General features: G+C 43.1%; 1 protein-coding gene across 1 annotated transcript; it reads right to left on the reverse strand.

Annotated features, from left to right (window-relative positions):
- Positions 1-20,507: 20,507 nt before the first annotated feature.
- On the reverse strand, positions 20,508-22,117 carry LOC136484730 (protein G1-like5). The gene is made up of 2 exons (XM_066481675.1): positions 21,893-22,117; positions 20,508-21,663 (listed from the first exon to the last, which is right to left on the reverse strand). Exon 2 carries the CDS (start codon positions 21,661-21,663, stop codon positions 21,016-21,018), a length of 648 nt encoding a protein of 215 aa, XP_066337772.1. The 5' UTR covers positions 21,893-22,117; the 3' UTR covers positions 20,508-21,015.
- Positions 22,118-72,089: the final 49,972 nt, after the last annotated feature.

Here is a 72,089-nt window from a genome sequence, read left to right on the forward strand (position 1 = left end):
ACAAAGCCACACTATTTTGTTTCTTGGAGGACCAAGATACAAGCGATCTACCAAGCAAATGGCACCCTCCGGATGTGCTTTTTCTATCAACTTTGTATCCGGCATAATCCGAATCGGAATAGCCAATTAATTCAAATAAAGCTCCTTTGGGATACCAAAGACCAATGCTTGGTGTATGCTTAAGATACCTAAGGATTCTTTTTATGGCAATTAAATGTGTTTCCTTAGGACTAGCTTGAAATCTAGCACACATACACACACTAAACATGATGTCGGGCCTAGATGCGGTTAAATATAACAAGCTACCAATCATAGAACGGTAGAGAGTTTGATCAATCGGGTTACCTCCCTTATCTAGGTCGAGATGTCCATTTGTAGGCATTGGTGTCTTGATTGGCTTACATTCATCCATCTTGAATCTCTTGAGAAGATCTTTTGTGTATTTCTCTTGAGAGATGAAGATGCCTTCTTTCATTTGCTTGACTTGAAAACCAAGAAAAATGTAAGCTCACCAATCATTGACATCTCAAACTCCTTCGACATCAATTCACCAAATTCTTTGCATGACTCTTCATTTGATGATCCAAAGATGATATCATCAACATATACTTGACAAATGAAGATATGCCCATCAAGCTTCTTGGTGAATAGTGTGGTGTCGACCTTCCCAATGGTGAAGCCCTTCTCAATGAGGAAGTCCCGAAGGCGCTCATACCAAGCTCTTGGGGCTTGCTTAAGCCCATATAGTGCCTTGGACAACCTATAAACATGATTAGGATATCTAGGGTCTTCAAACCCAGGAGGTTGATCAACATAGACTAGTTCATTTATAAAGCCATTTAAAAATGCACTTTTCACATCCATTTGATATAGTTTCATTTCATGATGTGATGCATATGCAAGAAGGATACGGATGGCTTCTAATCTTGCAACCGGTGCAAAGGTCTCTCCAAAATCCAAACCTTCAACTTGAGAGAACCCCTTTACAACTAGTCTTGCCTTGTTCCTCACAATAACACCTTGATCATCTTGCTTGTTGTAGAACACCCACTTTGTTCCTATGACTCTTGCACCTTTTGGTCGCTCTTCAAGAGTCCAAACTTCATTGCGAGTGAAGTTATTCAACTCTTCATGCATGGCATTGATCCAATCCAAATCTTTAAGAGCTTCTTCTACCTTGGTAGGCTCATAGCAAGAGACAAAAGAGTGATGAGCAATAAATGAAGTAAGTTTTTGAGATCGAGTCATCACACCCTTTGTTGGACTCCCTATGATGAGATCTTGTGGATGATCTTGTAGGAGAGGTGTATTTCTTCTATTGACCACTTAAGGAGGAGGTTGTGGAGCATCAACATCTTGTGCTTGTACCACCATTTGCTCATGGGAGATATGAGTATCTTCATTTTCTACTCTCCCATCTTTTTCACCATCTTGTGGTACATTTGATGAAGAAGGTTGGTCAATGACTTGTACATCATCTTCATCATCTTTTGGCTTGATGTCTCCCACCAGAATATTCTTCATAGCCTCCCTCAATGGTTCATCACCTACATCATCAAGATTCTCATGTGCTCCTTGGGAGCCGTTAGATTCATCAAACTCCACATCATATGTTTCTTCAACCAAGCCGGTGGCATGATTAAATACTCTATATGCTTTGGACTTCAATGAGTAACCAACAAGAAAACCTATATCGCAACATCTTTGAAACTTCCCTAGGTGTTGCCTCTTCTTGTAGATATAGCACTTGCAACCAAACACCCTAAAGAAGGAGACGTCCGGCTTCTTCCCATTGAGCAACTCATATGGTGTCTTGATAAGGAACTTTTGAAGAAATAGGCGGTTGGATGCATAACATGCGGTGTTGATTGCTTCCGCCCATAGAGCTTTAGGGGTGTTGTACTCATCTAGCATTGTCCTAGCAAGAGTGATCAAAGTCTGGTTCTTCCTCTCAACTACACCATTTTGTTGAGGAGTATAGGTTGCGGAGACTTCATGTTTGATTCCAACTTCATCACAATAAGCTTCTATGTTTGTGTTGTCAAACTCTTTGCCATTGTCACTTCTTATCTTCTTGACCTTCACTTCAAATTCATTTTGAGCTCTCTTGGCAAACTTCTTGAAACAAGATGCAACTTCAGATTTATCATGAAGGAAGAACACCCATGTATACCTTGAATAGTCATCCACAATCACAAGACAATAGAGATTTCCTCCCAAACTCTTGTATGTTGTTGGTCCAAATAAATCCATGTGTAGGAGTTCTAGCACTCTTGTGGTTGACATGAAAGCTTTGGTTGGATGAGTGTTTGCAACTTGCTTGCTGGCTTGACATGCACTACAAAGCTTGTCCTTCTCAAACTTCACATCCTTCAACCCTCTCACTAAATTATTCTTCATAAGCTTCTTGAGTGAGCTCATCCCAACATGAGCAAGTCTTCTATGCCATAGCCACCCAAGTGTTGTTTTGGTGAATAGGCAAGTCTTCAAGTTTGCATCTTCAGAGGTGAAGTCAACTAGATATAAGTTGTTGTATCTAAATCCATTGAATATCACTTGTTTGTCATCTACTTTGGATACAACAACCTCCTTCTCGGTGAATAAGCATTGGAAGCTAAGATCACACAATTGCCCAACGGATAGCAAGTTGAAACTCAATGAGGCAACATAGAGCACATTAGAGATGGAATGATCATTTGATATTGCCACTTTGCCCAATCCTTTAACCTTGCCCTTTGAATTATCTCCAAAAGTTATTTTCTCTTGTCCATCTACCTCTTCATCTAGTGAGGTGAACATACGAGGATCACCGGTCATATGTTGAGTGCAACCACTATCAATAACCCAATGACTTCCACCGGTCTTGTAGTTCACCTACACACAAGAGATTCAAGCTTTAGGGATCCAAACTTGTTGAGGGCCCTTCACCTTCTCAACAAGTGACTTAGCCACCCAAATCTTCTTAGGCCTACTCTTGTTGGGGGGTCCTAAGAACATGACTTTCATCTTTCTACTAGAATCTTTTCTAAGCATGTAGTGAGCATTGAAAGCAAAGGGTCTAGCATGCTTGGGCAAGGGTTGTGGTGGTGGAGTTTGACACTCATGAGTAAAGTGGCCTTCTTGTCCACACTCAAAACATCTCTTTGGCTTTAGTTTTGGCTTTGATTGTTGGTGTTGAGCTTGAGCCTTCTTCTTCTCTACACTTGCCATATATCCAATGCCACTTCTATCCATCTTCATGACGGTATTCATGAGTAGCTCACTTTGGAGATGCTTGCCTCTAGCAAACTTGCTCAATCCCACCTTGAGATGCTCTTTCTCCATCTTGAGCTTCTTGTTCTCTTCCTTGAGAATATCATTGTTCTTCTCTTCCTTGAGTTTCTTGTTTTCTTCTTTGAGCTTCTCATTCTCAAGGATCAACTCTTTGTCATGATCAAGAGTTTCTAGCACAATGGTGTTGTGACTTTTCATCTCTTCAAGATCTTTCATGAGCTTCTCATGGTCACTCTTGAGCTTGACATACTCATCATAGTCATTGCACTCAACCATTTCCTTGCCTTTGCTACTAGATCCATGCTTAATGCTCTCATCAATTAAATCATCACATGAGGTAGCTATATCAATCTTAACAACATGGTTAGTAGCATCATATGGCTCATTTGGTAAGAATTCTTGTGCAATAACAAGGGTATCATAGTTGATCTTTAGAGTTGTATATTTATCTTTTAGCTTGTTATGACTAGTGATAAGCTCATTGTGCACCCACTCAAGTTTATCATGTTTATCTTTAAGCTCTTTCTTAGAAGATTTGAGCTCCTTGAGTTTGGATGATATAGAATCATTTGTTTCTTTGAGCTCATCATTAGCCTTTTCTAATGTATCACACTTAGCTAAGAGTGAATCATTTTTAGCATCAAGTTTTTCATTTGTAGCTCTACTCTTTCTAATGATCTTAGTGTATTTTCTTAATATTTTGATTAGATCATCATATGTGGGTGAATCATCATCACTATCACTATCATCATCACTAGCTTGCTCATCATCACTACTATCATCACTCTTAGTTACCTTGCGTTCACCCTTGGCCATAAGGCATAGGTGTGTAGAGGATGATGGCGATGGTGGCGGTGAGGATGCAAGATCAATAGCAATGGTGGCCACCTTCTCATTGTCACTCTCATCATCGGATGATCCACTTGATGAATCAATGTCCGTGAGCCAATCACCGACAATATAGGCCTTGCAACTCTTCTTCTTCTTGTAGAAGTCTCTCTTTTTGCCATCTCTCTTCTTGTATGGCTTGTTCTTTTTCTTTTCATCTTCATCACTTGAATCATCTTTCTTGCCCTTGTTCTTGAACTTGTCTTTCTTGGGCTTTGTGCATTGATGAGCTAGGTGACCAAGTTCACCACAATTGTAGCAATCCATCTCAGAGATTGGCTTTCTTCTTGAGCTAGTGAAGAACTTCTTTTTCTTGCCGTCAAACTTGATGCCACTCTTGTTTAGCTTCTTTAGCATCTTGGCGGTCTTCTTCACCATGAGAGCAAGACTTTCTTCATCATCTTCATCACTTGAGCTCTCATACTTAAGTCTTGCCTTGCCCTTATCTTGGCTAGCTTTGAATGCTAAGTCCTTCTCTTTCTTCTTTGTAGAGGATGAGCCATCTTGTGGCGTGATGTGCATGTACATCTCATGAGAATTGATCTTTCCCAAGATTTGTGTCGGTGTAGCGGCGGAAAGATCACTTTGATGTAGCACGGTCACAATGTGCCCATATTTGTCAATGGGGAGGACACTCAAGATCTTTCTCACAACGTCGGATGGTGACATTTGAGTAAGTCCAAGCCCATTGACTTCCTCTACAAGAACATTTAAACGAGAATATATTTCATTAGCACTTTCTTTGGGAAGCATCTCAAAAGAATTTAGCTTTTTAATCACAAGATGATAGCGTTCCTCACGCTCACTCTTGGTTCCCTCATGGAGCGCACAAACGTCCGACCATAGTGCATGGGCGTCTTTGTGGTTCCTTACACGATTAAATACATCTTTGCAAAGGCCTCTAAAGATGGTGTTGCGAGCCTTTGCATTCCATTTTTCATAGTTTACTTCATCGCCTTGAAGTTGTGCAGCATTCTTAGGTGTTGGGAACCCTTGAGAGGCGGCTCTAAGAATTCCAACATCTAGAGCTTCTAGGTAAGCCTCCATGCGAATTTTCCAATATGGAAAATCATCCCCCTCGAAGATAGGAGGAGGTCCATCCCCGTGAGACATCTTGCTCTAAGCGGTTAGGCTTAAAAACATGACCACGAGGCTCTGATACCAATTGAAAGGATCAAGATGCCCAAGAGGGGGGTGAATTGGGCTAATTCTAAATTTTCTTGCAATAATCAAATCCTACGGATAGCCCAATTAACCCCTTGTGCCTAGAAAAGTGTTTCTATCAAATCAACGCACAAATGACTTGCACCCTATGTTCCAAACTTACTCTAGCATAGCAATTCTATGAATGTAAAACAAGTATTGAATTACTCAAAGTAAATACTCAAAGTAAGTGCTCAAAGTAAATAGGGAGAGAAAAAGGAACGCGGCGATGTTTTGCCGAGGTATCGGAGAGTCGCCACTCTCCACTAGTTCTCATTGGAGCACCCGCGTAAGGGTGTAGCTCCCCCTTGATCCGCGCAAGGATCAAGTGCTCTCTATGGGTTGATTCTTCGACACTCCGTCACGGCGAATCACCCAAAGCCGCTCACAACTTGAGTTGGGTCACCCACAAGCTCCGCCGGGTGGTCACCAAGCTCCAAATCACCACCAAGCCGTCTAGGTGATGGCGATCACTAAGAGTAACAAGCATGAACTCTCACTTGACCACGCGAAGCCTAATGAGAAGATGGATGCACACTTGTCTACTCTTGATTCACTAATGAGGTTTCACTCTTGGATTCTCAAATCACAAACACCTCACTAGGACCTTGCTCTTCTTGGCACTCACAAATGTGTTTCTCAGCTGTTGGAATAAGCAAAAGTAACTCTACTCACGAGTGGAGTTTCTATTTATAAGGCAGCCTAAAAAATGAACCGTTATGAGCTTCTGCAGGGTGACCGGACGCTCCGATCGTTTTGACCGGACGCTCTGGTCAGTTCAACCCGTGAACAGTTTTCAAGTGATGACCGGACGCTGTCAGGGTCCGGTCAGTACCGATCGGACGCGTCCGGTCGCTCTTGGATGCTTACTGTAAATGACCGGACACTGGATACTCAGGGTCCGGTCACCACTGACCGGACGCGTCCGGTCGCACTTTCTCAAGTCTGGACCCTTACTGGAGTCGACCGGACGCTGGCCCTTAGTGTCCGGTCACATGACCTTCCAGCGTCCGATCACACCAGACTTGTTCTTCACAGTCAAATGAACTGACCGGACCCTGCGGCCAGCGTCCGGTCGCACCGGAGCCAGCGTCCGGTCAGTATTTGACCCTCCATTCACTTCCAACTTTCGATCATATGTGAATGAAGTTTGCTCCAAAGGATTTTAGGCATTCATAGGAGCTACCTAGAGCTAGTTTTCACAAGTGTGCACCACACCTAACTCACTAGACTCAACTAGGTCAAGCTACCCGTTCATACCCCCCTTCATAGTATGGCCAAAGGAAAAAACAAAGTCCTAAACTACTCTAAGTGTCTCTCCAACTTCAATTAACACTTAGAACTAGTTATCCTTAACCTTGTCGTCCATCCTTTGAAAACCGAAATGATTTCCATCGTAGGGGCATGACAACCTCGATTGCCCAATCGATCTCCATTACCATGACCTAACTTAATTGCCTCTGCAAAACACACGTTAGTCATAGTAATCTTGTATTGACATTAATCACCGAAATTCACTTATGGGCCTAGATGCTTTCAGGCATCATTAAAGAGATATAGAAACTTGACTATGGAAGGGATATAACGGTGGCCCTGTTTCGATGCTGCTGGATCAAACAACACCAACTGAATAAGATCGGATTGAGAGTCATGAACCTCGAGAATCTAGGCTACCAAGATGACCCTTGGGTGCTCGCTTCATGTGTCACATAAGTTTTCTAAATGTCTGACCCACAAAGTAACCTCCCTCCGAAGAAGAAGACAAAGCACGTGGTTGCCTCCGGGAAACAACATATTATTAGAGTTGATGGCATGGACGATGTTGAAACTTATAATAACTATGATGAGATGCCGCTATTCATAGACTTTTCTAAGAAAATCAGTGTTGTGGAAAAGAACATCTCCAAAGACATATTGTCATGGGAACGAAACTGTGTCAAGGGAAAAGTCGTTACAGCGGGCTAGCTAGTTGTTGAACGTGGAGTATTTGTGTAAGTGTGTGTTTGTAAGACTTCATTTATGCATGCGTGTGAGACTATATATTTATGTACGTGTGTAAGACTACATATTTTTGTATGTGTGTGAGACTACATTTATGCATGTGTGTGAGACTACCCTTTGCAACATCCAGATGACTCTATTTGAACATCCACTCTATTACTACTAAAACTTTATGAAATCACTTAACACTTTATGAAATGAAGAAATTACCAAAATAAAAGTAGGAGATCTTGATGAGTTATACAACTTTTATATTCATCACCTTTACAGCTGAAATTATTTAGTGTTTGAAAATCAGGTTTGAAGCTGTCATTTTCTGAAATTTAAAATTTGAATTGTTCAAAATTAGTGACAAAGATAGATGACTAGACTAAAATAATAGAGCATGATTTTAAAAAATTTTAGGGAAAAAACCATCACATTTGGAGTTAGTATGAGGGAGAAAAACTAGTTACAAGTTTCAGCCACAGATTAAAAAGAGAAATCACACTTGTTCATCATTGATCATCATGAACAGTTGTGATTTTTTTTAATCTCTGGGTAAAATTTATAACTAGTCTTTCTCCCTCATACTAACTCCAAATGTGATGATTTTTTTCCTAAAATTTTCTAAAATCTTGCCCTATCAAGTTAGTGTGTTGATTTGGTCATTCTTTTCATTTGACAAAGTTTGAGCACTTCAAATTTTTAAATTTAAAAAATGACAAGTTCGAACGAGATTTTCAACTATTAAATGATTTTAGCTGAAAAAGTGATGAGTACCAAAGTTGTATAACTCATCAAGATCTACAACTTTTATTTTGATCATTTCTTCATCTGACAAAGTGATAGTAAACATTGTTTACAAATCAACATGTTTCTCGTATAGTTCATGAAACTATGAGTCATATGTGAATTTATGAACAATGTTTACTAATACTTTGTCACATGAAGAAGTGACCAAAATAAAAGTTGTAGATAGTGAGGAGTTCAACAACTTTTATGTTCATGACTTTTATTGTTGAAATCATTTAAGGTTTCAAAATCTTGTTTGAAGTTGCCATTTAGTGAAATTCAAAATTTCAACTATTCAAATTTGGTCAAATGAAAATATGATTAAAATAAAAGTTGTACATATTAATGAGTTCTACAACTTTGGTACTCATGAGTTTTTCATCTGAAATCATTTACTCTTTCAAAATATTATTTCAAGTTGAAATTATTTGAATTTCAAATTTTGAATCGTTCAAACAAAGTCACATGACAAGATGACCAAAATAAAAGTTGTACATGTTGATGAGTTATACAACTTTTATGTTTACAACATTTTCATTTTATTTCATTTAATGTCATAAATTGTAGTCGAAGTTTTAAAATTTAAATTTTTAATTTTTGTTTTTTTGTTTTCTATATTGTTTTGACCACAATTGTTTATATATATTTCTTCATATATAGAATAATACAAAATATTATATTTGTGCATATACATAGTTTTTTATATTGCTTTGTGTTTTTATGATATTAAAAATATAGAATTTATAATTTAAAAAATAGAAACTATTTGTAGGATCGGCTGGATCAGGAACCGCCCTACAAATGCATTTGTAGGGGTGGCTGGATCAGCAACCGCCCGTAGAAATGCATTTATAGGGGCGGCTGGATTAGGAACCGCCCCTACAAATCATCCCGACTATATATTCAAGGCCGCACACAGGAGTTGCCTGTTGGGCGCTCTCTTCTTCTCCAACGCCGTCAGGCTACCTCCCGGACCTGTCCCGACGCCGGCCCCACGCGCCCCCTCCCCGCACCTGCACGCCTGCTCCTCCCCGCCCTAGGGTTTCTGATCGTCCGACGGCGTGCCTCCCTAGGGTTTCCACCTCCAGCCCCCACTCGCCTCCACACCACCGCCCCCGCCGGCTGCTCGGCCCTGAAAACTGCCCGTCTCGGTGGTTGGCCCTGGCCGGTCGGCCGCCCCAAGACAACCTGTGCGCCCTAGGACAACCGTTGGAATCATCACCGAACATATCCAAAAGGTGTCTCCTTCCACCCTCCCCTTCCCTGAGACCCTGAAGATCCAAAACATGCTTTGTTTTTCTTTCTAGATGCTGGGTTGGTTCCAATTAGTGGATTACTAGAGATGCTAGGTTTTCATTTCTAGATTTCTTAGTGGCTTTTACCAACTTTGTTTGAAGTGGATCACACCTTCGCCGTTGTCAGGGAACCCACAAGAAAGCAAACTGAAATAAAAATCTCTCCACTTCCTTTTGAAGTAGTATTTTGTTTGGAGTCATCCAACAATGATGTGATGTCATGTCTGGTTAGATTATTCTTGATTTCAGTTTACGTGTTTGTATGAAAGCAGGTTAGCTGTCAATGAGTTTTTATTGTGGTATAGTGCCAGCTATTAGCAGATTGTAACTTGTGTGGGGAACATGACTTTCTTCTAATAGGCTACTTTAAGCGCGTTTAGTGAATGTCTGAAATGTTTTATCTAAAGCACCTGCGCTTGGTTGGTTTCATTAAGGATCGGTAGCATGTATGAATCATTGTTTCTAGTTGGCATGCAACCCTGTTTGTCCAGGTAAGAACTCTAAAAAATGTGCATGTGTCGATAGATCAGAGCCTCGAGGATCAGAGCCAAACTAAGGGCGTGTGTCTCTGTAGTGTGTACTGCACATCACCATGCATGATAGCATGTTAGTCACTAACATGTTCCTTGCTTGATCTGTCAATGAAATAACAGAGTCTCATATGCGTCAGCAGAAATGAATCGATAACTCAATTGCAGAAATCTTTTCCTATATGTGTTCTGATCATTTCAGAAGCTTGAAAACTGAGCCACCTTTCAGTGAGCTAGTACTCAGTTAGTACTGTTTGGTCTCATATGCATCAGAAGCTAGTATTGTTTGGTCTTAGTTCTCAACTCTGAAGGAAAGCCACCTTTCAGTTAGCTTGCTTTGTTAAGTTTATTAAACAGTTCTGACCCCCTTCCTATTGGCATTAAATTTCTTTGCTTTGTTCTGTTTACTAAGCTGTTTCAGGTGTCGATCTATAGCATGTTTTAGTCTAGTGCTATTTATGCAGCTTTAATCTGTATGATAAGATCAAATCTATCATTATAGCACCTATGAAATGAGATGACTCATCTAGTCTGGTCTCCACTTAAACTCATTATAGCACCAGACTTGACTTTTGTTGACACATTTATAAAGTGCTATATAATCTGTCACATTTATAAAGTGCTACTCCTACTGCTGCTCTTCTTTTAGTGATTCTCCTACTACTACTCCTAAGTGGCTGCTGCTCTTACTCCACTACTACCACTCTACTGCTACACTTACTCTACTCTACTACTTTCTACTTACTACTACTACTTGTTACTCCTAAGTGGCTGCTGCTCTTCCTCTACTACTACCACTCCTTCTCTATTTTTTTGCTTATATACTGCTGGTGTGTAGTGGTTGTTGCTACTACTACTACTACTTAACTACTACTACTACTTAACTACTACTACTACTACCACTACTCCTACTAGTACTCCTCCTGCTCCTACTACTACTCCTTCTTTGTTTTTTTGCTTATATACTGCTGGTGTGTAGTGGCTGTTGCTGCTGCTGCTACTACTACTACTACTCCTACCACTACTTCTACTCCTACTACTCCTCCTCTTACTACTCCTACTACTCCTATTACTACTCCTATTACTCCTCCTCCCTGTACTTGCTACTCCTACTACTGCTCTTCTTTCAGTGATGCTCCTACTACTACTCCTAAGTGGCTGCTGCTTTTACTCTACTACTACCACTCTACTGCTACACTTACTCTACTCTACTACTTTCTACTTACTACTACTACTTGGTACTCCTAAGTGGCTACTGCTCTTACTCTACTACTACCACTCCTTCTCTATTTTTTTGCTTATATATTACTGGTGTGTAGTGGCTGTTGCTACTACTACTACTACTCCTACTCCTACCACTACTCCTACTAGTACTCCTCCTGCTCCTACTACTACTCCTTCTCTATTTTTTTGCTTATATACTGCTGGTGTGTAGTGGCTGCTGCTGCTGCTACTACTACTACTACTACTCCTACCACTCCTCCTACTACTACTACTCCTCCTACTACTCCTCCTCTTACTACTCCTACTACTCCTCTTGCTACTCTTATTACTCCTCCTCCTTGTACTTGCTACTCCTACTTGCTACTCCTCCTTACTACTTGCTACTCCTACTTACTACTTCCTACACCTCCTCTTACTCTACTACTACCACTCTACTACTGCACTTACTCTACTCAACTACTTACTACTTACTACTCCTAAGTGGCTACTTCTAGCTACTAACTGTTGGCTGCTGTTGCTTTTTTTGCCAAATTTCCTAGGACTCGCCCAGGACTTGTTGTCCTGTCTTTTGCCATCAACTGCTGCACTTTGTTTGCTAAGCAGCTGTTGGTTTTTTTTGCCAAATCTCCCCTCTCCACTCCTCTCCTTTGTTTTGCGGATGATGAAATTGTCTAAGTCCATACATTATATGGAATATGAGCTGATGATCAAGAACTTGTGAGGAACTTGGCATCATTAGCAGCCGCCCCTACATTACCTTCTCCTCTCTTCTCTGTTATGATGCCTTGATGCTCCAAGTTTAAGATCAGATGATGATTGACATGTTTCTGAGGCCTCTACCACTGCTACTACTCTTTTATATATATATTGTTGTTTTATAGGACTACTTTGGTTTATAGCCCTTTTTGATTTCTTATACCTTCTCGCGTACCTAAAGCACACTTTCTTGCATCTATTAGAACAAAGCGCGAAATAATGTCACAGACACTAGACAGTGCAGCCCGATGCCCCAAGCATGATGAGCACCTAACCAATGAGGAGCAAGCACTAGAGGACCAGCTAACTCAGGAGTAGTTTGATAACGAGTTAGAAAAGGATCTAGAAGTGATGCTTACTCAGGAGCAGTGTGACGAGGAGAAAGGGGGGACAGAAGGAAGAGCAGGAGAGGCTGCTGAAGGCAAAGAAGAAGAGGATGATAATAATGATGACTTAGAAGAGGGATATGAAAGTCCCAAGGATCCTTTCCCACATGAAGCCATAAGGAGGCCAACGGAGGAAGATTTAGATAAGGATTTTGACCCGAACGAGGAGGTAGGAAAAAAGCCTTAGCTTGTAAATTTTGCTAAAGCTTTGGCTATGTTACCTCTGCTAACACTTTGACCTGTTGTATATACAGATCCCTCCTAAAACTCGAAAAAGATGACGTCGACGTCCGCGACATCTCGCTGGACAAGACGGAGTAGAGGAAAGGAGAGCTGAGGCAACAGCCACAGAGACGGATCACGATGCCTCTGCTCCACAAACTCAAGACACAACCATGACTACCAAGCCTAAGAGGAAATGAGGGGATAGAAAAGAAAATCTATATCCAGATAAGGCATGCTATGTGATAACGGAGGTCGGGCCAGCAGGGGAGATCCTTAAGCCGAAGGAATTAAGAGGAAAATTTTGTAATACGATCTGGGCCCTAGTAAGAGATAAATTGAACCTAGCAATCCCTAACTGGAAAGAGGTACCAGAGAACACAAAGAATGCACTATGGGATAGGTAGCTGAAGGTCAATTTTAGATTTCCAAAGGGTAAGCATGAATTGGTAAAAAAAATGCTATTAGGATGATGGGAGAGTCATTCCGACGTTGGAGGTCGGAGCTCAACACGAAGTATATCCAAAAGGGGTTAACTCCCTTCAATGAGTTCGGCAAAATAACTCCTAGTCAATGGGAGGACCTCGTGGCTCAGAAGACTTCACCGGAGGCATTGGAGCTCAGTGCCCGTAACACCGAGCTGGCGAAAAGGAACAAACACCACCATCATCTAGGCCCCGGTGGCTACTATGCCAAGGAAGAGCAGTTTAGGAAGATGGATGAAGAGGCCGTAGCTGCTGGGAATATCGATGTGATGAATTTGAAGGTACGCTCAAGGAACTGGATATATATGAGGAGTACAGAATCATCCAGCAGTAATCTTAAGTTTGATAAGCCGGAGACCCAAGAGGCGGTATCAAGGATACTGAAATATGCTGAAGACAAGGAGAAGGGCTCATTCAATCCTTCCAGAGAGAGGGATGAGCTTAGCCTTGGCTTGGGAAACAAGGAGCACACAGACCGCACCAGGGGGCTAGGGAAAAGGATGACCTGGAAGCAAGGATTCAAAAAGGACAAGCACATGTACAAGAAACATGGCCAAGACCGGGAGACTAGTCTTAAGCTCCAAGTGAAGGCTCTAGTTGCGAAGGCGCTGGAGGAGCAAGGACTGTCTACGGAGCCATGGATATTAGTGACGCCACCGGGAGAACTGGCATTAGGTGGCAGCCCTCTAAAAGTTTCTAGCAGCCAAGGTTCCACTGCAGCCGCAACCCCAGTCGATCGCATATGGGAACCAACTAGTTGCACCTTGGTGTTTCTCAGTGGCCGGCAGAACACTGTGATGGAGGTGGCAACAGGTGTGGCACATCCTCCCGGTGGCTTACACCACAATAATAAGATACCTCCGGACTACACTAGGGTCGAGGTGCATACAGTGAAGCCCGAGTTTATGCAGTGGAGGATAGACTATGCAACTTCCGAGGGGCTAGTATTACTCAGAGACGTTATGGGGCAGTTCATCCTCTGGCACAAATGGGACATTATATTGACTGCTTCTTCACCGCCTCCCCCTCTCCCAAATTTAGAGCGAGTTGTTGAGGTCAGGGAGATATTTTCACCGTCTCATGACCCCCACATTCCTGAGATGCCACCTTCTTCCCCGCCTCCTAGCGAGCATGTGCCTGATGAGATGCCACAACCTTCTCCAGCTCATACCGAGCAAGTGCATTATGAGATACCACAGTCTTCTCAACAAGCACAGCCGATATATGAACAACGAGTGCCTCCTAAAGAAGCTGTAGCACAAGAAGACAAGGACGTGCCTGAATGGGAACTTCGAAAGAAGCATCCAATCACCATAAGGCCAGTTTATGTTTTGATCAAAGATGTCTCATCGGTGTCCAAGTGGTATTCCCATGACTAGTTCAAGCATGTGAACCAAGTTAAAAAAGTCCCATCACGGGGTTCTGAGGAGGCCGTCACTAGCAAACTCCACCAAATTACAAAGCAGTATCCAAATGTTGATGCCATCAAATGGTCAAAGGATTGCCCGAAAATATATAAAAGAGGCAAGCCCTTCCTACCAAACCGGCATATCCAGCGCCTACCACTTGGAATAAGAAGGTTCCATGATTGGTACTTGCATGTTCTCCCAACGAGGATAGATATCATACAAGCATGCTTCCCCACCGGCACATTTGGAAGCCCAGCCAGGAAAATTGTCTTTGACTTCAATGACATGCAAACATGCTTTCGCCTGGGAGAAATGGAGATGAATCTAATTTGCATGTGGTGCATGTAAGTCCTTGTCCTCCTGATATGATATGAATGTAATCTTTGAATTTTGTTGTAACTTGTTCTCTTGTAGTGGAGAGAAGAGAAAGGAATAAAAAGAGACCCATACAAGGATGACCAACTCTTAGAGCTCGTCGGCGACCTTTGCAACTTCATATTGGACCAGATTGTACACGTCAGAGGCGCCTACCATGACCGAGAGTCTGAGTTAAGTACAAATCCTCAGTACCAACACCTTCGCGAGAATGAAAGACTAGCTCTAGGACGTTGATAACAATGTGTACAGAATTTATATATTTAATGATGGATTGTATATATTCTTGTGAATTGGACTTGTAATTGTAGTTTATAGAATACTCTTGTGCGTGTAGTCGCGGTCGCGGGGCGTTCGCCAATGCGAACGCTGGTCGCGGGGCGTTCGGCAACATGAATGCGGTTTGGAACGTTGGTCGCGGGGCGTTCGACAACGCGAACGCGGTTCAGAATGTTGGTCGCGGGGCGTTCGGCAACGCGAACGCGGTTTGGAACGTTAGTCGTGGGACGTTCGGCAACGCGATTTTGAATTGTAAATTTGAATTTTTTTTGCAGGAAAACGTACTGTAGGGGCGGTTCTAGATTGAACCGCCCCTACAAATAGCTGTTTGTAGGGGGCGGCTGGTACAGCCGCCCCTACAAATCGATTTGTAGGGGTGGCCTAGGAACCGCCCCTACAAATGCATGATTTGTAGAGACCCTTGCGTAGGGGCGGCTGGGCAAACCGCCCCTACAAAGAGTTACCAGCCGCCCCTAGAAATGCTTTTTGTAGTAGTGCCGAGCGCCACCCATGGATCCGCATCTCAGCTCGCCGGAATCGCCTGCCGCTTCGCCAGATCCGAGGACCCTAGATTCGTTCTCGTGCACCTGCGTCTGTGTTCACTTGTGACTTGCAGTGCAGCGCTCACATTCGTGATGTTCTTATTCTTAGTGGGATTATGCAACGGTTTAGCTTTACTGTGTCATCCTGCTTTACATTGCACTGCTTTACTCAGCCATGCTGGTTGTCAAGTTCTGTTTGTTTTATGATATGCATAAGCTCGACCTTTTAAAGTAGCGTGCTTCTGTTATGGATGTGGTAAATGTTCATAGGTTACTACTTCAAAATATTTCTCTTTGAGCCACCGATGATGCCAAAGGTTGGGGATAGGCTGTATGCTAACTTGGGTGTTGTTTGGTAATAAAGTTTGTATCCATTATGCATAAGTTAGGACGGTCAGAATAGATGAGTGATGGGTGGGCATCGGGTGTTACCATCTGAATTGGAATAATACTGTCGGCTAAACTGAATCCTCTGATTCATCCGGATCAACTTATATGGTCTGATGAAAAATGATTTTTTGCGATATAAGTCCAGCGCAGCAATTGTATATGTGGAAGAATATGACTCAATGTTTGCCATATCAGATCCTGTTTGAAGCAGCAAACAACAAAAATGAACTCTTATTCAAACGTGCTATTGAAACATAGAAGACAGATCGTAGGATATACCACTTGTACAAAAAATTCTTGATTAGTTTTGCTTGATTTGGATTATATCAGTTGATCTTGGTAGGTGATTATGAACTCCTTATTCTAAGAAGAGATTACCTGGTGCATATATAATTTCATTTACAAGGTGTTTTGTTTTGTTTCTCGCAGTGCACCGCTCACATTCGAAGTATTACCCTTTCTGCAGCCATTTCGTGGACGTGCTAACAAGTGCTGCTCAACACTGCCCACACTGGCAGTGTCCTCCACTTCATCGTGCTCTTCACCTGAAGCCAGGCACTACAATCTCTGTTCAAAACGCGCCAAGCATTTTGCCAAGGCACGTCCCCATTTGTTACGCCCTAACTCTCCTGTCTGTAACTCTTAGACCTGTTGCTTTTTTCGTCTATGCTGCGTACATCATACCATACATTTTAAACATGGCATCAGATGTCCACGGATCGTGCTAAGATGACGCCACCTTGAGGGCCTTTCTGGAACTAGAGATAGGACAGAAAAACCAATTGCACTGGAACCAGAAAGGCCGAACAACCATTGACTTGGCAAATGTGTATACAGAATTTGAACATGCAACAGGGTTGCCGTATGACAAGAAACAGCTACAGAACAAATTCAACGAGATGAAACGGGCGTTCTTTAATTGGCGCGACCTTCAAACCCACACTGGCCTAGGCCGTGACCAGAATACAGGAGTCGTCACAGTTGACCCCTCGTTTTTTAGGGTGCCGACGGGGTACTAACTTCCATCTCATTTCTTTCTAACCCCTTGACTACCAAGTACTAGGGATGTTCCCATTCTATTCGTTCTAACCTGTGGAACCATGGTACACGTGCAAGAAAATAGTCAATCTGCTGCGCAGCGGACCAAAACTCCCAAATGCCTTGACCTACCGCTGACTCTTTGGGGACACACCCCCCGCGACAAGGGGACGTTGCTCTCTTCTGGTGGACATCATCGCGCGAGGACACCTAGTACTGCTAGCCATGACACTCCACACGACATGTCCCAGGACCCCATTGGTGTCCAGAGTGTTGGTCAGTCCTCCAATAGATCCACTAGGGAATACTCTGTCAACAGCCCTCCCAGTAAGAAGAGGGCTTCCATTGATGACTGCCTTAACGACCTAACCGACATCATTAAAGACCATAGACAGCAAAAGGCCCTTATCAACAAGCAGGAAGAGGAGATGGATAAAGTGTACAAGATTTTGAAAGAAGATGGTTTGTGAGAGTCTGATGCTGTTTATGCTCACGCTCTAGTTATTTACAAGAACACGCTAGACCGTAGGAACTTCCTGAGCATGGAAACAAAAGAGGGCCACCTGAACTTTCTGTAGATCTGCTGGGAGGACAGGAGATCTAGATCGAAGTAGATGATATCCGTAGCATATTTCCTACCACGGCAGTCTATAAGTTTTATTTTCCAAAACGTGCATGTTGAGTCGTAATGTTTCATGGACTACGTTTCTTTAAGTTGCATCGTTGTAATGTGGCCTGTGGCCTGAACTTTGTGTGCTGTTTTTTTTCCCGAATCCAAATAAACTGCGTGTGTTGGCGCCAATGTGTGAATGCTGCTGTCTCTGTTAATATGCAGTGGACGAATAGTGGAATAAGATGCTACTATGGTTGAGATAATATTCAGTCACTATAGATGTGTTTTCATTGTGCTATTTTACCTTTTTTTTGAAAAATTAATTCATGTAGTTGATGACAGTTTTGCTTGTTTCTAAAAAATGACAAGTCATATCTGTCATCATGCATGTGTAGACATCCTTATTAGATTGTTGCTGATGCATGTAATTCTCTGATCGTACCTGTTTCAGTTGTCCAGATAACTGAACTTATAGCTGTTACAGTTATCCAGATTCCAGATATGTTGAAGCTTGTTTGTTATCTAACGTGTCTAAGGGGGTGTTGGTTTCTGACTAAATTTTAGTCCATGTCACATCGGATATTCAGATGCTATTTAGGAAAAATAAATATGAGTTAATTATAAAACTAATTACATAGATGAAGACTAATTTACGAGACGAATTTATTAAGCCTGATTAATCCACCATTAGCACATATTTACTGTAGCACCACATTATCAAATCATGGACTAATTAGGCTTAAAAAATCCATCTCGCAAATTAGTCACAATTTGTATAATTAATTATTTTTTTCATCTATATTTAATACTTCATATATGCGTCCAAATATCCGATGTGAGGAACTAAAATTTTCCTGTAGGAACAAACACCCCCTAACGTGTCTAAAAATTTGCACGTTCAACCAGAAGCAGGCAAAAGCTTGGACAACCTGCAGCATGCAATGCATCCTGACAAAACCTCTACCTGTAGTCTTCTGCTCGTACCTGCTGCCATAAAAGACATAGGGGCATTTGGATACATAACTGAAGTTTAAGAGTTGTCGTATCAAATATCACGTGGGGTATCATATAGGATATTTGGATAAATAAATTCCAGAAGTTCATAGTAACCTATGAGATAAATTTATTAAACCTAATTAATTTATTATTAGCATATGTTTATTGTAGCACCATATTATCAAATCATAGACTAATTAAACTTAATAAATTTGGCTCACAAATTATAATTTCATAAATATTTAATCCTCAATGCATGTGTCCATCCGATGGGACAGTGGAACCAAACACCCCGCGGGATCCAAAGCAGCAACCACAAAAACTTTGCAACCAGTCAGAAACACAGACTGCACTCACAGCTCCATGAATTCAAAAGAGTGCGTGCTGCCACAAACTGAAGGTCCTGTTTGAGAACTTCACAGATTCATACAGAAAGCAATTAAGGCCCGTCAAAACTTTACACTCTATCTCAGCGTATATTTAAACACATATATAAAGTATTAAATATAAATTAAAAATAATTAATTACACAGATTACGACTACTTTACAAGACAAATCTTTTAAACTTAATTAGTCAATGATTTGACAGTAAAGTACTACGATACACATGCTAATGACAGATTAATTAAACTTAATAGATTCATATCGCGGATACTGTAATTATTTTTTTATTAGTATCCGAATACCCCATGACATCTTATGTAATATTTAATATGACACCCTAAAATTTTAGGCCCTGAATCTAAACAGGCATGGTTTAGATCTAACCCCAAAACTTTACCTCATATCCCATCGAATATTTAGATATATATATATAATATTAAATATAAACTAAAAAAATAACTAATTACACAAATTACGACTATTTTACGAGACGAATCTTTTAAACATAATTAATCTATGATTTAACAATAAAGTGCTACAGTACACACGTGCTAATGACATCTTAATTAGGCTTAATAAATTCGTCTCGCGATTTACAGTCGAAATTTATAATTTGTTTTTTTTATTAGTATCAAACACCCCAAGCGACCCTCTATATAACCTCCGATATAACACCCCAAAACTTTACAGACACTATGTAACTTCCGATATAACACCGCAAAACTTTACAGCATGATCTAAAAAGGCCTACCCCGCTCTTATTTTATGAAACAAATCTTGCAGAACCCCATCAAATTCTCGGGTTTCAAACAGGCCACAAACTACAAGCACTATGGCAAACAACATATGAATAGCATTATCCAATTTATCCTCAAATAAATAGCCACTAAGCAAGGAGAAATCGTTCATGATCGAACCATATAGAGTATGTCCACATTCCAATCGGCCGTGGGCATCTCCTTTGCAGGCACCCATAAGATGACCAGGCAAGCCTAGCCAGTTATGGTATTAGGACATAACTACCATAAAAAGAAATGGAAAAGAGCCCCAGAAGAGTGTAGCAGGTCGCAATAGCAGGCTGCAGTAGACTAGCACAGACGCCACACCACACGCCATCGCCATCGCCATCGCCATCGCCCGGCCTCGGCGCAGTCCATACCACAGCCCTCCGAACCAACCCACTCATCCATCCCTGACCCGCAGCAACAGTACGTTTATTCCCCGCGAGGACGCCAGAAACTGACATGACTCACCGCATCGATCACACCACCGAGACCCCAAGAACAAGAATGAGCAAGATGAAGAAGAACATCTGATCTCATCTCACACTGGATGCAAAGAAATCTAAACTCAAAGTCAGAGAGCACGCAGCTGGTAGATCAGCAGCAAGCTAGAAATTAAACAAGAGGATTAATTTTACCAAATCGATGTAGATGTAGCCGGCTAGCTGATTAAAAAATCCCAAGTTAATTAAGCAAGGACGAGCAAGCCGCTAGGCAAGCATATCATCATACAGGAAGTTCACAACTGCAGCTGGAGGCATTAGCAGTACTCCAGTAGCAGCAAATAGTAGAGTCACCAATTAAGCTGGGAAATGATCAGATCCAGAACTGACCTAATTAGGAGGCAGTAGTAGTTCCAGTACGTAGCAATACCAGCAGCAAAGCATATGAAAGAGCAACGGGCTAATAGGTAATTTGCAGCAGCAGCAGCAGCAGTTGTAATAGCAGTAGTAGCAGCTAAACTGTATAGCTACAGATCGATAGATATATGGTAGCAAGAAGAAACCAAGAACTAGATAGAGGCGATATATGGGTACTCCACATATAGTAGTCGATGACAGGAGCTTCAGCTAGCTAGAGAGCCCAACCGACCAAGAAGATGATCGACTAGTAGTGCATGTGGTAGTAGCATACATGGGGCCGGGAGCTCCGGCCGTCCGGCCGGCCAGTCAAGCCGCTGCGCCGGGCGGTGGTGGAGGCGGCATCTGGTGCTCGTAGTAGTGGTGTCCGTTGCCGTCGTGGGAGGAGGAGGAGATGACGGCGGCGGGGACAGGGTGCGCCGGGGCCTTCTTGCGCTTCTTCTTCTCGTAGCTGACGCCCCGGGCGCGGGACTGATGGTCGCGCACCTCGCGGAGGTAGAGCCTGACGGCGCGCGCGCCGAAGGGGTTGTTCTCGGGCCGCCCGCCGTTCTCCTCGTAGGCGGCGCGCAGCCTGCCCACGAGCGCGTCGAGGCTGCCCCACGCCTGGCGGAGCGGGCACGGGCAGGGCGCCGGCGGCGCCGGGTGGCCGAAGAAGGGGCAGGGGGGGGTGTGCACCTTGGTCTTGCCGAACTGGTCGAGGTAGCGCAGGAACTCGAGCACGTGCGCGCCGCTGCAGCGCGCCAGGGACAGCGGCGGGCGGTGGTTCCGCAGGTACTGCCCGAACGTGTTCCAGTCCCGGCGCTTCTGCGACTCGTACCGGCTCGGCGACGCCAGCGCCGACACCGCGCCCGCGGACGACGCACCCGGCGACAGCGCCCCGGACGCCGAGCCCCCGACGCCGCCGCCGCCGCCGCTGTTGTCAGAGTGCGGGCTGTCCGGGTGCGGCACCAGGTCCATCTAACAAGTAAAGCAAACCAAGAGGCGACCAACAAACGATCAGCAAGCGAGAGCGAGCTTCGGAGCAAAGCAAGATCTATCTATTTCGGAGTCGGTGCCCCCGCGCGCGCGCGAGCCGTGGTCCTGTGAGAGAGAAGAGCGAGAGCGCCGCACGCGGGGGCGGGGAGGTGCGGGGCGGGGCGCTATAAATAGTGTTCGCGACCACCACTACTACTGGTACAGCACTTGCCTCGCTTCACTTCACTTCACTTGGCTCCCGCCCTCCTCTTCGTTCTCCTCGCTCGAGAGCTAGCCGCCCCCGCCGGCCGGACAGCCAGCCCGCGGCACCAGGCTAGCGCCGCCTCCAAGATCGCCGGACAGATCGATCGCTCACGGCAACGGCATGCCTCGGCGCTGGGCTTGGGGAGGAGAGGAGGGGAGGAGAGGATGCAAGGGTGGGGGTGGGTATTAATTGGCGGCGAGATTGGAGGAGGGGGAGGCCCTCCCGTGGCACAGTGCAGGACTGCAAGTGTGGGTGAGGGGGAGGAGACAGTATGCAGTGAAAGGTGATGTGACGGGAGAAAAAGAAAGGTTTTTAGCGATGGTAGGGGCGGTGACAAGTGAAATGTCATCGGTACGGACTGGTGCTTTTCAAATCAACGCCTACGCTCCACTGGGGCGCGGGGCGCGGGGCGCGGGGCGGCCGGGGGTGAAGATGGGACATGGAGGAACGATGTGGCGTGGCGGATGCCGCCGTCGTGGGAGGGGAACGGAGGAGGGTGCTCACCGGTGTTGGTAGTGGTTCTTGCTTGCGAGTGCCGCCGACTGGAATTGTCGGTGTAGGATGCTCGGTGCTCTGCAGCTCTTGTTTAATTTTGACCGAAATCGCGTCGGTTTAAGGAGAACAACCATCACCCAAAATATAGGATATATTCGTCTTTTAGGTAGTGTTAAAGGTAAAGAGTTCGATACCTATTTTGAGTCTTCTTAACCCTTTTTATAAATGGATTTTTAGAAGAGAGGATACTCAGATTTAGATTATGCCTCATCCGACAACTAAATTGGATCTTCCGTATAAATACTTTATTAGAGACTATAAGTATTATGTTAAAGATCTATTTTAAATTTAGATTCCGCGATACATCTTCCGTTGCGGACAGACTTACACGACATCTCCTGGTTTATATGTTCGTCCCTTTGTGCCCCGTGTGCTTTTTACTTTTTTAATTACGATACCAATGTCTTGTGTATTGATATGCCCCATAAATAAATTGCTTACTAGTACAATTCTAAATTTAGAATAAGTCACCTTTTAAGTTCCAACCAAATTTATACTTAGTCCATTCTAGATTATAAGTCACTTTAATTTTTTTAGATACATACCTTTTGCTATACATTAAGATATATGCTATTTAGATATATAATAAAATTTATCTATCTATGAAAGCTAAAACAACTTACAATACAATTTAGAGTTGATGGGAATATAAAATAATATTAATATTTATGCCTCAAATAATTTTACTATGAAAATATATTTCATAATAGATTCAATAGTTCATTCAGAATCATAAATGTTATATAGATTTGAAAAACTTAGAATTGTTTGCCTTATTGGAAAACGATAATTTTTTTTAACAGAGGAAGAACCAACAATGTTTCCCTGAAACATGATTCTATGGATTTGTAAGCTTGTTCCCTTATAATTTGTATCGCCCATCACTTACTGAAATATATAGCAACTGGAGTGGTTTTATTTTGTTTTGTTTTCAAGAAAGAACAGATCAATTCCACTTAGTGTTTTTTCTTTTCTCAAAGAGAGAAAGAGAAGAGAAAGTCCACTATTGCTCCAAACTGAACTGAGAGCAAATTAAAGATTGGGGACTATGGTTCAACTTGCATAATATTGCAAGAGAACAGGCGATGCAAAAGGTGAGTAAGTAGAAGGGCTCTATTCGGACACATCAAGTGTATTACACTAGGTGGCAGGAAGAATGACTAGCCATGAGGAAGAGACCAAAATGATAACAATTACGCTTTCATTAGGTTGTGCTTGTTTGTGCTACTTGCAATGCTAGTGTTGCAAGCTACTACAAGCTTAGTTGGTATGTAGACAAAAGCTAAAACTAATGGATTTTAATATTAAACCTAAATACGAAAAGATATCACCCTAATCATCATCTCTTAACCAATCATACGTGTCGGTATCTTTTAAACTCTAGCATTCTGCAAATTCTGGCCACCATAGTCTTCTAATAAGACTAAAAGGCAGGAACAGACCTAGGAATGGCCTGTCCCTGAGCTGAACAGGGTTCTTGATCTTAACCTTTTATATAAATTTTTGTGAATTATTTGTTTTTTTTTTTTGCCTTTTTAAGTTGAAATTTAGTGATACAAGACATGCTTGGGCTAGACATGGGCTCATGGGCTAGAGCCCAGGCCCTAGATTTGCCCATGCTAAAAGGCACGGTTCTTGATGCAACCAATACTCAAACATTCTACCCACATACATCCCAAACCGAGAGAAGAGCGTAGTGACACACACTAAGATGTCAAAGCCAACAAGTTTAGGCAACCAAAACAAAATCTAATTAAAAACCATGTTGATTTTGCACAACCTTTGCCATTAAGACATAGCTACAAACACCGCACGTAGTCATACGCAATAAAAATATGAAACCCTGAATCATTGGCGATACTTAAGGAGAGAAATAATACCCACAAATATTATCATCGATCCGATTCAATAATCAGATCAAGGGTTTTGCCCAGCCCAAGGATGGCACTGCACCACTATACAGAAGGCCAACAAATGCATCTCAAAAACCATGGCCACAGCATCATCAGTTCCAATACGAATCATCCTAATAATAAAAAATGATTAAAGCATTTGAACCAAGCCCAAAATCGTTACTTTGTTTAGCTTGGACGTGACACTAAAGTTGTAGTTGAACATGCATATATGTAAAACTTTCAGCCTCGATATCAACAAGATGTCAATGATAATCGTAACTTTCTCTGTCCTTAAATATAAGGATTCAAGTAATTTTGGAACCAAAGACTCGGGCAAAAGTCTAACTTGCCTCTCACTAATTAGTTTGTTTGGTTACTAACTTACTTAATTTTCTAGTAAGACATACTTTAAAAAGTATAAGGCATACATATTATTGATTATGACTACGAATTACATGAGTTACTTTGGACAAGTTAGTGTTTAAAAGACATTGCTTCATGCATGCATGGATGTGGTTTAAAAGGCAATCACTCAAAGGATTGAGCAATCTAGAATACTTTTATAATTTAAAAATAATAAACCTTCGATATCTTAGATTTTTAGGATTTATGGAGTAGCTACTCACCACCGTGCCATGTATATATGTTCCAAGCTCCTTCCTAAATATTCCATCCACCAGTCTACCAAGGCGGGGAGTAAAAGTCTCTTGAACCAACAAAAACTCCAATCCACATCCAAATTGGTAGAACATGGTAACATGTCAAAAGTCAACTACCTAGCCATCGGCCGACCAAAACAAAATGCAAGAACCACATTGACTATGCACAAAGCAACTCGCACTAGTACACCACCCCTTTTAGCCACAGTGGAACAAATACGATGCCTTCTTGCTTGACTACACTTTCAAGGAAGAAAACGACTCACACAGATAATAACATCATCGCCAAATCCGATTTTGTACCCAGGATGGCACGTACAACTACACGCCTCAGGGAAAGCCGGCAAGTCCATGGCACACAAACATCATCAATAATCGAAAGATGATTCTAAAAAAGCGATGGAACCAATGCCAAAATGTGCTTACGCTCACTACTTCCGCTTGTTTGACATGACACTAAGGTTGCTAGCTTGTATCTCATGTGTGAACTTGCGAGAATCAACAATGATTTGGACAGAGTTTTTAGTCTTCCCCTATCCAGTCAGGCTGCTGCTAGTAACTTGCTGAAGTACAGGAACTTGTGCATAATTTGAACCTGGATCCTGAAGCATATGATACTTGGATGTACAAATGGGAATCTCATTACAGTTCTAGTAAGGCATACAAATATTAGAGAGGAACCCTGGAAGCTTCTCCTTTGTCCAATTGGCTCTGGTCTTCTAGTAACTAGGAGAAGCATAAGGGGGGTGTTTGGTTCGAGCTACTAAACTTTAGTAGCTACTAAACGGTTTAGTCACTTTTAGTAACTCCAGAATTACTAGAGAGGACTAAAGCTATTTTAGTAGCTTTTAGTCATAGCGTTTGATTGAAAAGTTACTAAAGTGACTAAAAGCTACTAAATTTAGTAGCAACTAGGCGAACCAAACAAGCCCTAAGTTTTTCTTCTGACTTTTGCTCAGAGACGCCTCAATACAAGGAATATTTTAAGAAGAAAAAATCGTATTTTTGATGACTACAGTTGTGTCCTGTGCAACAGTGGTAGTGAAGAAACTCTTTGAAAGGTCATAATGACTAGAGAGGGGTGAATAGCCTATTAAAAATTTCTACAATAACACTAAGACAAATGATTAGTCAATAAGATGGCAAAGCAAATTTTGTGCTAGCACTATACTTGGGGTTGCAAGCCACCTACCTAATTCTATTTTCTATGATCTTTAGTATATCACAACAAAGCTATGCCATTAATATACACCTAGGTGATCAACCTAGTGAGAGTAATACAATTAAATGATACACTATTTAGTCTTAACCACCACTAGCTCTATCCAACTGAATGTATAATAAAATACAAGAGAGTGGTAGAGAGGTATACCGCCGTGGCAAGTGACCAATGAGTGAATATCAATGAATACCAAGGAGACAATCAAGATACAATAATTTTTCCTCTGAGGTTCACTTGCTTGCCGGCAAGCTAGTCCCCGTTGTGGTGATTCATTCACTTAGAGGTTCACGCGCTAATTGGCATCACACGCCAAACCCTCAATAGGGTGCCGCACAATCAATACAAAATGAGGATCGCATAAGCCACGGACAATTTACTAGAGTACCTTTTGACTCTCCGTCGGGGAAAGGTCAAGAACCCATCACAATCAATACGATCGGAGCCAGAGACAATCACCAACCTCCGTTCGATGATCCTCGCTGCTCCAAGCCATCTAGGTGATGGCAACCACCAAGAGTAACAAGCCAAACCCGCAGCGAAACATGAATACCAAGTGCCTCCAGATGCAAACACTCAATCAATGCACTTGGATTCTCTCCTAATCTCACAAAGATGATGAATCAAAGATGAAGATGAGTGGGAGGGCTTTGGCTAAGCTCACAAGGTTGCTATGTCAATGCAAATGACCAAGAGAATAAGCTAGAGCCAGCCAAACGATATTTATAGACACCCCAAACAATAGAGCCGTTGGCTTAATTATTGGGCTGACTGCGGGACGACCGGACATGAAGGTCATGTGCATTGGATGCGTCAGGTGTGGTGACCGGACGCGTCCGATCGCTGTGTCCGGTCATAGCCTAACCGCCATGTGTTCTTTTCAAATTGTTTAGCCATTGGCACCAAACGACTATCTCTGCGCACAGTAATACTACGTGATCGGACGTGTGGTTAGAAAACGACAAGACCCGAGAGACGCAGCATTAGGTCGAGTCCAGAGAGCTCCTAGAGCCGCTATGGGACGATCGGACGCGTCCGATCACACCGGACCAGACACTCCCAGCGTCCAATGAATTATTGCGTTGAAAACTCGAGACTTGCTGGTTCACACCGGTCGCGTCTGGTGTGGCGACCAGACACATCTGGTCGCTCTCTGCAAACCTGCATCGGGCTATATCACTTTGACCTGACGCTGAACAGTAACTCGACAGTGTCCGGTCACTCCACTAAGCCAGAGTCCAGTCACTTTCACTTAGTCGCTCACCTCGGGTCCAAATAGTGGACCCGTCCGGTCCTGATTCCGGACATGTCAGGTCACTTCTGTTTGACTACCCCAAGACTGGATAAAATATCGGACGCGTCCGGTCCTAATTTTAAACGTGTCCGGTCACTCTATGACCAGCGCGACTAACTCCTTTTCAACTCTATCTTCTTTACCCTTGCTCAAATGTGCCAACTACCAAGTGTATCACCTTGTGCACATATGTTAGCATATTTTCACAAATGTTTTCAAGGGTGTTAGCACTCCACTAGATCCTAAATACATATGCAATGAGTTAGAGCATCTAGTGGCACTTTGATAACCGCATTTCAATACGAGTTTCACCCCTCTTAATAGTACGGCTATCAATACTAAATGTGATCACACTCGCTTAGTGTCTCGATCACCAAAACAAAAAAAAACTCATATCAAGTTTCATCTTTGCCTTGAGCATTTTGTTTTTCTCTTTCTTCTTTTCCAAGTCCTAGTATTTGATCATCACCATGCCTTCACAATCATCATGATTTTCACCATTGCTTCATCACTTGGAGTAGTGCTACATATCTCATAATTACTTTAATAAACTAGGTTAGCACTTAGGGTTTCATAAATTCACCAAAACCAAACTAGAGTTTTCACTCTTGAACATCTTTTCTTTGCATGCCCCTTTAGCCAAGATTGTTGGAATACTTTACATATTTATTGGAATACAAACTTGGAACCATTGGACATGGTCATCGAAGCCAGGATAGTCTTTGGTCACTCTATCTTCAGGGAGATTATGATAACAGCTTGTTGGATCATATGGAAAACTAGGAACAACATTATTTTTGACAATGGAAACTGCAATCTGTCAACCTGGAAAAGGCTTTTCAAGGTGGAGCTTAGCCTGGTGTGTATCAAGGCCAAAGCAGCAAAAGGGTCCCTTGTCCATTTGGCGAGACAGTTACTCCTGATGCTGTCATTCTTTTTATTTGGGCCTGGCTGCCATGTTGTATTAGTAGTAGTTTTTGCTGTTGTTGCTCTTTTCTCCCTTTTCTCTCTCTGTATTTGTGGTTCCTTTGTACATTCTTTCATTAATGAAAATAAAAAATATAGGTAGGGGACTCCCATGCTGACCTTTTAAAAAAAACTTGCGAGAATCAAGTGTGTACAATATAATTCAAGGCTTCGTTCCAAACATGAAAACTTTTCCTCAAACCTATATGCTACTAAGGGACCTTTATTTGGAAAGCAAGCATTTCACATGAATTATACTGAAACTTTACAGGAATCCATTCATTTTCATAGGTAGAAAAAACACATGAAATAGGAAAATTTCCTCCATTCCAAAGGGGCCTAAATTTTTTTTAACATGAAATCTTTGCAAGTTGGTTATACGAGATATCCCACGGTTCCGAAGTCAAAACTAGATCTGAAGGCTAGATCAACCTAATAGTATCTAATAAGTAAGATTTTTTTTTCTTTTGTATGTATATCAATGTTTTAAATAGTTGACTATAACATTTGATGGCTGCATCCGCTAAAAGCTATAAAAAAAAACTATAGCGAACTATACAAGAAGCTATTTCATTTAGCAATTTAAATCACGGTATATATACTTGAAATTAAAGAGTGCATCTGTAGATATCAAATTACCAGATTCACCACAGGTGCATCGATGACATTCGTGTCTAGTTGAGAACTTAAAACTAGATGATTAAGCTTCACCACAAGGAATATAACTGGCTGAGTATGTACATACACATCATGGTTTTAAAAGGTAATTTGGAGCTGCTATGTTTATATACATATTTATGACTCGATGATGTTTACTATAATGTTATAATAAATCACTTAAAATTGATAATAATCTTGTAAATTAGTACTTGAATTAATCATATAATAAGTTATATTGTGTGGCCGACTACTATTGGCCCCTCGGATTTTGATGTAGGTTTTCTTCACCCTGATCGTTCGTTGGTTTCAGCCAGCCCAAATTAGCCAGCCAATAATATTTTTCTTTTATAATAAATCAGTACCAATTAGTCTAAACCAGCCTAGAAACCAATCAGCAAACAGACCGCTCGACGAAAAGCATTGATGAGCTAGAACGTAGCACACCCCACGGACACTGTTTGCCCCCTAGGAGGTGATCTTTTCTGATCAAGTGCAGCGGTGCGTACTGCTCTAGCTTTTGACTCAAAGGACACTGGCCACTGCTCAATCGACTATATCTGTCTCGGACTTGCCTCGGAACCTTCACCGGACAGCAGGAGATGCGACTACTCCCTCTCCGTCCGAAAAATTTTGAGCCGGGACTGTCTCGTTCAATTTTACGGCATATATATATATATATATATATATATATATATAGAGTATTAAATATAGATAAAAAAATTAATTATATAGTTTAATTAAAAATCACTAGACCAATATTTTAAGACTAATTAGTTTATGATTAATTATAAGTGCTACAGTAACTAACATACGCTAATGATAAATTAGTTAGACTTAATAAATTCGTCTCGCGGTTTTTAGGTAAGCTATGTAATTAATTTTTTTAGTAGTATCTAAAAATCCTTCCAATATTCCAAAAATATTTAATGTGACTTCCAAATTTTTTTTATTTTACGAACTAAACACGCCAGAGTCCGTCTACGATTCAAAATTTGTCCCTGAGAAAGAGTCGCTTTAGCCTGTACGCCTATTTGGTAGCCCCTGCTCCCTCCTCGATTAATCCGCTCGCTCCCTCCAACCTCGTCCTCTCTAGTGTTCACACCAGCATCCTCCGCCAAGGTCGTCGAAGCTGTTCGGCTGGCATTAATTTCACACTGTAGTAATGTGAAAATACTGTAGCAATAGTTTTTTTTTTATTTTTAGAGAAACCCTACTTGGGCTGGAAAAAAACTGGCTAGCCAGCCAAACGTGGGTAGCCGAACAAGCCGGAATTCATCTCCGTCTAGCCCTTCCACCTCGCCTCTGTCACAGGTGACACAGTGGGACACTGAGACGTCTTCCTATTAGTTTGGCGTATTTTCATTGTTTGCTTTGTTATTCAGTGTCTGTCATGTGGGCCCTGGCCAGTGTCTTTCCGGCATACATATGCCTGGACTTTGTAAGCAAACGGGATCGAACAAGTAAAAGTAACACGAACAAGTTAAGGTAGGAGCTTCCCTCGTCGGCGTCTTCTCTCCTGATCTGTGCCTCTCGTAGGGCTCACGTCGACGACTTGACGCCGGCGGCCACGGGTGTTACAGTGGTATCAGAGACAGTCTATACTCGACCACGTTTCTCGATTCCGCTCAGCTTCGATCTTCGATTCGTAATTCTTGTCGGTGGGTTGATCTCCACCCTGCATCCTTGTGGTGTGGGCGAGAGGTCCCGTAAATCCCTTCTTTGGTTGAATCGGGTCAGCTAGCGGCGTCGGATTCGTCTATTCCGAGATCCACCAATTTACCATCCACCCACCCCACCTCCTCCATAGCTACCTGGATCCGGCGCAGTTTCTGCCCTACATCCGTGTGGCGGCACTACAACGGGTTCTCTTCGGCAACAATCGACTTCGAGCGGGCGCAATCACAACCAGCTCGTCAGCAATTTCATCCTCTACGGTATGATTATCGACTGGGGGACTACATCAACAAATTTGGTTCGGTGGCGTGAACCGTTTGTGAGAATTTCTCAAACCTCTCACTCGATTTCATCCTAGCACGCTTGAATCAGTGGCGAGGGTTGTGAGGCGCTTGTTGTCGCATAAAATTCCATAGCCAACGAGTTCAATTGTGGTGTGGCGACGTTCGGAGGGGAAGTGTTCGTCGACTTGGGTTGCGGGGCATCTGTTTCCGTGTAAAATTCCTCGGTCGAGCCTCACTTCCAAGCAGCGGTGATTAGTTATTGTGTGGAGCAGACAATAGGGGAGGTGTGATCCAAACCTGTTGCTTCACCGGTTTCAGTCATGGCTCCGTCTAAGCCTTCCAATCCTAAACCATCAAAGCAGACACAAATTCTATTGGATCAGATGACTAAGAGCACTGATGATGACCAGTCCAAATGGGACCAGGTGATGGACCATTTTGATCTCTTGTTCAATCGTATGACATATATGGGTATTGTCCAGCAGGAGATGAAAATTCAAATTGAGTTGAACAACGCAAAAGTTGACAAGTGTTCTGCAGATCAATAGTTCATTGCTCAGCAAGTTCGAGCTAATGGGCAGGCAGTGGCTCAACTGACACTGCGGCAATTCAAAGAGGAGAACAGATCCATCAGTCATGGTTCATCTTCCCTGGTGTACGACGATGAAGAAGAACATTTCTAGAACATGTTTGCCAAGGACAAGGGCATTAAGAAACCTGAGCAGTCCAAGTCTCACAGGTCCAAAATTGAGCCTGACAAGGGAGAAGGGGTACCTCATCATGCTATGCCTAAAATGTTTTTTTCCTAAGTTTGATGGCAGTCATCCAAAAATATGGATTGACAATTGCTGCAATTATTTCTCTATCTATAATATGCCTAAGAGACTTTGGGTGTCTTCTGCCACAATGCATCTAGAGGGCAATGCTGCCAAGTGGTACTAGGCCTATAAACAGACACATACTAAGATCTCTTGGCTAACCTTTTGCTTGGCTATGGAACAACAATTTGGAGTTGATGATTATAGAAATGCTCTCACTAAGTTGATCGATCTCAAGCAGTCAGGCACTATGGAGGATTATACCACCAAGTTTGAGCAATTGTAGTTTGATATCACTATACATAGCTATCATTATGATGACCTTTTCTTCACCTCCCATTATGTCAGTGGACTAAAAGATGAAATTAGGACAGTGGTTGAGCCCCAGGTACCCACAACTGTAAACAAAGCTGCTCTGATAGCAAGAATTCAGCAAAAGGTGCTTGATAGAGGGAAACACAAGTACTAGAAGGCTCCTATTCTTACAAAGCCAACCACATAACACAGAACTGAGACCAAACCAAACCCAGTTTCTAGTACTCTATGGGGGGATAGGCAGCTGAGGGACTACAGAAAGGCCAATGGGTTGTGCTACACCTATGGGGAGAAATTTGAACTAGGACATAATGAGGTTTGCTCCAAGAGAACCAAACCACACAGCAATGCTCTTGTGGTCAATGACTTGGATAGAGAACTCATTGATGATGTTCTCAATCAGTTAGCTATCGAGGATGCTTTACTAGACCAATTTTGTCAATTGTCCCTTAATGCATTGACCAGCAATGATACAAGCAACAGTATTAAACTAAAAACTAGGGTCAAGAATAAGATTATGCTTACTTTGTTGGACAGTGGCAGTTCTCATAGCTTTGTAAGTGCCTAGTTCACCCAACTAGTTGGCCTGCCAACTGTGCCTATGTCCCCTCGTAGAGTAAAACTTGCAAATGGTGAATGGATAGTGGCTGATAAAATGGTCAAGCAATTGGAATGGTATTGTCAGGTTCATACACTGGTTGTTGATATGATAGTACTGGATATGCACCCCGATGACGCTATCCTAGGTTTTGATTGGTTACAGCGCCATAGTCCAATGTAGTGTCATTGGCAACTTAAAACTCTTGAATTCAAGGTGAATGGACGGCCAGTGAAATTGCAAGGCATCAATCCACCACCTCTACAGCTGATAGCCATATCTACAACTAAAGTCTACAATTCCACAAAAGGCAATGATGTTTGGGCCTTTGTATTAGTGGACCAAATTCCACAGCACCAGACCCAGCCTATCAATTCCACTATCATTCCATCACCTATACAACAAGTGTTTGACACAGTATGCTGATGTCTTTTCTGACCCATAGACATTACCACCACAAAGGACTTATGATCACTCCATTCCTTTGCTTCCTGGTTCCATTCCTGTGAATTCAAAACCCTATCATTACTCTCCCCACCATAAATCAGAGATAGAAAGGTAGGTTCAACAGTTACTCCAAGCTAGATTAATTTGCCACAGCCACAGTCCATTTGCTTCTCCAGTCCTACTTGTCACGAAGAAAGATGGAACATGAAGGTTTTGTTTGGATTACAGGAAACACAATGCCCTAACTATAAAGAATAGATTTCCAATACCTATAATTGAGGAGATATTGGATGAGTTGGCTGGTTCCAAATTCTTCACAAAATTAGATATGAGGTCTGGTTACCATCAGATAAGAATGCTCCCAGAGGATAAGCACAAGACAACATTTAAGACACATCACGGCCACTACCAGTTTAAAGAGATGCCTTTTGGACTCACTAATGCACCAGCCACTTTCCAGTGTATCATGAATCAGATACTTCAGTCTTTTCTTAGGAAGTTTGTGTTAGTCTTCCTAGATGATATATTGATATATAGCAACACTTTAGAAGATCATGCTAGTCATCTTGAGGAAGTTTTGGCCACCCTTAGACAACATCAGTTGTACTTGAAATCTTCTAAATGTACTTTTGCTCAAGATAGTCTAGAATATTTAGGTCACAAAATTTCTTCTAAAGGTATGGCCATAGATAAAAACAAGATAACTGCTATGCTACATTGGCCAATACCTACTATAGTCACTGAGCTGAGAGCTTTCCTAGGACTGGATATTATAGGAGGTTTGTTAAACATTATGGATTGCTTACTAAACCTCTTACTCAGTTGCTCCAATATAAGCAGTTTTCCTGGTCTGAAACAGCTCAGAAGGCCTTTGATGACGTGAAAATAGCCATGACCAGGTATTGGGTCTTCCAAATTTCACTCAGCCATTTACTATAGAAACTGATGCTTGTAATGATGGTATTGGAGCTGTTTTGATGTAGCAGGGACAACCCATTGCTTATCTTAGTAAGGCTCTTGGGGAGAAGCACAAATCACTTTCTATTTATGAGAAGGAGTTCTTGGCCTTGATTATGGCAGTTGAGAAATGGAGACCATACTTACAAAGGCAAGAATTCACAATTCTCACAGACCACAAGTGTTTAAGCTTTCTCAATGAACAGAACCTACATTCTGAAATGCAAAGAAAAGCTATGACTAGGCTCATGGGTCTCCACTTTAAGATTGTGTATAAGAAAGGCAAAGAAATGTGGCTGCAGATGATTTATCCAGAGTAGCTCACCTCATGGCTGTTCAAGCAGTTTCTACTATTCAGCCAGTTTGGATTCAAGAGGTCTTGAATTCCTACACCATAGATCCCAAAGCTCAGCTGCTGTTGAAACAACTAGCGGTATCAAGCCCTGATGCTAATGGGTTTAGTCTCGAGAAGGGTCTCATTAGACACAATGGCAACATTTGGATTGGCCAAAATTCATCTTTATAGACAAAGATCATTGCTGCTTTTCATTCTAGTGCTTTGGGAGGCCATTCAGGTATTACACCAACATACTACAAACTTAGGAAGCATTTTGCTTGGAAGGGTATAAAATAGGATGTCGAGAGTTATATCAAGCAATGTTCAGTCTATCAACATGCTAAACATCCATTACAACATCCAGCAGGCCTGTTGCAACCCTTGCCTATGCCAGAAGGAGTTTGGAGAGATGTTTCTATAGATTTCATAGAGGGGTTACCAAAAGCTGATGGGTACAATGTCATTTTAGTAGTTATGGATAGGCTGACTAAGTATGCCCATTTTATTCTTATCAAGCATCCTTACACTGCCAGCACTATTGCTCAGGCATTCCTGGATAATGTGGTGAAGTTGCATGGCTTACCAAATTCTATTGTTAGTGACAGAGACACAACCTATCATCCTCAAATGGATGGACAAACTGAGAGAGTAAATCATTGTTTGGAAATGTTTCTCAGATGTTCAGTGCAAGACTCTCCCAAGGCCTGGAAATCTTGGCTTTCACTAGCTGAATTGTGGTATAATTCCTCCTATCACAGTTCACTAGGTTGCTTCCCTTTCAAGGCTCTTTATGGGTATGAACCAAATGTGGGTGCAGTACCTCAAGTACCAGAAACTACTTGCCCATCAGTAGCTGAAGTCATTAAGAACAGAGAACTTCATTTGCAATCCCTCAAGCAAAATCTAGCAAGAGTTCAGAATAGGATGAAGCTGATGGCTAATAGAAAATGCACTGACTCTTATTTCACTGTGGGCGATCAGGTGTTGTTGAAACTACAGCCCTACACTCAGTCTACAGTGGCCAACCGCCCCTTTCCTAAGCTAGCATACAAGTATTTTGGTCCTTATACAGTTCTGGAACGCGTGGGCTCAGTTGCCTATAAATTGGACTTACCAGAGGGCAATATGATTCATCCAGTCTTCCACATATCACAACTAAAGCCATTTGTGCCAGACTACACTCCGGTGTTTGATACACTACCTATCACTATAGACTTGGAAGCTACAGCAGCTGTATCGGACAAGATCATTGACAGACGTCTGGTCAAGAAAGGAAATACAACAATTCCTCAAGTCAAGGTTCTCTGGACTGGTCTGCATCAACCCACCACAACATGGGAGGATTATCATGTTCTGCGGCAACGTTTTCCTGATGCTTCAGCTTGGGGACAAGCTTCATCTTTGGCCAGGGGAAGTGTCACAAGTGACACAACGGGACACTGAGGCGTCTTCCTATTAGCTTGATGTATTTTCATTGTTTGCTTTGTTACTCAGTGTCTGTCATGTGGGCCCTGGGCCAGTGTCTTTCCAGCATACATATGCCTAGACTTTGTAAGCAAACGGGATCGAACAAGTAAAAGTAACACGAACAAGCTAAGGCAGGAGCTTCCCTCGCCGGCGTCTTCTCTCCTAATCTGTGCCTCTCGTAGTGTTCACATCGACGGGTTGACATCGGTGGCCAGGGTGTTATAGCCTTGCGCTTCCCTCCTAGACCTGACCCGTCCCCAGGTAGAGGTGGATTTGGCGATTGGCGCCGAGGAGAGCTGGATCTGGCGATCGACGTCGATGCAAAGGCGTCGCCCAGGCAAGGTCGCGTGGCCCCCTGCGAGGTCTGCCGCGCCACCAAGCATCCACCGAAGATGAGGACAGGACGGAGATGTCGATTCCTGGTACTCGTCACGGTGGCGCTCATCTTCTTCCCCTCGACCAGTGGCGCTCATCTTCTCCTGCTCCTCCGCCCCTTCCTCTTCTCCAACGACGGCGCGACGGCGAAGGTGGAGGGTGCGCTCTAGCATCAAGCCGTGGCGGAGCACGTGGCCCTACGTCAGAAACGAAGTAGCCGGCGTGGCTCCTCTGCCTCCACGCTGGGCATCAAGCCATGGCGGAGCGCTCCTCCTCTGCGTTAGAAACAAGCCGAGGAGGAGGTGCAGGGCCGGTGGAGTACTCATGGCCAGGCACTAGGGGCACGTTTGGTTGATGCCCTGGGTCTCATTTGCCTGGCCGGCAAGTGGCCTAGAGCTTGCCTGGAGCTCATTTGGATTGAACCCTGGGTCATTGCCTGCACCAGGCAATGCTTCAACGCCCAGGCGAGCAAAATCGGTTGCCTGGTGCTGCTTTGTTTGCCTGGCATGCAATCAAGTACGATGTGATGGTCTTCTACTATTAAATATTTGAAGAACTATCCATTAACGCACTGTGCTATTTCAAATATTTCTTAAAATTGTTACTGTTATTGCTAAAAGAATTTCCTACCGGCGGGATATTAAATGGGTGCAGCTACTGTTCATTGATATCACTGTTTTGTGTGTAGGTTATTGTTTTCTATTATTTATTTAAATCCTTTATTTGTCTTCATATATATTATTTAAACAAAAGAAATTAAAGTTTTATTAGACAAGAAAGCACACTTTATATTCACAATAGTTTTTTCAGACCATAACCGTGTATGTTTAAATATGGTATTATACATTTTATTAGTTTTTAAATATGTACTGTATCTTTTATTAGTCTTTCCAGGCACAGGCTTCCAACCAAACAAACTATCTTGTAACTTGCCTGGCCAGGCAGATTCCATCGATTTTTAGGCAACTTCCAGGCAACGTTTTTTGCTAGGCAAGTACTCTAGGCTTCCATCCAAACATGCCCTAGAGGTGGGGAGGTCAGACAACAGCTAGATCTGGATGGAGATGGAGGAGGGCAAGTGAGAGAAAGAGGCCCTAGAGGCGGGGAGGTCGGACAACAGCTAGATCTGGATGGAGATGGGGGAGGGCAAGTGAGAGAACGTTGTGCTAGTAGGGGCATTCTAGTCTTTTTACTTTATTCTTGGTGGTTGTGTCTGTGTCTAGAACGACACTTAGACTGACTCCAACAACGTAACTCATATCTGAGACCTATTTCATGGTTTGAGTAATACACAGTAAAAAAGGTTACATCCCCGTAGCTTCACTCTCCAACAGAGGAGCCCCAAATCCCTACATCCGTAAAAATATCCGAGCTCCCACTTCACTACAGCTGCTACCTTTTCCTCCTCTTGATTCCTCTGCTCGCCCCCATCCCACTCCTCAGCCTCCACCATTCGGCGGTCTCCACCGGCTACGACGCCGCCACAGCTGGAACGCCGCACCTGCGCCCTCCGCTGGCCACGCGGCGCGGCCCCGCAAGGCGCCGCTAAGCCGTACCTCGGCAACGCTGTCGGGCCGCGCGTGGCCCCTCAGTAGCACCGGTCCGCCTCCGCCTGTCTCGGCCGTGGTCGCGCGGCCCCGCAACAGCGGTGCCTTCACCCTCGCACGCTCCTGCAGCGGCGCCGTAGCAACGCCGCTGGGGCGCGACGTGGCCCCACAGTTGCGGCCGTCCGCGTCCGGCCATCTTGGTCGCGCCGGCGCGGCCCCGTGGCACCGGTGCTTCGTCCTCGCGCGCTCCTGCTTGGTCCCGTGCACGTTAGCTGCCGAAGGAGATGCATAGCTTGGTCCCGTGCTTGTCTGGGCTGGTACACGACGGCTGCATCACGAGGCACCTGCGGCGGCACTACGGCTGCGTCACCAGTGCCCTGCGTGCGCCACGAGGACGAGCAGTAGGGGCAATGGAGATGGAAGAGCAATAGCAGGTTCAGTCGTGGTGGCCTCGGCGAGCTCCGCGTCGTGGTGGCCTCGTCCGCCGACGCCGCGCGTGAGGTCATGCGGATCCCCGACGTGGACGCCAGACGAGCGCACGCGGCGCCCGAGCGCGGGCGAGTGGGGTTGGCGCGAGCGCGGCGGCGCTGCCGCCGTTGGCGAGCAGTGCCGACGCGAGCGAGCGCGGACGAGATTTGCGTCCGAGGAGAGAGGGCATGCATTTTTGCGTATCGCTTGGGTCGATAGCTAAAATGGGTCATCTGTCTAGATCAGTCGTTGGAGGCTGTTTTTGGTAGGCAAAGTAACTGTGCGTAACGTATTTTGGGTTTGCTTTCTCTCGTTGAAGTAATATGGGACCGAGGAAGTAGTCTCCACACCAACATCCCCCGCCAAGGTCTTCTTCATCTCCGTCCAGACCTTCCACCTCGTCTCGCGCTTCGCAACTGTGCGTAACGTATTTTGGGTTTGCTTTCTCTCGTTGAAGACAATCTTAATATGGGACCGAGGAAGTAGTCTCCACACCAACATCCCCCGCCAAGGTCTTCTTCATCTCCGTCCAGACCTTCCACCTCGTCTCGCGCTTCCCTCCCTGACTTGACTAGTCCCCAGACAGAGGTGGATCTGGCGACTGGCGTCGAGGAGAGGCGGATCTAGCGACCAGCATCGATGTAGAGGTGCCGCCCCGCCAAGGTCCGCCGCGCCACCGAGCGTCCACCGGAGATGAGGACGGGACAGAGATATCGATTCCTGGTACTCGTCCCGGTGGCGCTCATCTTCTTCCCCTCGACCAGTGGCGTTCATCTTCTCCTGCTCCTCCGCCCCTTCCTCTTCTCCAACGACGGCGTGACGGCGGAGGTGGAGGGTGCGCTCCAGCGTCAAGCCGTAGCGGAGCACGTGGCCCTGCGTCCGAAATGAAGCGGGCCGCGCGGCTCCTCTACCTCCATGCCGGTGCAGCTCCTCTGCCTCCACGCGGGGGCGGGGCCAGTGTGGCTCCTCTGCCTCCATGCTGGGGCGCGGCTCCTCTGCGTCAGAAACAAGCCGAGGAGGAGGTGCAGCGCTAGTGGAGTACTCATGGTCGGGCACTGGAGGCGGGGAGGTCGGACAGCAGCTAGATCTGGACAGAGATGGAGGAGGGGCAAGAGAGAGAACGTTGTGCTAGTAGGGGTATTCTTGTCTTTTTACTTCGTTCTTGGTGGCTGTGCCTGTGTCTTAACGACACTTAACATAGGACGGAGGGAGTACGCTGCAATAGCCTAGCACTGTGAGGATTGTTCTCGGCCTCCATCAATTGGCGCTGTATCTGACTGCTACTGCAGAAATTGACTTCGTGCACATCAGTCACTGCCACACGGCCTAAGGTTTCTCGTTTTCACAGAATGCATAACACAAATTGAGGTATGCTACGGCCTTGTTTAGATGCCAAAAAATTTAACAAAATGTTACTACAGCGGTTTTTGTTATTATTTGATAATTAGTGTCCAATCATAGTTTAATGAGGCTTAAAAGATTCGTCTGGTGGATTTCGTCTAAACTGTGTAATTAGTTTTATTTTTTATTTATATTTAATGCTTCATGCATGCGTCTAAAGATTCGATGTGACAGAGAATCTTAAAAATTTTGGCAAAATTTTGGAAACTAAACTGGCCCTACGTAGTACGTACACATAGCCGACACGTACGGTACCGCGTATCCAGCTCCAGAAATGAATATGATAGAAAAATGAACTTTTTTCATGGTCACGGCGAGAACCAATACCGAAAGAGATTTTAGGTATGTTTACAACACAGGTATTTCTTAGATGAATCCGTTCAATTTTACATGGAAAACACTGACCAGGAAAATTTTCTGCATCATAAAGAGGCCCTTAACAGATACAACCTTTAATTAACTCCCTAACGTTTTTCTTAACATTTTAATTTAATTTCTAGTAGGGACCTGCCCCTCCCGATTTCATAAAAAAAAAACATTTTAGGCGCCACCTCCGAAAATGAAAGACATGCTCTGTGCAAATCATGCGTCTATAAATACCTATTTTCAGAGACAGGTCTCATAGAATGTCGCATCGATAAATTAATTAATAGATGTTCTTCAAAGGTTCAATCTAAAAATAGTTGTCTAAAAAACAATTCATAACTTTTTATATGAAGCCATACGAAGATAAATCTTATCAAAATTGTTGAGCTCGATGTGATCTACAACTTTGTAGTTGATTTTTTTATTTAAAACTGTTCAAAGTCTAAAAAATCATTTTAAATTATCAGAGTTAGTATTTTCAAATTTACAATTTTTAAACAACCTCGGAAGTTAACATAGTCTACACCAAAGTTGTAGTTCTCAATGTGATCTATAACTTTGTTGACAAATTTTGTCTTTAAATTCATTTAGATCATCAAATATGTGTTTTAAATTCACATATTAATATTAAAATTTAAGAATTTCCACACGACCTCAAATGTTTACATGTTCAGTACCAAAGTTCCAGCTATCGATGTGATCTACAATTTTGAAGTTGACAAGTTTTTTATTTAAAGTCAATTATAGTTTCAAATATTCATTTTAAATTCTCGGATTTTTATATTCAAATTTTTAAATTTTAAAAAAATATTAGATGGAGTAATTGAAATTTGGCACTCGACAAGATCTAAAACTTTGTAATTGAAATTTTTTATTTAAGGTCATTTTGTGGTCGCCATATTCAATATAAAATTAGTAAATGTTATAATACAAAAGAATATAATATTATATTAATTGACAAGGGACTATATAGTGTAGTGGTAGTGAAAACTCTCATGTGAAGTTAAAGGTCATGGATTCAAATCCTAGGTTGTGAGGCGGGCAAGGTCTGTTAATCGATTTACTGAAAACAAGTCAAAAAACCTTAGAAATGAACTTTCGGTGTACTGATCGTCTCAAACTTACTGGATTGGTCATGGTTAAAAAAAATTCAAGTTTCCTAGAAATCGGTTTGGTGAAATAGGCTGAGAGGAGTATAGGACAATCCACCATTCAAAAATATGCTAGCTAGTTTCCAATATGTAACTCTTTTTTTTTGCTGAGCTCATGCATCCGTGCTCTGCATACATATATACTATACGCTTGTTTAGTCCTTTTACAGGCTCGTTATAAACAATTATTAATTTTCACTATAATATGGTTAGGGCGTCCTCAATGTCAACTTGCAAATAGCTAGCTAGATAGAGTTTAGAAACAATAAAAAAACATTGTAGCAGAGAGTTACGTGAGCTGTGAGAGAGTTGTTTCTTAAAGATTGTGCTAGACTAGCTATTTGGAAGTCACTAGCTATTTGATCTCTCTTCTCGATAGCCAATAGTATTCTTTCTAAACTAGCTATTTGAAACCATTGGGGACGCCCTTAGGCAATGCAGCCTTGTTCTGACACTGATCTTGAGCAAAAGGAATGTTTCCTCTCTTATTATTTTTTTCTCCGAATTGGCCGCCGTCTATCGTTTAGCTTCACTTCACGTGACATAAGCAGCTGCTCAAACAGTCGGTTGCATATTTCTATATCTAACTACTTTTTTTTTGTTTAAAGTATAGTTCATTTTAACGTTGTTGAGTACTTGAGTTACGCTTCTCCCGCTAAGACTCTGTGCCGAGGGTTAGGGGGAGCAAAGCACCAGGCAGGGAAAAACAGAAGTAAAGATGAACTCGGATAATGCATGAATGATACTGTATCATTGTAAGTGCAGTTGGCCTCCTACGTGTGTTTTGATGATTTAATGACAAAAAAGCAATTTAGGGACTCACCATATTCTTAAGGATGATATGCAGGTGTTAGTCCCCATTCAAAGATTGAAAGTCAAATGAGACCCCTCAATTATTGTTGAAAAGCGGAGATCGACTCAATGGCAATTCAAATTCATTTTATATTTTGACATTAAGTTTAGGAAACGTCACACTATAAATAATAGGGATACAAATCTCGTTGATCGGGGAAAGATAAAGTGCTCAAAATAAACTAAATTAATTGAGAGACACTTAAACACAACATGTGTACCTGTGGGCATAGTTCCTACACAACCTAGACTGGAGTTCCATGAAGATGGTTTTGGCTTCCGATACGTCGGAAGTTCCGACGTTGTTACGCAAAAGTCTATACTGTTCCTCGTTGAAAAGTGTCGAAAGCAATCCTGTTTCATGTCAGAAGTTCCGACGTGACCTAGAGAACAGCTAGTTGGGGTGTGGGCTGTAAACATCACTCCATCCCTCTTCCAAATGTTACACTGTGCACTTTTTTTTTGAAAACACGGGGGAGTCTCCCGGATACTCGTAAGAAAGGAGGTGGGCGCCGGGTTCGAGCCCGAGTGGCGTCGCTCTCACCTGGAGCGCTCGACCAAACGAGCTAGCGCTGAAAAAGTGAAGCTCCCAGATATTTTGTCGGCAGTCCATAATGTTTTCTACGTCTCCCAGCTGAAAAAGTGTTTGCGAGTTTCCGATGAAGTAGTAGAAATTGAAGGACTCTCTCTCCAACCTAATCTTTCTTATATTGAGAATCCTATCAAAATCTTGGATGAAAAAGAAAGAGTCACTAGGAACAAAGTGGTGAAATGTTATAAAGTCCAGTGGCAGAATCATTCGGAGGACGAAGCAACTTGGGAACAGGAGAGTTATATTCTAGAGCATTATCCTCATCTTCTCCCCGAAGTATCAAGATAATGGGTTAAGTAAAAGTTTATTTCTTATCCCTTTTCCCACACTAGGCACACACATTTTGTTTAAGGGGGAGAGCTATAACACCCTCGGTGTTACGCCCTAAACAAATTACTAAACCATGTCATGAGCATCATGTTTATGTGATAATGTATGTGACGGAGTGTGTAGATTAATTTCTTGTAACCTAAAATGAGAAATAAAAATGTTAAATGAAAGTTGATTCAATAGCTCATGTATATCAAGTAGGGTTTAAAACTAATTTTTATTGAACAAAAACACTATAGAACATATGTGCCGTGCTTAAATAAAGTTTAGAATATGAACTTTGCAGATGGCAAGCAAATATTTGTTGTAGAAAAATAACATTTCTAATAGCCTAGAAATGTAACTTGGAATCAAATTCAGCTCATAGACTTAGAAGATTTTTAAGTGTATAGACAGCTAGAAAATGTCATGTTTGACAATTTATTTTGCGAAATCGGGTTAAGAAGATGGTTTAGGTTCAGAAGCAACCGTTTAGTTGTTATAGGCGCTTTAAATTTCATGCACAACATGTTCTTGGGCTAGTTCACCAGGTGAGCGCGATAACCACGCCTCGGGGGCGTGACGTCGCCACGCCTGCTCGCTCTACGTGCACGCGCGCTGCCGCGCGTGTCCGGCTGCTCTGACCTAGCTATGGCCTAGCCGCCACTAGCCTCTAGCGCGTGGAGATGTTGCTGCTGCTTGCGCAGCTAAGCGGTGCTGCTGCCGGCCCCGCCGCGCTGCCGCCCTGCCTACCCGCCCTGCACCGCAACACAGCCACTGCCGGTGTCATCGCATCACCGTCGCTGTTGACCTAGTTTGAGGCCACCACTGCCGCATGCATGTGGCCGAGCTCACGGTCGCCTTGTCATTTATGGCTCTGCGGCCGCGCGGGCCATGCCGTTCGGGGACACGCGCGCTTGTTCGAAGCGTCTGCGCGCGTGCCTCCATGATCACGCTGACCACGTCCTGCCAAGGCGAGACCGAGATGAGCCCACTTGCTGCCCCGTCTCTCTCTCTACTGCCGCCATCAAGCCACGCCATCAATGGGCCACAGAGTGTTCACCTCCATTCAATTCAGCGTACCCACATCTTCACATCAGGTGCCCTCACCGCTCGACCCCACCCAACTTTGAAGAAGGCACTATCGAGCTCCAATTTTGGAGTTTTCCCACCGCCGTGCCGATAAGGCTGTGTCCGTCCATAGATGTGGGCAACTCTCCTACCGTCCCTCCCGAGCCAATTCACCTGCACCACTGGCTTCACCTTGCCTCCCTCTCCACCTTGCGCATGCTAGTGGAACCGCTACCGCCTCCCCGTCGCTGCTGACACGATCGCACCACCACGGTGCGCCGCCGCACGGCTTGGCCGCACATGGCCGCATGGCTTGACCGTCCCTCTGCCATCCTCCACCCCAACTGTCACCTCAGCTAGGTCCATTGTGGTCTACTGATGCCCCCTTGCTAGCCAGTTAGGTTCTTAGGTGCTCTAGATTGCTGGGGCAGCTGCGCCGCCGCCGTGGACAGCTGTGCGTCGCTGCAGCTCGCTCCAGCGCGTCCCGTCGCCCCACGTTGCTGCTTGGTGTAGGTGATTGGACTGTAGTTGAAGGTCAGCCCGACCGACGGGCCAGCGCGAGCCTCTGGTGGCCGGCACGGCCACGCCGTGTCATCACCCGCTGTGCCACCGTGCACTGAGCCACCGAGGGGTGCGTGCGGGTAAATTAGGGAAAGGCCAGGTGGTTAAGTAAGAAGGTTTAAGAGAGAAGAAAATAGTGTTAGTACTTAATTATAATTTGGGAGGAGTTTGAGGCCTCTTTTGCAAAGTCATCAACACGCGCAGGACTCCCCTACCATGGGCCGCCTCGTGTGGGCTGCGCCTGCGGGCCGTGCATGTGGGCCACACGTCGCATGGGAGATTTGGTTTTTCTTTTCCTAAGGAATTAGAAATAGTTTTCTAATTTCATTTTTGAGCTGATCATTGGTAAATCATATAAAATCATGTAGGTGTCCAAAACTTGTAAAACAAATTTTGTCAGGTTCCTAAAATTGTGCTCTATCTGTTAGTGTATTTAATTCATATATATACATGTTGATACTAGGAGCTATTAAATCATTTGAAAATATTTAATACTGTTAGGATAATTATTGTAGGAATTTTTATGATAAAATTGGTGATAGCTTTAGTCCTAAAATTTTTATAGTACCTTCATTGTATCATTATGTGTTCACTGTAATTTTTGTAGCTTTAGAATAGACTAATCATTAGGGTAGTTAAATGCTCTTTGTTTCAAATATACATTAAATCATTAGTAGAAATAAAGATATATCCTTAATTTGTAAAGCTAGGTGTTTATTAGTTGAACCCAACACTTTGCTTGGTAAAGATGATAGTTACTTAGTACCTTAGTCATTAGAGCTAACTTAGTAGCTTAGTATGTGTATTCTTAGTTTAAGAGTTGTTGCCTAAATGCTAAGTGTTGCATCATCATCGCATGCATGTAGAGAACGAGTTGGCGGATATCGTGACCACCGGCGATTACGAGTTCGAGGAGATCGTTGAGGAGTACAAGGAGGAGATTCTCGTGCAGGAGGAGGTCCTAGAGCCGCCACTGACTAACTCAGCTGACACCGCGTCTGCCCAAGGTAAGCCCCGGTGCATAACCCCTTATTTTTTATAATCACTATTTGTATATGTTATGTGCATTTACGTTATAGAAATTTTATGGAAACCACATGCATAGATATACCTGTCCTAAGAGTCTTACTAGTGCAGGTTTGAGTAGATGCTATGCTTAGGACATCGATAGTGTGAGTAACCTACCGTTGCTCACAATAGGAGATTATTATTACTCTCATAATAAAATGATGAAAGGAAAAATAGAGACAGAGTAGGGATATGGTATGGGTATGTGTGGGTGTAACAGGCTGTGTCCCGTGATCAACGGGGCTTAGCTTGGTTACACTATTTTCTCTGTTCGTGTCAATTAAGGACCGTTCATTGCTGTGAATGGTAGTTAGGTCATAGACTTATTATCCTGAGCACTTGCTTGCTTATGGGAGCGGGAAGGATCATTATGCTCTTGTCATAGGTTCTGGCTCTTTCTAGACCGACTAATTGGAGGCGGGGAAAGGTGGAGGTCTGAGCGCCATACTGAGACCGAGTCTCAAGTGTGGGGGCTTGGAGTCCAAGTTTGGACGGGACCTAGACCCCTCGATAGGAGTGAAATGGGTTGGTCTTATTTGTGCCTGGGGTACAAACGGGGCGTGTGTTTCAGGGTATCCAGTTAGGATACATTGATTCGTGAATCGCTGTTTCTGTGAAATGGTATGACTTGGCTATGGTCTAGCACTGTAGTAAAAACTGAAAGATGAAAGATGATCAAATAGTTCTGATACCCTTGCTTTAAAGTAGAATATGTGCTTACCTAGAATGGTTAGCTAATGAAGTAATCATGATTGATAATAAAACTTGACTCTAAGGATGAACTATTAGTAATGCTTTCTACAAACAAAAAGAAAACAACAAACCCATATTGTCTATCATATCCTTGAGAGTCAAGAAACTATTTCCACTAGTCAGGTAAGTCTTGCGAGTACATTATGTACTCAGGGTTTATTTTACCCATGTTGCAGATGTAGCTTGAGGAGTACCTCTTGTGTGGAGGATTCTTCTGGTGGGCACAGACGGATCCTTGTATTGTTTTTGCTAGATGTTTATTTTCATTTCGTTGTTTAATTATCGCACTCTGAACTCTGGTATTGTAATAAATAATTTCTAAGAACTCTTGTTGTATGAAATGGACTAAGTATTGTAAGCTCGTACTCATTATTGGATTCTGGATATAAAACGTGGATTGTTTCGAGTTCTCCCTTAGGGTGTGCTCGACGAACTGTCCGATGTAGCTCACTTTCGAGGTACTTAGTGTCTAGTGGAAGACGAACGCCTCCGAAAGCGTGTTGTTTCAGGCGGTTTTGCCACATTGAGCACTTGATTTCCTCATCAAGCCTGTGGCATTCGTGTTCATTTCTCCTAGGGCTTTGCCTATAGCCGCTAGGCATCGCCTAGGAGCTCCTAATTTGTAGTTGAGTAGTGGTAGCTTGTATTACTCTTGTTATTCTAGTGAAGCAACGATGTGAAAGAAACTCCGACCTTGGTGGTCACCTAAACAATGAGGATGTAAGCAAGTGGTTTGGCCCAACCTCAGGTTAAATCCTTGTCTTTTGTGCGTGTTGTTGTTGTTGTGATTGCTGGAAAATTACTTGTGTTTTCTTGTCTCCATCTTTCTCAAGTTCAATTCTAGGGTTTGGTCCTAGTTTATAAATTGGTGTTGAGACTAGACAAAGGAAGTGCCTCAATACCTCATCTACCTCCAAGGAAGTGTGGTAATTCACAAATATGGATTTGGAGTTGTTTTTATCTCTGATGTCATAGTTTCCCTAGGTGTCGAAACTTCTAACATACGTCAGAAGTTTCGATCCAAACTTTGGAACTTTAGTTAGGTTCTAATCCGCTCCTTTAAGTACGTGTAAGATTTTTTTATATACACTTATTTACCCTCCTTTGGGCATTGTAAATCATCTCAATCATTCAGTATTTTACAAAGGTGGGAGCACTTTAGTCTTTCTCCCATCTCAGATCCACTAGTCCTATGGTTCCCATTCACTCTGCATCCTCCATCTCTCGACTAGGGTGCGATTCATACCTCTGCAGTTCGCACCTTTAGGCTTTGTTTCGGTACCTTCAAGAGCTCTCCATCTTCTCACCCTTCAGGAGTCGATTTTCATCTTTCTACTATATCTTAATCCCAGTTTGGCAACCTTTGGGATCCCTGCAACTACATGAAAAGGATGTGTACCTACGCAAAGGTGATGGAAATAAATATCAGGCAAATGGAATGGCGTCTCTAAAGGTTTCAACCCAACAAACATTAAGTCAAAGTTCTCTGACTTTAATTATGTTTTTATTAGAAAAATATATTAACACCTGTTATAAGTTTAAATAAAGGTACTATAAAAACTTATTTTATGGGTAACTTAATAAAATTAGTTTGATGTTATATTTATTGATACACTCTATTGACCTAGTCACAATTAGAGAATTTTCGCTAAAGTGAGCTATACTTAAGAATAGAGAGAGTATTTTTTAATAAACGAGAGGTTAAACATTAAAGTGAGTGAATGCAATCTAGAGAGGCATGCATATATCCCTCCAGTTCCATAAAGCCTTCTTTGGAACATGGGAAATTTTATTTTCTATGAAAGTGAATGGATTCTAGCAAAATTCCTGTATAATTTCTATAAAAATCCTTTGTCCAAAAGGGCCCTAAGTATTGTTGGACAGAGTTGAGGTCAAGTCTACAGAATTTTAACTATAAAAAACTTCAACAATATTTAGTTTGAAAACCCTAATTAAGACAACGTATATAGATTAGTCTCAAAAGTACTCTAATAAAATTATATATTTCCGTATATATTAAATAGAAAAATGTAGTCCAACTCATGTTTTGGAGACCGCATGCAAAATGTTGAAGAGTACTCCCTCCGTCCAAAGAAATGCAATTCTTGTTTTTTTACTAACATTCATGATACAAAATACATAATATTAAACTAATTATGAAATACATTTTCATAGTTCAACTTTATTGAAGACACAAAATGCTAATACTATTTATTATAAACTTGATCAAATTTAAACTAGCTTAACCTACCTAAACTCTATAGTTGCATTTTTTTTTGGATGGAGAGTGTAGTATTTTAGGCAAGCGTTTGTGTTGTGTTCGTCAATAATTGCAAGTTCCAATTGCGCTAAGTAGTTCCCGAGGGCTAGAAATGCCTGTCATCCCAACGGAATGCTGATCTTAGCGACGCTAATCTCTATGATCGTATAATTTTATGGTATGTCTAAGGACCATAAAAAGGCGCGGCTGCCGTGAGATCTATAATTGTAAGAAAAAAACGGTACCAGAGCCAGCACACAAGTTTAGAAGTTTATTATGAGATTCTCCTTTATATTGCTGTTGAGTGGGCACTAGCATCAGCTAGTCGAACCACCTGCATGTCTATGTCATCCAGGTCAAAAAGGGAATATTTTCATTGCTTTTCTTTCTTTTGTCAGACGTTTGTTTTTTCTGTGATAGGAATAGATCGTGCGGATACTTATATATATTTTTATATTTTACATTTTTTTCAAGACCCAGTACCCGACATATGCTTGTATACATGAGCGCACACTTACCCCTATTATGAGGGTATAACCCTAGGTACCCACGGCAAGGGACATGGGCCGCACGGTCAGGGACGGTCCAGCCCACAAGATTCAAGACTTACGGTGCACGGTGCTACTCAGCGTACAATATAAGACATCTAGAAGATTTGATCGGATACTACATATATTGTAATATAATACTTGTCATGTAACCAACTAGGATACTTTTCTTCTAACTTTACCCCTCCAAAGTATATAAGGAGGGGCAGGGTCTCCTAGTCGACATCCCCATACGGATCCTAGGCTTTGCCTAAGGCATCGGATCACACGCAATATTATACGATAGCCAATACAAACCAACAGATCACAGGAGTAGGGTATTATGTCGTGCTGACGGTCTGAACCTGTCTAACTCTTGTCTCTGTTGCCTTCTTGTTCTTGATTACGCGCACCTCTGCTGATCAATCTACCTTCGTAGGATATCCCTTGGAGGACTGCCGACGATATTCTATCGACAGTTGGTGCGCCAGGTAGGGGTGTGCATGTTGTTTCCATGGCAAACAAGATGGTACACTTTTCAGGCTCTTCGTCCTCTCCAAAGCCCGGCTAGATCTTTACGGTCGGATCGATCTCCTAGGTCATCAATGCTGACGGAGATGGAGAGATCTTCAAGCCGGTGCAGATTGATTCTGCACTGACCACACCAACGCCTGCAATGGCAGATCCGATCTCGGAACCGCCTCCGAGGTTGTCTTCACCAACAACTCGTCGCCTGCTGCCCCGCTACTCGAGGAAGCAGGTCAACAACGATGATCTGATCGCATCCATCGATCAGGTCGGCCAGAAGCTCGCCGACTGCCTCTTTCTCACAGAATCGGCTCTGACCACTCTGGTTCAACACTGACCACTTTCCGGTTCTGATCTATCGAAAGCCGAACGGGAAACTCTAGGGGATACGACCACCATCCATCAGGATGCCCTAACGGGCAATTTCGTACACGTCGACCATATAACGACATACGCCATCGACCAGACGTTCTGTCTAAAGCTAAGTCATGCTTTAACATTTTTCTAAATATTCTCCAACTTTCATATATCTCTATGATGTTTCTTCGAGCTATTTTGTCCATGTTTGTTCATCAAACGATTTTCTTTCATGTATACCATCTTAAAGATGACATACAACTAAGTCTAAGGCAAATCCATGAACAGTCATGTTGATGCTCGGATGTTCCCAGAGACGGCCCTGTCTCCGACTTCTTCCTACACGAGCATGAGCGTCTGCCCTCTGCGTTAGGGGTGGTCGGCAGCGGCTCCTTAGCGACACCGTGTTCTTCCTACACGCACATAGGCTTTGCGCTCTGCGTTATGGTTAACAAGCTAGCTAGGGCTGAAGACTCAGCTACACACTAACTGGTCGGACGATTTATATTAAATATAAACACATCTTCAGAATAACACTAAGTGTTCACACCAACTGATCTCCGAGCTGCATACGCTATTTCATCACCATTGCTGATTCTTTTTCGGAGTTCATATATTTTATTTTTACATCATGTACTACCCATTCTACACATTTGTTTCGTAGGGACATGGTTCGGTCAATGAGCTTACGTTCAGGGACTGGACAAGATGATCATCATCTAGGTGGTCAGACCACCTATCAGACGGACTTCACCGCCAACCAACTGGTCAGACTGCTCGGCGTTCACTTCGCCGCTGACCAGTTGGTTGGACTGCTCATCGCATGGGCTTCATCATCAGCTACACTGGGGCTCGCCAGCTATGCTGGAGACTCCTCGGTGTTTCGATTCTTCGTGCAAGCGTCGCCAGCTAAGGCTGGGGACTCCCTTGGCAGCTGGGTCTTGCTACGTCTCATCGGTGTGCTATCAAGCTGCTCCATGCTGTTCAGATTAGGGTGCTGATCTTGGGCAACACGTCTAGGGTCTTGATACGCGCATATCAGATGACGTCGGCAAGCTTTTAGACTTCTTTTCTTTGACCCTACTTCAAGATTCATTATTCATCTTCCAGCAGGCTTGGGGACTAAGTGGCTATACTTCACTTGACAGTGAATGTCGTGCTTATTTCTTGATTTACCCTCCTTATTGACGGAGTCTAAGTAGCTACACTTTTCCTAAGGGGAAGAATTTTCAAATTTTATCTTGTGCCCCTTACATCCTTCTGGCAAGCCTTACTTGGCTAAGCCTGAGGTCTCATAACCAGTTAAACTGGTTGGTATTGACTTTCACCGCCCAGGTCACCAATTAAATTGGTCAGCTTCGACTTCCACTGCCCGGATCACCAGTTAAACTGGTCGGCTTCACATCAAACTGGTCGGACTTGTTCAAGACGGCGCTGCTCAAAGGATACAAGGCGCTCGAGGAGTAGCTGTGGGGGTTATAACCCCAAGTACCCATGGCAAGGGACATGGGCTGCACGGTCAGGGACGGTCTGGCCCACAAGATTCAAGACTTGTGGTGCACGGTGCTGCTCGGCGTACACTGCAAGACATCTAGAAGATTTGATCAGATACTACATATATTATAATCTAATACTTGCCATGTAACCGACTAAGATACTTTTCTTGTAACCCTACTTCTCTAGAATATATAAGGAGGGGCAGGGGTCCCCTAGTCGACATCCCTATACAAATCCTAGGCTTTGCCTAAGGCATCGGATCACACGTAATATCATACGATAGCTAATATAAACCAACAGACCACAGGAGTAGGGTATTATGTCATGATGATGGTCCGAACCTGTCTAACTCTTATGTCTCTGTTGCCTTCTTGTTCTTGATTACGCGCACCTCTGCCGATTAATCTACCTTCGTGGGATACCCCTCGAAGTACTGTCGACGATATTCTATCGACACCTATGAACTCGCACATGCACATCCTACATTCCTACCCATAAGAGCACTCCCAAAGAACTCAGTTGAGTCAGCAAATCTCTAGATTGATAAAGTCACCATAGACGTCTCGCTATCGACGAACACGTCACCTACCACTGAAAAAATAGTACTATTAAATCCTAGAATAAATCATGGAAAATATGATATTTTACACTTGCTTAGTTGAACTATATTATATTCTTCATCACTAGCACTAGTACAGAAATGGGCTGTACTCCTGGTTCTCAACCCCCTTCAGTCCTAGTTTTGAAACCGGGAGCACGAATCCAGGACTAAATGACCCCTCCTTTAGTCCTGGTTTCGCGCCCGGGACTAAAGGTCCTTTAGTCCCAGTTGGTAATACCAACCAGGGCTAAAGAGGCCTCCCGGCCTGGCCACATGGGTCGACCCTTTAGTCCTGGTTGGTATTACCAACCGGGACTAAAGGTTTTCTTTTTTTTTCTTTTTTTGTTTCTATTTTCAATTGATGAATCATTTTGGTTTTCAAATAGGTTTTTGAATACGCATTCTACGCTGCTAATAATATACGTATTCTACACGTTTATAATGTTTGAACATTTTGTACAAACTAAAGTATGAAACTAATGTATATATTACATGCATATACATATATTGTATGTTATTTTATGTACATATAATATGTATATATATATATATTACAAATAAATCTTGGATTATATATTCTATCATATCCTTAGGATAACAAATTCACTCTATCTGGTTTGGCTTCCATGTTTCGTTCATGTCATTATAGAACTCGTCGGTGGGGTTTAGGACCTAGTCATTAAGAAATCCTGCTATGGTCTCTTGAATTGCTTTCAGTTGGTCACGTCGTATCACTTTTTCCTTCAACCATAGAGTCTTCAATAAAAGTTAAAGGAAAAGTATTAATATATATATATATATATGTGTGTGTGTGTTGGTCATGTGATTACTTATATATATGAGCAATAAAAGAAATTGTGAATATATGAATATATTTATATAACGTACTTTGAGGTTCTCTTCAGGAGTTTTTTTTAGTATGCCATGATGAACTCACAAACATAATATCCGCAATAGTTGTTCCCCTGTTCTTGCCTCAGAACCCACTTTTACAAGAAAAAAGATCCAACGAATTAAAAGCATGCATGGTGTTAATTGAATTATATATATATAAATGTAGCTAGTACTTACTTTGTGTGCGATTACATCCAGTGGCGCTTTGCAATGTTTCATGTGGTGTTTCTCAATGAAACATTTCCAAACACTGCGCCCAATAAAATAAAAAATTAATTTGGCCTTTAATAATTGTTGCAGTTAAGAGATTGGGGTATATATAGTTGCTAGAGACCAAATTACCCTTGGATAATATCTATCATGTCTTGGTACTCTGTTTGCTCGTTTCTTAATGAGTCTAAGATGCTCAACCGACTATTGGCCATATCGATGACCATCAATATCCAGTGATTGCTGCATATATTTTTATACACAAATATGATTGACATTAACTAGAGTCAACATATATATATATATGGGAGATAGCTTAGCTAGTAAGTAAATAATTGAACAAATGTCCATATAATTGACATTAATTATTGAACACTCACTTGAAGTTGTAGGGGAAGAGTATGTCCTTGTTTTGTTGGTTCACTAAGAACCTCATGAGATTTTTCTCGAGTTTAGATTTCCATTGAGGGGATCAGGGTGTTTGAATACGACATTTGGATCAATGAAACCAACATCATTATCCTTTCTCTTTCTAAGTTCTGTCATCTCATATCTACACACATAAAAATATAGTGTGAGGATATATAATTTATATATATACATGTAGCTTTATATATATACACTTTAATAGTAGAAAATAATCACACTTACAGACAATAGCAGCTAATGAGACTTTTATCGAGAGAGTCCAGGTGGCATAGTTGGTGTAATTCTAAAAACTCGACATATATAACGTCATAGCCATGGAAGTAATGTTGGTTTCTAACTCTGACAGAAATAAAGTTCTCTCTCCGTTCACACGCCGCCATGTACCATTTGTTTAGCAGGTACATTTGCGTACCCAGTTCACCTAAGGCCTCAGGGTTGTATAGACTCTTTCCATATTCAAATTTCTTCCAAGGATCCACTTTCAGAGCAGATGGTCTTTCAGCGAGCACTTGGGCAAGGTTCAAACCGGTATCCTCGTAAAACTGAACCATTTCCTCAAAATCGACGTCCGGTAAGTCTAAGTTTGAACCATATTCATTACGAATGACAAGAGGGTGGATTGATTGTTGTGATTGTTGTCTGAGTTGTGCAACACATTTCTCTACTCTAGTCTTTTTCTATGCCGCCTCAAATGACTTGGTGAGAGAGCGGTCGTAGTCCGATTTTGGCCGGATCTTTTGAGATTCCCGCTTTTTCTGGTCCACCTTCTTTCTTAGAAGATCTGGAGCTAGGTAGAAGTACAATTTCTCTGGGTTCTCCCTCGCTTCTCGTTGCTTTCTTGCTTTTTCGAAGAAACTTTTCACATCTTTTTGTATTGCATCCTTTAATTCCTTTTCACTTTTCTTGTAAGATAGTTTTTGGGGAATAACTGGATTAGAGGAGGCTTTCTTCTTTGCCGGCTGGTGGGCCAACGGCTTCATTTGCGGGGCGGACCTCTTAGGAGCTGGCTACTTCTTGATCATCAAGGGAGGCGGGGCAGCCGTTTGAGACCTCCTTGGAGGCATTGGAGACCTCCTTGGAGGTGGCGGTGGTGGCGGCGTTGCATAATCACTGCCTAGAGCACTATGATAATCTGGAGATTGAATAATTGGACTTAGGTTGATGGAGGCCCTACTGTGTGATTACAAAAAAGAATAATTAGGTATAAGAAATTGTTATTATTAATCATGCATGTCAATAGAAAATTTGTGAAAAAATATTTCGTTCACTTTTGTCCGCACCTATTGTCTGGCAGTTGAGGAAGCGGCGGTGGACTAGAGACCCCGGGAATAATGATGTAGCGCTTGTGCCATAGTATGAATGTCTTCTCTACTTCTCCTAGAGTTTTCTTCCCATCACCTCCTAGAATGTCAAGAGCCAGATCACTAAAACCTTTGTTAACTCTATCCACTGAGACACTAACATATCCAGGTGGTATTATTGTCCCATGGATTCTTGGTGTCTTGGTAGGATCTGGAGAAGAAAAAACACCAAGAGCCACCATGATTGTGGCATTCTCTTTTGGAATATGTAGCTCACATGATGTAAATGGTGCAGTGATGTCATCCACGGGGAAACATAGCATTGCGTCATCTTGATTTGGCAACTTCATGGAAGCACAGCTGCTTTTCAACTGATTAGGAGGGCTAATATTAATATTGATTCCTGGATCTGATGCCTGCCTTTGGGCACTCATTGCTATTTGCACTTGCTTTATGATTTCATCCTGCATTCTAGCTGCATGTCTTTTTCGTGCTCCTGTGCTTGAAGCAACGCCTCTTGTGACTCATGAACCAATTCCTCCAACCTGCCTGCATCCTCATCCTTTCTTCTCTGTTGGCTTCTATAGGTATCTCTGTCGTCAAGGAAACCATGCTCCCAAGAAATGTTCCGTCCTAAACCTCTCGTTCGGCCACTATGTTCAGCGGTCCCGAGGGCATACGTCAGTTCATCCTTCTCTCATTGGGCCTGAACGCACTAATAGATTTAGCTTGTAGAGCTTAACCAAATCTTTGTGTTGCTCTTTTGAGTTTTGTGCCATGAACCAGCTTCCCGGTCTCTAGGTCCAGTCTTCCCCCATAAGCGAAAAACCAATTCTTCGCGCGTTTGGGCCAATTGAGTGATTCTGGTGTGATACCCTTGGCAAGAATGTCCACTTTCATTTTTCCCACTTGGGAATGGCAGTCGTGTAGCCACCTGATCTCATGCCATGGTGGTATACCTTCTATCGGACATTCTCTTGGTTCCTTCTCACCCGTTCCTCACCCTCTTCCGATGTCTTATACTATACAAAATCATTCTAGTAGGGCCTCAACTTCGCGAGCGGGCCACTAGTATTGAAATTGGGCGTTAGGTTCTTCTTGACGTATTTTGTGTATAGGGATTTCTTCTAAGTCTGAAATTGTGTGGCCATCTTCTTCATAGCCCACTTTCGAACTAGTTCCTTCAATTCATCATCGTTGATAGCATCATAATCATCCACTTGCAACGTGAAATATTAAAGGATATCATCCCAAATTAAATTCTTATCAAGATCAGAGACAAAACTAACACGAGGCTAGTTGATCTTTTACTTCCATTCACGGGCACTGATCGGAAGTCTGTCCCTTACAAGGCACCCACAGTGTTGCACGAATTTCCTTGCATGTGGATCAAGTGGTTCGCCTGTCTCGATATTGAATTCTGATATTATGTAGCGTCCATCCAATGGCTTTTTTAGGCCTCAAATATTTTTGCTTTTCACCGTTGTGGTCGTCGATCAGAGGACTATGTATAAAAAAGAATAAATAAATATCATGTGTACACATAATAGATGATAGATATTCAAATATATATATATATATAGAATATTCAAATATATATATAAATATATATACCTCGCCAGTATTTTCTTACACAATATTTTCTTGGTTATCTTCAAGAGCCAGGTATTGACTCCCATCATCTACATCCTGCTGGTCATCATCGGCAAATTGAGTGTCGGTGTTGATAATATCCATCATTTCTTCATCCATGTTGTCTCTCGGGGCAGCCATCTAGCTTTTACACCACTAGATATATCTATAAAAATAAAAACTATATCTGTAAAATGGACTCCTACAGGACGTGCCACCTCGAGGATAGTAACATTTGTAGATGACATTTGTAGGTCTGAAGTTATCAAATATCCATCAAATTGTAGCTCAAAAACATGTTTAAATAAATAACCATCCATACTAGTATGGATTTTCTACAATTTTCTAACTATTTTCTAAGTTTTTCATTTCATAAAAAAATTAATTCTAAAAAATAAAAGGCATGATTTCTAAGTATTTCATTTCATGGAAAAATTAATTTTAAGTGACCTGCTCGACAAAATTGAGAAAAAAACACACGCTCTCATGACCTCACTCATCTTCTAAGATCACGTAAGCTTCCGTACTAGTCCGCGCCAAGGAGGCAGAGGTATGCCCGCCCGAGTACGAGAACTACGTGCCCTGCTACTACAATGTCACGGACGTCGTTGAACGTCTTGGATCTGGGGGCCGACATCGTCATAAGCTACCGTGTAAAAAGGAGGAAACAATGAGACACCGGGCCGCGCCCGTGCTCCACTGAGCTCGATGGCTTAGCGCAAAATCGCATCACAAGATTGCCGACACGAGGGCTCAGCACACGCATCCATCCGATTACAAAAGGTTGGAGCAATTAATCCATCATAAACAGGACTGGCCAAGGAGGCGGTGGCTCACATCCAAGGTGTCAAACGCGAGGTCTAGCTCCTGTAGCCAAAAAACATGTCAGAGACTTAGACTTTACTCCACCAGCAAGGCAGCAAAGTCCCTAAATAGATAACCTGAGGTCAGAACAAGTTGATCCTGAATCACATAGTAGGCCATGCATGATAAACCTAACTGAGGAAATCGAATTCAAAGCCAACCGACGACTCAATACCAAACCACATTTACTGAAAAAGTTGAATTAATTGCTCAGAGACAACCAACAAAACAAATAAAAGACCCAACTTTTCTTTTTGAGAAATAAAAAACGAGGCCTGTAGTTGCGGATCCAATCTGGATAGAAATAATTGAAGTTTTGACACTTCGCCTCAAACAACCAGACACAAGTGCAATTAACTTGAGCCAAATTCCGAACAAATAATTGTTTCAAGCATATCCATCCACATCATATCGGATCCAACATCCAAGGGTAAATTCTGATCCGTTGATGCTGCTGCTGAAACCTCAAATTCTCGACAAAGGAAACAGCAGCACAACACCACCAAAACACCAATAAATCCACACATCATCCTTCAACCTCATCAAATCACACCATATCACCTCCTTGTCAAACCACGCCATCTCACCTGTATAAACAAACATAGATCAATTCGACAGAAAAAAGTGCAAACCATCACCCGCAATATAAACTTTAAACTAGTAGAAAGTGTTTTAATACTGAAGGTACACACCAACTTCACATGATGATTTAATGAATGGATCATTGTAATCACAGAAAATCAATAGACTTGAAGAGAAGAGTTGTTTTCGTTTACAAGGAAACGACTAATCCATATTTGTCGATCAAAATTCAATAATGCCATATATTGAGATCATCACATCTATACAATATCTTGCTTAATGCAAGCATGTCGGACGCGCTCCGGTGGAGAAGGCTCGGATGAGGGCCAAACCTAGAGAAGGCTCGGACGCGCTCCGGTGGTCGCCTGGGGGCGGTGGCGGGGAAGGCTCGAGCGTGCTCCGGTGAGGTAGCGTGGGGAAGGCTCGGGCGTGCTCCGGTGAGGCAGCGCAGGGAAGGCTCTAGGGCTCCTCATCCTCGAAGGTGCAGCAGCACGGGGAAGGCTCAGGCGCGCTCCGATGGTCACCTAGGGGCGGCGACGCTGCTGGATCGGATCGATCTGGTGGAGAAGAGAGGCGACGGCATGGCGGAGACAGAGAGGAAGAGAAGGGAGAAGGGCGTGGTTTATAAAGGGAGACCTTTAGTCCCGGGTGATGGTTAGAACTAGGACTAAAGGTTCTTTAGTAGTCCCGGGTGATAGTTAGAACCAGGACTAAAGGTTCTTTAGTCCCAGGTGATGGTTAGAACCGGGACTAAAGGTCTGAGCTTTAGTCCCGGTTGTAGCCACGGCCCGGGAGTAAAGGTGATTTTGGCGGGCCATGAAAACGCAGCCCACCTTTAGTCCCGGGTGGTTGATCCACCCGGGAGTAAAGTTTGGCTTCCCATCGGTTTCTAGAAGTTTTTTCTTTTTTATATATTTGTTTTATATAAATATGCAGAGAGTTGTTAATTGCCTAGTAAATAAAATATTAGCAAAAAAATTACAAAAAGAATTCCTGGACCTGGTTTTGTATTATTGTACATAAGAAAAATCTGTAACCTAAACTCTTTTGTTTTACCGTATAAATATTTAACATAGTGTAAATAATAATCATAATTTTCACCATGCAAAAATGTACTACTTAATTAAAATCATTAAAACTATTGCTTTTCGACGGGAAATTAGTTTTCACATCTTATTGACGTTGAAAATTCATTTAAACCATAGAAAATATGAAAACACGATAAAAAATCTGAAGTCGCAATTATTATATAATAGGTCTAATACATCACCATATCAAGCCAGGACTAAAACAAAATTTTCACTAATTTTTTCACATCAGATGCATTGCTTTTGCTTTTTGCTTTGTGCAACATGGAAATCCCAGCATCAAACACAAATTTAATATGAATATAGAAAAAAAGAAAACACCTAATAAACATCTCTGAATTCATAATTATTACATAATACCTCTAATACACACTGTTAAACATCACTATATATATCAAGCGGGCACAGTAGTCAACTTCTTCTTAACGTATATCCCTTGGTTATGATCGCGTCGTAACCATGGAGTGTCCTCATCATTTAGCTGGATGCTTGGGTCTTTGTTCACTGTGAAGGGTGGAATTTGGTCATCCTTTTCATAATCTTTTGATATGTCTGACTTGTCTTCAATTTCGACGATGTTTCTTTTCCCTGAAAGAACTATGTGGCACTTTGGCTCATTGATTGGGTCGTTGTTGTTTTTTCCTCTTTGGTTTTGTAGACATGTCCTTGACATAGAACACCTGATTCGCATCCTTGGCAAGGACGAATAGTTCGTCTTTGTACCCAATATTATTGAGGTCCACGGTTGTCATTCCATACTGGTTGTCGACTGCTACCCCGCCTCCAGTCGCCTTTACCCATTGGCACTTAAACAAAGGTGCCTTAAAAGTAGGTGCATAGTTTAGTTCCCATATCTCCTCTATGCGGCCATAATATGTTTGCTTATTTTCATTAGGGTTGGTGGCATCTATGCGGACACCACTGTTTTGGTTGGTGCTCCTTTTATCTTGGGCTACTGTGTAAAATGTATTCCTATTTATCTCGTACCCTTTGTATGTGAGGATATGCCACGATGACTGCCTAGCCAACAAATATAGTTGCTCATCAATACTCTCATCACTCTGACATTCTTTTCGCAACCAATCACTGAAAGTTTCTATGTGCTGACGCATAATCCAAGCTTCAGACTTCCCTGGAAACTCGGATCGGAGCAACTCTTTATGTGTCTCGATATACGGATCCACCAAGGAGGAGTTTTGTAGAATTGTGTAGTGTGCTTTATTAAAATAATTGTCCTGCGTGCCAATATATGTTTTCTTCCCTAGTGTCCCCTTTCCACTGAGTCTCCCCTCGTGTCGCGATTCAGGAACACCAATCAGGTCAAGGTCGGGAATAAAGTCAACACAAAACTCAATGACCTCCTCTGTTCCATAGCCCTTAGCGATGCTTCCTTCTGGCTGAGCATGGTTGTGAACATATTTCTTTAAAACTCCCATGAACCTCTCAAAGGGGAACATGTTGTGCAGGAACATAGAATCAAGAATGCTAATCTCCTTGACCAGGTGAACTAGGAGGTGTGTCATGATATTAAAGAAGGAAGGAGGGAACACCAACTCAAAGCTGACAAGATATTGAACCACATCATTCTGTAGTTTAGCTAGATCCATTGGATCGATTGCCTTCTGAGAAATTACATTGAGGAATGCACATAGCTTCATGGTGGCTAGATGTACATTTGGAGGTAGAATTCCTCTTAATGCAACTGGAAGCAATTGCGTCATGAGCACGTAGTAGTCATGGGACTTTAAGTTTAGGAATTTCTTCTCTGGCACATTTATTATACCCTTTATATTCGAGGAGAATCCAGATGGTACCTTGATGCTTGCTAGGCATTCAAACATGCTTTCCTTCTCTTCTTTGCTAAGAGTGTAGCTGGCAGAACTTAAGTAATGGCGTCCATCATCTGTCTTCTCTAGATGTAGGTTGTCTCATTCTTTCAAACACCGCAGGTCCTGTCGTGCTTCAAGTGTGTCCTTAGGCTTCCCATACATACCCATGAATCCTAGCAGGTTCACACAAAGATTCTTCGTTAGGTGCATCACGTCGATCATGCTACGGACCTCTAGGATTTGCCAATAGGGTAGCTCCCAAAATATGGACTTCTTCTTTCATATGGGTGCATGACTGTTGGCGTCATTCGGAATAGGTTCACTGCCATATGCCTTTCCAAATACTACTTTCATATCCTTGACTATATTGAGTACATCCTCACTAGTTCGGTTGCCCGGCTTGGTCTGATGGTCTGCCTTACCTTTAAAATGCTTGCCTTTCTTTCTTAGGGGGTGATTCGCAGGAAGAAATCGATGATGGCCAAGGTACACGACCTTTCGATATTTTTCAAGAATATACCTTTAATGTCATCGAAATAGTACGTGCATGCATTATATCCCTTGTTTGATTGTCCTAAAATATTACTTAGAGCAGACCAATCATTGATTGTTACGAACAACAATGCTCGTAGGTCAAAGTGCTCCTGTTTATGTTCATCCCACACACGTACACCTAGTCTGTTCCACAAAAGTAGAAGTTCTTCAACTAGTGGCCTCAGGTACACATCGATGCCGTTGCCAGGTTGCCTTGGGCCTTGGATGAGTACTGGCATCATAATAAACTTACACTTCATGCATAACCAGGGAGGAAGGTTGTAGATACATAGAGTAACAGGCCAAGTGTTATGACTACTGCTCTGCTCCCCGAAAGGATTCATACCATCCGTACTTAAAGCAAACCTTAAGTTTCTTGCGTCATTTGCAAACTCCAGGAATTCTCTATCGATTGCTCTCCACTGGGACCCATCAGCAGGGTGTCTCAACATATTGTCTACCTTACGGTCTTCTTTGTGCCATCACAACAACTTTGCATGGTCTTTGTTTTTGAACAGACATTTCAAGTGTGGTATTATAGGAGCATACCACATAATCTTGGCAGGGATTTTCTTCGAGGGACGTTCACCCTCAACATCACTAGGGTCATCTCGCCTGATCTTATACCGCGATGCATGACATACCGGGCATGCATCTAACTTCTCATACTCCTCGCTACGGTAGAGGATGCAGTCAATAGGACATGCATGTATCTTTTGGATTTCTAATGCCTGAGGGCAGACTACCTGTTTTGCTTCATACGTAGTAACGGACAATTTGTTATCCTTTGGAAGCATCTTCTTTTGGATTTTCAGTAACTCCCCAAAACCCTTGTCAGATACACCATTCTTTGTCTTCTATTGCAGTAATTCCAGTGTGGTACCCAACTTTTTCTGTCCCGCATCACAAGTTGGGTATAGCAATTTCTTGTGATCCTCTAGCATGCGCTCGAACTTGATCTTCTCCTTTTCACTTTCACTTTCTCTTTGTGCGTCATGAATGGCCTGACCGAGATCATCAGCGTGCTCATCTTCTACCACTACCTCTTCTTCAGCTTCCCCCATTGTAGTATCATTGAAGGCACCATATTCAGCAATAATGTCATCATTGTCCCATTGTTCTTCTTCACCTTCTTCCATTACAACCCCGATTTCTTCGTGCTTCATTCAACAAATATAGTTTGGCATAAAATCTGACTTCAACAAGTGTGAATGAAGACTCCTTGAGCTAGCATATTCCTTCAAATTCTTACATATGACACATGGGCACCACATGAAACCATCGCGTTTGTTTGCCTCGGCCACAAGTAAGAAAGAATGCACGTCCTCAATGAACTCTTGGGAGCGGCGATCAACATTGTACATCCAATGCTGGCTCTTCTGCATTACATGACATACATACCATATTAAAACCTAAAATATAATTAGTTAATTATACGACATGCATGCCACCACACAAGGTATTAATTTATGAAAGTCTCGCTATAATGTAGACAATCCCAACTACCACTAAAAAAACTAACGCTAAAATGCACTTCAGCAGCATAAGGATTTCGCGACCAATCCCAACTAAAACAGACAGATCATGCGTTTGTTCAACATCTATGGGCTTCTTCCGCAGGATCACTGCCTCATCAGCCGCCATAGTCGCCTGTGCAAGAGAGTTTTGCACGTATTCAACGTACTTTTCCTCCCAGTACCAACCTAAACATACAGTGCCATCCCACTAAAATTAAAACAAAAAATTAGAACTTTAATCACAATCATCATGAAAATAAGTATAAATTAACCATAATCATCAAATACGACAAAATAACTCACATTGTGATCCGGACACTTGTAGAAGATACGGCCCTTGTTGGGACACTCCTTCCTCACTCGGTACTCCATCACAATCTTCTCCTCACACTTGCCGCATGCAATGAGAGGGAGGTCTGGTCTCAGTCGCTTTGGAACCCGATGAGAGGCCGAGGACCCGGAAGCAGTTGCCATCTACTCTCTATACTAATTTTTAATATAATATAAATATCTCATTTTATAAACAAATAAAATTAAAAAAACTCTAAAATTCTCTATATCTCTAAACCATGAAATGTGCTATGCATGCTAGAAATGGAAGCTGAATACTAGTTTTGAATAACTACTTTAACATTCCTTCATCCAAATATGCAAACTTTAAAGTGATTTTGAGCTTAAATGGCTTACAAATAAAAAAAGAATCCACCATAAAAAACCACAAATATCTAGTCCACAAAATAAGATATGCTACTGATGAAACATGAGAGTATAAAGTTGGTAACCTTTAGAACCGAAGAATCGATGGAGGAATCGAAGAAATCTTGTGATTACCGGCGATGAGGAAGAAGAGAGGCCGGCGATGAAGCAAGAACACTGAGCTCGAAGTGGCTCGGGCTCGGGGAGGAAGAAGGGCTATATAGAAGGCGACCTTTAGTTCCGGTTGGAGACAGAAACCGGGACTAAAGGTCCCTTTCTAGTCCCGGACGAAGCCTCCAGCCGGGAGAAGACTTTTACTCCCGGTTTGAGGGACCAACCGAGAGTAAAAGTTAACCTTTAGTCCCGGTTGATAGCTCCAACCAGGACTAAAGGTCCCCTGCAGCAAAAGCCTGCCGCAGTAGCTGTTGGGCAGGGACCTTTAGTCCCGGTTGGAGCTACAAACTGGGACTAAAGGTCTCTCTAGTCCCGGGCGCGAAAAATACCAGGACTAAAGCTAAATTTCGAGATGGCATCAAAGGTCGTTTCTCTACTAGTGTAGATTACACCCATACAAAAGCGGTTTTTGTCAACACAAGGATTTTTTTTTCACTGACCGGGTCTATAAAGAACATGTACCAACAGAAGTAGAACTGTGGATCCATGCCTATAACCAGTGAAGATACATCTCTATTGGCGGTTTCTTGAGATTACCACGGGTACAAATGATGTATTTCATTGACGATAGGTTTAAGACAACCCTATATAAATCCAATTTATATTGACGGTTGTCTTAAGCACACCTCCAATGTAAATACATGATTTGTACTGATGGTAACCTTAACAAAACCGCCAATATAGATATGTTTGCACCGACGGTTTTGTTAACCTGTTGCCAATACAAATAATTTGAAATTATTTTTTGTGAATTTTTCAAATGATCTTGAAATGGAGAAATGACATAAACAAAAGTTATAGTACTAAAAAAGATCTGTAGCTTTATAGTTGACTACTTTTTTTATTTAAAATCATTTAAGGCTTATAAATTATGTTTTAAGATTAATGATTTTGAGTTTTTTAAAATTGGAGAAATGACAAAACCAAAGTTATAGTACTTGAAGAGAGATAAAACTTTCTAGTCTAAACTTTTTTTTTTCATTTACGTCTAGAAAATGCATTACAATATTCACTAAAGTTAATAGAAAATGAATGTACCAAGCTCTTATATAGTCAAATGACTCTGAGGCATAGTGGTAACAAAACAACGCGTGAGACCGGACGTGGGAGGGGGTTGGCTGGCGGATTTTCCTAGTTTTTTTTTGTTGCTATTTTTTGGTTATTTCTTTAGCTCCAATGGTTTGGTTTTGTGTAAGTATGCCGCTAGTGTAAATTGATTTACACTGATAAAGTATTGCCGTGGTTGTGCTGCTACTACAGTACCTAGAGAGATCAAATTGCAGCCAGAGCTTGCAGTGCTGCGCTGCTGCTACAGTATCCATAGAGAACAAAATTGCAGCCAGAGTTTTTTTTCTTTTTCTTTTTCTTTTTCTTTTTCTTTTTTGGAACTTATTGCAGCCAGAGCTTGCAGCTGCACCTGCGGTCATGGCAGCCTAACAAGGCCCAAAGCATTACCGATCACCTCAATACCATGCGTAATGTATTATACCAACACATTTAGGGCCAGGATACAGGAATATTGGAGAACAGATCGATTGATGCAGACTGAGCTTTTTGTCGTAAACAAGGGTGTCTCGATACGGTGGCTCCACATCCACGTGGGCTCGATGCGGACTAGCTTGACAACATTGCCCTCACCGGCCAAGCTACCTATTTTCTCCAAATCGATCACCCATTCCGTAGCTTTGAAAGAACACCTGTTCCATTATTATATTCCACGTCTAATCTAATTTAACGATCTCGTTTCAAACTTCTAAGATGTTTTTTTGTGTGTTCCAAACAAATAGGTCGCCTGTTGTTGAATATTGAAGAGCTGTCCAAAAAGATAGGCTCATTTCTTAAATTCACTCTTTAAATCATCATTGCAATAGCCATTTTTTGAATAATAGTTCTATCAATATCTTTTCACCTTCCAACTTCTTCATGTCTCTGTGCGCACTCTAGAAAGTCAGGCCTACTCTTCATCTTTAGCTAGCAAGAAATCTGAATTAGAGGATTACAATAGTTAGAGATCTAATTAAAAAAGTTATTAGAGAGTATTTTTTCACTAAAATCTCTATTCGTATCGATAAGGAAAGATACAAAAGGCCTCTTGAATTGCTTTGAGGAGATCAGCTTCATGTACTACTCCAATCACAAACATAAGTTGTTGGTTATAAAAAAACGTAAGTTGTCTAAGTTATCGACATTGTTTACATGATCAAATTTTAACTAGAAAGGTTTGTAAAAAAAATAAAAATATCAAAAAATTCATGTTTGTGTGATATGTGATGTGTATGAGTGTATAAGTTTATCTATTTGAATAACATTTGTGTAGTTTTCAAAGACATGTTGTTTGGTACTTCGGTATTTGCTAGCCATGTTATTGATTATATATTTTTTTCTATTAAATGTTGGCAAAAAAATATTGTTTGCTGCTTAAAAACATTGCTGAAATTTTGTCTATTTTGTTGGTTTGTCAAATCAGGTATACATCAAGTATGCCCAAATCCGAGCTCAATTTTTGGGTACCAAAATTATCCGGTACTATTTTTCTCAGGGTGAAAATCACTTATTAGTTTGTAATAACTGAAAACCCTGACCAAATTTTTTAGGTTGCTGAATGCCCACCACTAATGACACTTAGTGGCGTCCTCCTCTAAAAGCTATAAAAAGCTATAGCGGCTATGGAGGTTTTAAAGTTTAACATTCACTAAATTAGTCAACATACTCACAGATACGACCAACATTGTGGGGCATGGCCCCCAAGACATGGGCTGCGCCCCCAGGGGTGGCCCGGCCCACAAGGTTAAGGCGTGCACGGCGCTGCTTGGCGTGCCCCACAAGACATTATATAGTACCAAATAGGCTACTTTACTTGTAATCCTACCTCCTCCAGAGTATATAAGGAGAGGTAGGGGTCCCCTAGCGGATAGGATCCATCAAGATCTATCTACTTTATCTCAATACAATACACCAAAGACACATGACGTAGGGTATTACGTCGATCAGACGGCCTGAACCTGTCTAAATCGCTGTCTCTGCGCCTTGTGTCACCATCCGATTCCTGATTACGCGCACCCCCACCGACAAATTTACCATTGCGGGATACCCCTCGGTGGACTGTCGAGCATATTCTGTCGACAGTTGGCGCACCAGGTAGGGGTGTGCGCGCTGATCCATGGCGGGCCAGATGGGATCTCAAGATCGACGCTCGTTGCAACCTGACTTCTTACGGCAGCGTCCTTCAGCAACCTGACGTCGTTCGACATCACGACAACGACGATTTTCCAGCAGCCTGCGACGGGACTTCATGTCTCTAGCAAACCAGATCCAATCTCGGAACCACCTCTGAGGTCGCCTTCACCAACAACTCAGCGCCCGCCAGGTGCTCGCCGTCAACGCCGACTAGACAACGCCATACGCTGCCGACCAGACGCTCCGTCCAAAGCTAAGTCACGCTTTAATATTTTCCTAAATATTCTCCAATCTCCGTATGTCGCCATGATGTTTCTCCGAACTGTTTTCTCCATGTCTGCTCTCCAAACGATTTTCTAAACCCCTGAACAATCATGTTGATGCTTGGACACCTTTAGAGACAGCCCTGTCTCCGGCTCCTCCCTACACGTGCACAAGCGTCTACCCTCTGCGTTATGGGTGGTCGGCAGCGGCTCCTTAGTGACGTCTGTTTCTCCTACACATGCACGGGCTCTGCGCTCGACGTTATGGACTATGGGCTAGCTAGGGCTGGAGACTCAGCTACACACTAACTGTTCGGGTGGTTTATATTAAACATAAATATATTTTTCACGTCAACTGATCGCCGAGATGCATACGCCGTTTCATCACCATTGCTGATTTTTCTCCAGAGTTCATTTATTTTTACATCATGTACTACCCATTCTACATGTTTGTATTGCAGGGTCATCGTCCAGGTGATCGGACCACCTAGTGTTCGGACTTCTCCACCGATCAACTGGTCGGACCGCTTGATTCATGGACTCCGTCGTCGACCAGTTGATCGAACTGTTCACCGGTCGCTTCTACTCAATGCTCACTTCACCGCCGACCAGTTGACCAGACTGTTCGTCGCTCTTGCTTCATCGCCAGCTATGCCGGTTACTCCTTGGCGCACGGATACTTCGTGCTCGAGGACTAAGTGGGAACACTTCACCACACGGACGTCGTCAGCTATGTCGGTGCTCGGACCATCGCCGCCTACGCCAGGGACTCCTCGGTGCTCGGACCTCGCCGCCTACGCTGAGGACTCCTCGGTGCTCGGACCTCGCCACCTACGCTGGGGACTCCTCGGTGCTCGGACATCGCCAGCGACGCCGGGGACTTCTCGCTCCTCGGTGCTCGGTCATTGCCAGCGACGCCGGGGACTCCTCGCTCCTCGATGCTCAGTCATCGCCGCCTACGCCGGGGACTCCTCGGTGCTTGGTCATCGCCAGCGACGCCGGGGACTCCTTGCTCCTCGATGCTCGGTCATCGCCGCCTACGCCGGGGACTCCTCGCTCCTCGCTCCTCGGTGCTCGGTCATCGTCGCCTACGTCGGGGACTCCTCGGTGCTTAGTCATCGCCAGCGACGCCAGGGACTCCTTGCTCCTCGGTGCTCAGTCATCGCCGCCTACGCCGGGGACTCCTTGGTGCTCGGTCATCGCCAGCGACGCCGGGGACTCCTCGCTCCTCAGTGCTCGGTCATCGCCAGCGACGCCGGGGACTCCTCGCTCCTCGACGCTCGGTCATCGCCGCCTATGCCGAGGACTCCTCGGTGCTCGGTCATCGCCAGCGACACCGGGGACTCCTCGCTCCTCGGTGCTCGGTTATCGCCACCTACGCCAGGGACTCCTCGCTCCTCGGCGCTCGGTCATCGCCGCCTATGCCGGGGACTCCTCGGTGCTCAGTCATCGCCAGCGACGCTGGGGACTCCTCGCTCCTCGGTGCTCGGTCATCGCCGCCTACGCCGGGGACTCCTCGGTGCTCGGTCATCGCTAGCGATGCCGGAGACTCCTCGCTCCTCGGTGCTCGGTCATCGCTAGCGACGCCGGGGACTCCTCGCTCCTCGACGCTCGGACATCGCCGCCTACATCGGGGACTCCTTGCCCCTCGGTGCTCGGACATCGCCAGCGACATCGGGGACCCCTCGCTCCTCGGTGCTCGAACATCGTCAGCGACGCTGGGGACTCCTCGCTCCTCGGTGCTCGGTCATCGCCAGCGACGCCGGGGACTCCTTGCTCCTTGGCGCTCGGACATCGCCGCCTACGCCGGTGACTCCTCGCCCCTCAGTGCTCGGACATCTCCAGCGACGCCGGGGACCCCTCGCTCCTCGGTGCTCGGATATCGCCAGCGACGCCGGGGACTCCTCGCTCCTCGGTGCTTGGTCATCGCCAGCGATGCCGGGGACTCCTCACTCCTCGGTGCTCGGTCATCGCCAGTGACGCCAGGGACTCCTTGCTCCTCGGTGCTCGGTCATCGTCAGCGACGCCGGGGACTCCTCGGTGCTCGGATCTTGCTACGTCTCGTCGGTGTGCTATCAAGCTGCTCCTTGCTGTTCGAATCAGGGTGTTGATCTTGGGCAGCACGTCTGGGGTCTTGATACGCGCATGTTAGATGACGTCGGCAAGCTTTCAGACTTTTTTTTCTTTGACCCTGCTACAAGATTCATTCTTCATCTTCCAGCAAGCTCGGGGACTATGTGGGCACATTTCACCTTGCGGTGAATGTGCTTGTTCTCATCTTGAGGCTACGCCCAGGGACTGGCTGCATGCTCAGCTGGTCTTCTACTTTCTGACCCTGGCACCACGTGACTACGTCACCTACTGTTAGGCTCGGCGACTAGCTGTGGGGGTATGGCCCCCAAGACATGGGCTGCGCCCCTAGGGGTGGCCCGGCCCACAAGGTTAAGGCGTGCACGGCGCTGCTCGGCGTGCACCGCAAGACATTATATAGTACCAAATGGGCTACTTTACTTGTAACCCTACCTCCTCCAGAGTATATAAGGAGAGGTAGGGGTCCCCTAGCGGATAGGATCCATCAAGATCTATCTACTTCATCTCAATACAATACACCAAAGACACAGGACGTAGGGTATTACGTCGATCAGACGACCCGAATCTGTCCAAATCGCTATCTCTGCGCCTTGTGTCACCATCCGGTTCCTGATTACGCGCACCCCCACCGACAAATCTACCATCGCGGGATACCCCTCGGTGGACTGCCGAGCATATTCTGTCGACAAACATTCATATTTACTCAACACCCAATATTCAATGGTTTAATAATTATTAATGGTTTATTAATTGAAGAACATGATGGATAGGTATAGATTCTACTCCTCTAGAGTAAGGAATGTACATTTGCCTTAGTCACAATTAGCGGGGCTAAATATTTCGTGCCTAAGCCAAATAGCAGTGTTTAGCGTAGCTAAAGCGCCATTGGAAGCAATAGTGGAACAATTCATAGATCCTTGAAAAAGTTATATATAGAGGAGCTATAGACAGATGTCAAAGTGGGATATTTACGACAATGCTCTTAGGAAATAAATTATTTTCCTAAAATAAATCCATGTCTTTGGTCTAGCAAAGGGATCGTTTACGGTTCCAGTAGTACTCCCTCCATTTGTATTTACATATCATATTAGGCTTATCCTAGGTCAAACATTTTTATCTTTGATCATCGATTTTCAAAAAATTATATAGTTTCATGATATAAGATTTATGTTTTTAGATTCACTATTAAAAACATTTTCATAATATATAATCCATAGGTCATAAAACTGTAAGGATTTTCCAAAATAGGTGGTCAAAGATACTAATGTTTAACTTGGGACAAATCTAACATGACATGTGTAAAAAAATAGGAGTAGTTCACAAGTTTGTGCTAGCCTAAACATAAGTATTTAATGAAGGTAAACGGTATATATATGACAAATATTTCAATTGTTATTTCAGTTATTACCAATCAAATTTGAGATGCGAAGAAACTTTGCAGTCATATTGTAATACTCCATCCTGCAAAGATTCATGGGCGCACATCCACTAAACTGCCAATTTCCTGTTTCTCTATAGTCTACGTATTCTGGTATTCTGGTGGGCATTTGTTGGGAAGTAGAACAACCTGAGCACAAATAGAACAGCAGATCTCGCATAGATTCTGACAACGGGCAGTTTAATTTATTTACAAACACTTCCTCCCCAATTTACGATGCAAAAAGTGCTCTACAACTTCTATTCCGGTACAGATACTGCCACTATAATGTTCTTTTACCATTTCGAGACTGCATACATGCTCAGCCACGTGTTCATCCTGTTTCATTCCAGCAAAAGTAAATCCTCCTAGCACGGTCGAGATTACACACCACGTAATGCGACAACCACAACAAAACAAACAGCAATAGGAGCTGGAGCACTAGTAGTTTTTTCTTAATTTTGTTACTATTAAAAGAAATGCCTTTTTCTGAACTCTTTTGGAAAATGTACTTTTACGAGTACTATACAATTCGCACTGTTTTTTTACTGCATCCATGTGCTTGTGCTTTCGTGCGTCCAGCGCGGCGCTGCGTCCTGCCGGGCTCCGCTGGTTCAAAGGGGGCCAGGATTCCGTCACCGCGGTGGGTTCAAGTGCATATGGACAAGCCGGAAAAGTGGTGGGTTCGGCCGTGGAATTTGCTCGGTTTTTGCGCGACGGCCTCGGTCACGCGGTCACGCCCCGGGCCTCAGCGCAAGTACCACCCCGGGCGTTGTTTAGCGTGAGACCCTGACGCTGAAAAAACAGACGCCGCCACGACGGTCAAGAATCTTTGGCTTAGGGTTTCAAAATTGTGGCCGGCCTCGAACAGAACACTTGGAGAACATTGGTACGGAGTATGCGCTTGTGGCTTAATGCTTATATAGTAAAAATATTCATCTTCTTTTTTATTTATTATGTATTTTCACTTTGAAAGATTTTGTAGCTATAAATTGTCACTGTCCTCTGTTGATAAGGGACGGCAGTATGGGTCTGAT

Source organism: Miscanthus floridulus, chromosome 1 (assembly GCF_019320115.1).
Source record: "Miscanthus floridulus cultivar M001 chromosome 1, ASM1932011v1, whole genome shotgun sequence".
NCBI classification, from domain to species: domain Eukaryota; kingdom Viridiplantae; phylum Streptophyta; class Magnoliopsida; order Poales; family Poaceae; genus Miscanthus; species Miscanthus floridulus.

Excerpts from the sequence above, each read along its gene's own strand:
- LOC136484730 (XM_066481675.1), bottom strand. The coding sequence starts at position 21,663 with ATGGACCTGGTGCCGCACCCGGACAGCCCGCACTCTGACAACAGCGGC.